Source organism: Lathyrus oleraceus, chromosome 6 (assembly GCF_024323335.1).
Source record: "Lathyrus oleraceus cultivar Zhongwan6 chromosome 6, CAAS_Psat_ZW6_1.0, whole genome shotgun sequence".
In the NCBI taxonomy this organism is placed as follows: Eukaryota; Viridiplantae; Streptophyta; class Magnoliopsida; order Fabales; family Fabaceae; genus Lathyrus; species Lathyrus oleraceus.
In genome coordinates, this window is record NC_066584.1 from 125,099,920 (window position 1) to 125,172,008 (window position 72,089).

General features: G+C 37.5%; 1 protein-coding gene across 1 annotated transcript; it reads left to right on the plus strand.

Moving 5' to 3' along the window:
• Positions 1-24,416: 24,416 nt before the first annotated feature.
• LOC127092302 (glucomannan 4-beta-mannosyltransferase 9) lies at positions 24,417-29,260 on the plus strand. The gene is made up of 9 exons (XM_051031141.1): positions 24,417-25,018; positions 25,118-25,216; positions 26,483-26,735; positions 26,842-26,952; positions 27,481-27,617; positions 27,740-27,853; positions 27,945-28,144; positions 28,379-28,573; positions 28,763-29,260. Exons 1-9 carry the CDS (start codon positions 24,719-24,721, stop codon positions 28,923-28,925), a joined length of 1,572 nt encoding a protein of 523 aa, XP_050887098.1. The 5' UTR covers positions 24,417-24,718; the 3' UTR covers positions 28,926-29,260.
• Positions 29,261-72,089: the final 42,829 nt, after the last annotated feature.

Below are 72,089 nucleotides of genomic sequence, written 5' to 3' on the forward strand. Positions count from 1 at the left end.
ATTGAGCATTTAGGATTCTGAAAAATACTTTAGAAAAGTTTATCTTCTTCACGTAAAATTTTGGATTTCATCTTCTCTACATTCGAGTTTTCATCGGTCTCGTGCAAACTTGTATATAGGCTGAATTATTCAGGGTATTCCTACGTGAAAACTCTAAAACAATTTAAGAATGTTTGAAATATTATAAGAAAGATGATTCGTTTACGATTTTATTCTCGATCTATTTGATTTTTAATTTAATTTTCTAACCTTTTATCCATTATTAAACGTTTTGTTAAGCTACCTGAGTATGTAGTTGTGCATTAATATTTGATATAAAGAGTGTGTCTTAATATCTGAAATTCCACTTATTCACCTTTAATAGATTAAATTCTAACCATTAAACCACTAGAAAAAAAATGCACTTTAAACATTATCAATTTTTTAATTTTTTTTACAACATCCACCACCTCATTTGCCAAAAGTATACCATCCAAATTTGTCTTTCCTTCACAAAAGTTGATTGAACCTCGGTCAATCACATTGTTTGATAATTGATTTTAACATATTCGTCGACATTTTAGCCAAAACTTTATAAAAAATCCAACTAAAATATAATTTTTAAATTTAAATATGATTTTTATACTTGAATTTTTCATTCAATTTATTTTTATGTAAATGTATTGAAACACTAATCACTTTATATTCAATATAACTTTTAAATTTAAATATGATTTTTATATTTGAATTTTTCATTCAATTTATCTTACGTAAATATATTGAAACACTGATCACTTTATATTCAATAATCACTTTTAAATAAAATTTATTTTACAAAACCAAATCATACAAAAATCGACTTTTATAATTACATAGCCAAACATGCACTAATATAGAAAAAAATATAAGACAAAGGCATGCCACTGCATTTGATGTAAATAATTCAATTATGGATAACATGGCTTCTAGGTACATATGGTATGACATGATATTTGTGCATTTTTAGTGTGTTTTTTTTAATAATAATGAAAATAAATAGAAATAAGATTCTTGTTTTGCTGAATAAATAAACGTTACAAGTCACTTCTTGAGAAGAAGACTACGACATGTGGACAACCTTATATAGGAATCAATTAGTTTAAGTGGAAGAAAGTATGTGGAAGTAAGAAGGAAGGTGCAATGTCTAGTCCAACCAAAACAAAATTGCATAAGCTTTGCAAAAATATACTAGGACACAAGCGAAAGTAACATATTAGTGGCATGTTTTAGATGAATTTATTTGAGTTATTTGAGGGATCATAACTTTTGTGATATTATTTAGAAATTTAATCAAAATAGTTTATAATATTTTTCATATATTTTTTTGAATTTATTTTTATATATTTTTCAAATGAAAATAACTTACAATATATATAAAAAAATTAAATTTATTTTATCATTGGTTACAAAAATAGTTTAAACAAATTTATTCACAAACACTTATTTTAATAAATACTTATGTTATAATCCGCAAATAAGTTTATCCAAACAGCCTAAATTGACTAATCAATTTGTAGATGAATTCTTTTTTAAAATATTTTTTATTTTATTTTAAATTAAGTGTTTTCTATTAAAACAAAATATATATTTTATTAATCATACTCTACCGCTAGCATTTCTACGATAGTCAATGTATCTAAGGGGGTGTTTGTTTCGTGGATACAAATATTATTCCCGGGAATATGACATTGGAATTCACATATTCCCTTGTTTGTTTCAAGTTTTGATAGTTTATGCCTGGGTACTTTTTATTCCCAGGAATATGTTTTGTTCGTAAATTTCTCCATTTTTATTCCCATGTCAAATGATGGGAATCTTATATTCCCATGGGAATATAAAATAACCAACCATAACTTCCCACTCTCATGTTATTTTAACATATTTATTTTTAATTTTTTAATTTTTAAAATTTAATTAAATAAAACTTAAAAATATTCCTAGGAACTTTATTGATTTTGCCAAACACATTTATGGGAATAAAGTTCCTGGCAATACTATTCCTAGGAATGATATTCCCGGGATTATAATTTTAATCCATCAAACAAACACACCCTAAGTTTATTCTTTCTCATGATAATATATATATATATATATATATATATATATATATATATATATATATATATATATATATATATATATATATATATATATATATATATATATATATATATATATATATATATATATATATATATATATATATATATAATATAATTGTTCATGTATATATATAATCAAGATATATAAATTATTTAATAAATTTAAAAATTAATTTTTTTTCACTATAGTTTTTCTTTATTTAAAAAGTTTTTCCTTTCAAAATATAAATGTAATATTTATTAATTTTTTTCATTAGTATCAAAACCCCACTAGCCAACTTCTGCTTCATTTTTTTGACAAAAATTAAACAATAATTATTGTATTTTGCACGGACGATTTTGTAATAATTATTTGAGATCATGATGTGATTTTTTTTCTTTAACACGCAAAATATAGAGCTTGGAAAATATACAAACACTTAGGATTGAATCATGATTACATTAATGATTCCATATTTAAAAGCTTTAATAGAATGTGTGTTAGAGAAGTGTGAATCTCTCTTAACCTGAATTTGAAAACGAAAGTTAAAACACAACCTTCAACCTAACAGTTGTTGAATGATTCTTGTTGTGCTGGTTTTGACACCATAATTAGAAAGTTAGACCAAAGTACGAGGGCATATGTGTTATGCATTATCGCAAAAACTACTACCGACTCTTTGATTGGCTGTTAAGACGAAGACATGAAACTAGAGTGATAATAGTTCTAAGGATAAATAAAGATTGATAATAGTAAATAATAGTCAAAGCAATTTAGATGTTTTAATCTTTTATATCTACAGTAATTTGAATAAAATAAATTGACCGATCCATATTTTTTATGCAAACGGATTGGATCGGATGTTGAGTTGATCCAAGTATTTATCTTAAATAGTACTCTTATATGGTTATTTTCCATTCGCATATGAGGTGAAATGAGTTTATTTGTAGTAGTTGATGCATAAACAATTTATTCTAGTTTCTTTTGTTAGTTTTTTCTTCTTCTTCATCGTTTGAGTATTCCATAGCATTGTCTTCCCATGCAACATAAGTTTTTTTTTGAGATTTTCTGAACTCTTATTTGCTTTTTGAAAAGGGAAAAATATGGTTTGATGTGTCATTTCTTTCCACAATTGGATCCCCACCCTAGCCACAATGCACCTTCATTCTCAACCATCAAATCTTATTAGATCTCATATAACACGTCCAATTTTTTCTGATCGAAGCCTTTGGGTAGATCCAGCGGTCATGCGCTTTGGAGCCTTTTTCCCTTTGGACTTTAGATTCTTGGGCCCCTCTAGCTTGGGCCCAAGTTTGAGTATTGCGTCACATCACCTTTTTTCAACTTAGCACCCTCTTTGTTTTTTTTGTTTAATTCTTATTTATGTTGAAATTGGATCTTAAAACCCATTCATTGCTTTGTATCTTAATACACCCTTGTATTGCATGCAACCCCCTTTTATTTTATTTTTATCAGTTAATTTGTTTAATTAATATTTTTTTATAAAAAAGTAAAAGTCCAAATAAAATCAATCATTTTTAAGATAAACTCAAATATTTGATCAACATTAAGTAATTTTCAAAACCACTTCAGCATCGAATCAAAAACCTTTTCAAATCGATTTCAAAAGAAAATACGAATCGAACACTTGATCAATATCAAGTCATTTTCAAACTTAATTAACTTCGAACATTTTTCATAACAAAATGACGTATATTTAATCCTAGTCTTGAATACTTGGGTCATAAAAGCCAAGTCTGTGAGGAGTTCGCAGCCAGTAAGAAGAGACTAAGGGAGGTAGAAGGCCAAAGAGTTTAGGTTGGTGGTGCTCTAAAATGAGCCAATTCCGAGTTAGATTTCCGCAACAACAAGTTGGATCAACCATACCGAATCATCAAGGATCTTGAGAAGACCGTGAAAGGTCTAATGCAATGAAGAAAAAGGCTATGGAGGATTGTGAAGCCCAAATCCTAGAGCTTATGACCACTCTCAAAGAGTGCAAGGATCTGCTAGCCCAAGAGCAGTTGGAAAGGGAGAAAGTCTATTGAAGCTCCTTACGTGAGCAGTTCAACCTCGAAAGAGCTTGCGAGAAAATCAAGAATCTGAAGATGGGAATCTACGACCAAGAGTGTGAGAAATTGCAAAACGATTGCAGATATTGGGAGGAGAGATATCGTGGGATAGAAGCTTCAATAGCTCAAAGGGATGAAATCACCCAAAACCTCTAAACCCTCTACAACGAGTGGATAGAAAAGTATGTAAAACATGGAGGTCCTGACTAATTATGCCCTCCAAGACTTTTCCGATAAGTCAAAAAGGTTGATTTGATCATGTGCCCTGAGAACAGCTTTGAGGAAGTTTACCATTTTGTCAATTCTACAATAAGATAATGGAGGAGCTCATTACCGACATCGAGGCTCTTCGCAAGTCTCAAGGGGTCACCTTTAGGGTTGACATTTAGTTTGCTTATTTCAACAAACTTGTATTTTACAATTTCCAATGTACTTGTACTTGTATTGTTCCCTTCAAAGGGCAAATGAAGCTTTGTTATGATTCACTCTATGTGTTTTTCTTTATTCTTGATTGCAACCGTAAATTGTTAAGTATTCCTTGCAATAAACAACATGAATAATTAAAAGATCTTTGCATTAATTAAAAACAAAAAAAAAGCACATTCATGCATCATTTGCATTTTCAAAAAAAACTCATCATTCACCCTTTCTTGATCAGAAACCGACGCAACAAACTGACTTTCTGACACCATTACAACACGCGCCGCAACCAGCAAGCTATAATGGACCGGTTGGAATAGAACCAAGTTGCACTCCATGAGGAAGTATCCTAAGTAAGAGCACAAATGGGAAAACTGATGGAGATGATCCAAGTCATCGCTCATGGTCAAGATATAATGGCCAAGATGTAAGAAGAAATGAATCAACGAGTTCACACTGCCACTCCTATTCATGCTGCCAATCCTCCCGTTGTGAAAAATCATGTGCCTCCTCATGGTAACATTCCAGTTCACATTCCAGTGGATGCACTAGGTGGTGTCCCTTCAATTGTCCTCAATCCTCCAGTTATTGAAGTGGACGATCAACAAGATGCCTTCTTCAGTCTAAGAGCTGCCTCCATGTATGACGCCTTTGGTCCCCCGGCAAACAAGGTGAAAAAGAAGGTCAAAGCCATTGAAGAGAAGTTAAAGGCAATGGAAGGGTCTGATGCTTTAGGTCTCGACGCTACAGATATGCGTCTAGTCCTCGGTGTGGTTATCCCCGCTAAAATCAAAGTCCCTTAATTTGAAAAGTACAAAGGAGCCAGTGATCCAAGGACCCATATTCGAGTATATTGTCACAAGATGGCCGCTTATTCTAACGATGATAGACTTCTCATGCATTTCTTACAAGATTCATTGAGTGCGGCATCGTTTGTACTGGTACATGCAGCTAGAAGGAACCCACATTCGAACGTGGAGGGAGATGGCTGAAGCATTCCTTAAACATTATTAATACAACACAGATATGGCGCCCCAATTGCACGAAGTTGCAAAACTTGACGCAAAAGTTCGAATATACGTTTAAAGAATATGCCCAAAGGTGGAGATAACTTGTGGCGAGGGTACAACCTGTTTTGCTAAAGCGTAAATTAGTGGATATGTTTATGGGTAATGTCGCCGCATATAAGCCAACAGTAAACATCGTAGAATTTGATAATGGAAGAAGATTAATGTCCCATGTGGACAAATTGAAGACTCGCCTCATTGATGTAAAGAATGTTTTAATGAAGAATTAATTGTTTCCTGTTTGTAGTGCTAACTGTGAGCACTGTTTGATTGACCCCTAACAATGTGAAGTCTTGAAGAATGTTATACAAGGATTAATGGACCAATGAATATCGGTTTTGGAGCATTTACCCACAAATGAAGATGTGTCCACCCTGGAAATCCTTTATGATGAAGTTCAACCTCTACTCAAACCGTATGATTTATCACAAATGACTATCTCCAACAATCCAATTACTCGTATGGTGATAACGGTACCAACGTCGTTCCCTTTCAATGATACGAAAGCAATTCCATGGATCTATGACTCAATTGTCTACATCTATGGACAAAGAGTATAAGAAGAACCAACAACGTCTATTGCACATCATTAAGAAAAGCGACTATAAGGTGGTTGACCAACTCAACCAAAACCCATCGAAAATCTCAATGTTGTCTTTGTTAATGTGCGTCGAGGCACATAGAGACGCCTTAGTCAAATTCTTGAAGGTCTCCCATGTAACACAAGAAATATTTGTTTGTCAGTTTGAGGGTGTAGTTAATAACATCTCTGCTAGTATCAGTTTGGGTTTCAATGATGAAGAGCTTCCCTTCAAAGGGAGAAACCACAATAAGGCCTTACGCATTTCAATTAAATGTGTAGGGACCATTTTTTCAAGGTTCTTAGTAAACACTGGCTCATCCCTCAATGTGCTACCGAAGAGTTCTATCTAAACTGACTACTGAAGGGCTCGTTATGAAACCAAGTAAGCTAGTTGTGAGAGCATTTGATGGTTCAAGGAGGACTGTGATTGGTGAAATAGACCTCACCATAAAGATCATACCCATACTTTCTTTATCACTTTCTTTGTAATATATATATATATATATATCCCGCTTACAATTGTTTGCTCGGACAACCATGAATACACCTAGCTGAAGGGGGAGGAGGACATCATGTCAACCATTTGGCATCTTTCCAATATGTTGAAGGACGAGATGAGGTACAAGAGATTTTGTTCCAATCATTTGAAGTTGCCAACATAGAAATGGTTGCTCCTGTGAAGGAAAGGAAGAAAGTTGAAGGGGGAGGAGGACATCATGTCAACCATTTGGCATCTTTCCAATATGTTGAAGGACGAGATGAGGTACAAGAGATTTTGTTCCAATCATTTGAAGTTGCCAACATAGAAATGGTTGCTCCTGTGAAGGAAAGGAAGAAAGTTGAACTTCCGATGATATCTTGGAGGGACGTCAGGATTGTTATTGAGAGTGGTCACCCCAAAGGTTATGGGATAATTTGGAGATACCCGTCAACAAGGACCATGCCGGATTGGGATACAACTCCCAAAACTTGAAGAAATAAGCGCCAATTTCAAAGGAGGGACAAATGCTCCCCTTATCAGATTTCTTTGGAAGTTCCAAACACCTCGTAGATGGCCAGATTTGCACTTTGGAAGAAGAATGAGTTGGTGTATCTGAGGAAGAAGGACCGGTTTACAAGAAGGTTGAAGGACAATAATTAACCAATTGGACCGCTTTTGAGTTGCCTGAAGTCACAATGTTCGAAAAGTATTTTTTCTTGTTTAACCTTTTCCCTTTTAAGAAATAAAGAACTCGTGTTATGCCCAAAGCATGGGGGAATCATTTGTAGGGCCCCCGTTAAATTTTCCATCAATTAATGAAAATGTCACCCTTTGCATCCAAATTGTGCTTACTATTTTTCATTTATTTTTACTTTTTCACTTAAATAAAAAAGATGGCAATGTTTTCTTACTTTTCTTTAAGTTTTTATTCATTTTTCTCCTTCGCAAAATAAAAAGCATGAATCATGAATCATGCATATCCCCCTCGACTTCCACCGATAACGACTCTGTTATGGTCCCATATGACTTCGACAATCCAATCAATCACGTCGACAAAGACGATGAGGAAGACTGTGAACTCCTAGAGGAGTTAGCTCGACTATTCAAGCAAGAGTCAAAGGTCATTCAACCACATGAAGAGTCGTTAGAAGTGGCCAATCTCGGAACTGAGGAAGAAGCCAAAAAGGTCGGAGTAGGCTCAACCCTATAAGAAGATGTGAAGACAAAGTTTGTTAAACTCCTATGAGATTACATGGATGTGTTTGCATGGTCCTACCAAGACATGCCTGATCTCGATACTGACATAATGGTCCACCATCTACCCCTCAAGGAAGAATGTCCTCCTGTGAAGCAAAAGCTAAGAAGGACTCGTCCTAACATGGCTATGAAGATTAAGGAGGAAGTGAAAAAGTAGTTTAACGCAGGTTTTCTTGCAGTTTCCAACTACCCTTAATGGATTGCCAACATCGTGCACATGCTCAAGAAGGACGACAAAGTGCGTATGTGTGTAGACTACAGAAATTTGAATAGATAAAGTCCCAAATATGACTTCCCGTTGCCTCACATTGATGTGCTAATGGACAACACATCTCAATTCTTCGTCTTCTCCTTTATGGATGGCTTATCCAGGTATAACCAAATCAGAATGGCTCCGGAAGACATGGAGAAAAATACTTTCATCACCCTAGGGGGAAATTTTTGCTACAAGGTCATGCCCTTTGGCTTAAAGAATGTCGGTGCAACATACCAACGTGCAATGGTAACACTTTTCATGACATGATTCATAAAGAGATTGAAGTATACGTTGATGACATGATCGCCAAGTCCCAAACTGAAGAGGAGCATTTGGTTAACCTAGAGAAGCTATTTGAATGCTTGAGGAAGTTTAAACTGAGACTCAACCCTAGTAATTGTACATTTGGGGTGAGATATGGAAAACTACTAGGCCTCATCGTGAGCCAACGAGGCATCAAAGTAGACCATGAAAAGGTAAAGGCCATATAAGTTATGCCTGCACCTAAAACTGAAAAGGAGGTCTGAGGATTTCTTGGAAGATTGGATTACACCACCCGATTCATATCTCATCTCACGGCCACCTGTGAACTGATTTTCAAATTACTTCGCAAAGATTAAGTCGTCGTATGGAATGACAACTGCCAAAGTGACTTTGAGAAAATTAAGGAGTACTTGAAAGAACCTTCGATTTTGATGCCTCATGTTCCTGGAAGACCTATAATCATGTACTTAACAATCCTTGAGGGATCTATGGGATGTGTCCTCATCCAGCACGAAGAAACTGGAAGAAAGGAACATGCAATATACTACTTAAGCAAGAAGTTCATCAATTGCGAGAGTAGGTATTCGATGCTTGTGAGGACATGTTGTGCACTTGCTTGGGCTGCCAAACGCCTAAGGAAATATATGCTCACCCATACAACGCTTTTGATCTCCAAGATGGATCCAATCAAGTACATCTTTGAGAAGCCTGTGCTAACCGATAGAATAGCTTGTTGGTAAATGGCTTTGACCGAGTACGACATCCAACATGTCACTCAAAAAGCTATCAAAGGGAGTGTACTGTTAGATTATCTTGCATATCAACCTTTGGAGGAATACCAGTCTATGCGCTTTTAATTCCCTGATGAGGACTTTATGTTGATTAAGGATTACAACATCCCAGGCCTCGAGGAAGGACCAAAACCAGGATCTCGAAGGACATTTGTGTTTGATTGAGCTTCTAACGCTCATGGCAATGGCATTGGGGCAGTCATCACCTCCCTAACTGGTTTTCACTTACCTTTCATTGCAAGTTTGTGCTTTGAATGTACCAACAATATGGCGGAGTACAAGGCTTGTATCTTCAGTATTGAAGTTGTGATTGATCTTAGGATCAAAATCCTTGAAGTCTATGGAGATTCAGCCTTGGTCACCAGCCAAGTCAAAGGAGATTGGGAAGCTCGAGATCACAAGTTAATCCCTTACAAGAAACATGTCTTAAAGTTGATCCTGTACTTTGGCGAGATTACATTCATCATATCCCTAGAGAGGAAAATCAGTTGACTGATGCCTTAGAAACTCTTTCATCCATTTTTAAGGTCAAATGTAAAAATGAAGCACCATCTTTTCACTTTGACTACTTGGACGAGCCTGCTTATTGTTTGACAGCCGAAGATGAAGCTGATGGCCATCATTGGTTCTATGACATCATGAAGTTCCTAGAAAGCCAAGAATATCCTGAGAACGCATCCATAACCAACAAGAAGTACCTTCTAAAACTATCAGCCAAGTTCTTTTTGAGTGGAGGGGTATTGTACAAAAGGAATTATAATTCAATTTTGCTTAGATGTGTGAAGAAACAAGAAGTAAACCAAATTATAATGGAAATAGATGAAGGTTCCTTTGGGAAGCATGTCAGTGGACACACGACGGTGAATAAAATATCAAGGGCCGACTACTATTGGATGACCATGGAGGTTGACTGCTACCGCCACGTCCAAACATACCATAAATTCCAAATCTATATCGACAAGATCCATGTACCTCCAGTATTACTCAATGTTCTAACATCACCTTGGCCTTTCGCCATGTGGGGCATTGACATGATTGGACGAATTGAGCCAACTGCCTCGAACGGACATCGCTTTATCTTGGTATCCATAGACTATTTCACCAAATGGATGGAAGCAGTCTCATACGTAAATGTCACGAGACAAGTGGTGGCTCGCTTCATAAGGAAAGAGATAATTTTCCGTTATGGGATCCCCAACAAGATTATTACTGATAATGGATATAACTTCAATAACAAGATGATGAAAGAGTTATGCCAGAGCTTCAAGATCGAGCATCATAACTCATCACCTTATAGACCAAAGATAAATGGTGTTGTTGAGGCAGCTAACAAAAATATCAAGAAAATCATGAAAAAGATGGTGGAAACCTATAAAGCTTGGCACGAAATTCTCCCATTTGCATTATATGGCTACCGTACCTCTACGTGGCAACCCATTTATCTCTTGTGTATGGCATAGATGCAGTCTTGCCTGTTGAAGTAGAGATTCCTTCCTTAAGGATTTTGACCGACGTCAAGCTTGACGAAGCCGAGTGGGTGCAAGCCCGGTTTGACCAATTGAACCTCATTGATGAGAAGCACTAGGCAGTTATTTGCCACAACCATCTATACTAAAATTGCTTTAAAAGGGCACATGACAAGAAGGTCTTTCCCCGCAGCCTTAAGGCCGGAGACCTAGTCTTGAAGAAGATTCTACCAATTCATACTGACCCTAGGGGAAAATGGACGTCGAACTATGAAGGCTCATACGTTGTAAGAAAGGTTTTCTCTAGAGGATCATTAATCCTTGCAACTATGGAAGGTGAAGATCTTTCGTCCCTTGTGAATGCGGATGCAGTAAAAGAATACTACGCATAACAAAAAAAAAGCCCAATAAGTTGAAAACCCGAAAGGGCAACTTATACGAAAATGAGTATTCCGGTAGACTAAAAACCCGAAAGGGCGGTCTAGGCAAAATTAGGGATTCATAAAAGCGAGAGGCTGCATTCCGTAAAGAATCTTCTGCACTCCTCAGCGAGTCAATCCAATCACTTTCTTCTGAAGCAAGATCTGAGGACCTTCAAGGACATAAAGACTATAGTAGAATCGAAACTTAGTGGAAATCTGTGCTATTTATATTACCATTGTAGTTTTTAAATTTATTTTTGCAATCACTTCTTTTAGGAATTGCTTCCTTGCACAAATCACCCATCTTAGGATCATTTTTATCATTTAAATTAATTTCATCATACGTGTTCAATATTTTTACTTTTCCTGCTTTATTTGTAAAGTGTAACTTTTCTTTAATTAACATTGCATTGGAAATTTTTTTTGGTAAGCAAAACTTTACTAAAAAACTTTTAAGGGAAAACATCAGACTTACTTCTCTTTCAAAAGTATTTAAAGGTAGCCATATTTCAACATGCTTGGTATACCTCAACACTGCAACGCCACACAGTCCCCCAGACTTAACTCACTCGTGAAATTCCTCAGCTTGGACATCAGAAGATCCAGACTCCAATGTCGAGAAGTCAATTGCACTCTCCCCAAGAAAGTTCCAAGCCCAATCATCATTGGCACTCCTAAAAAATCACCCCCCTACAAAGCCCAATCATACTTGGCATAATTCGCTAACCTTGCATTTGCATATTCCCTAACAGCCCAAACATACATCGGCATGTCGCATACATAACATTGCATCATAAGTATCCTCTTTAACTCATATTCTAATCTTATTCGAGAATGATTCATCAAATTTCCGAACTTCCCAACCATTGCTATGGATTGTCCATGTCAGATTTTGGAACTTCCCCAGCCGTTGCTAAGGATATTCCCTAGTAAAGTCAGGTATTCCTAGCCATCACTAAGAATCGTCGATGAACTTCTTCTTCCCCCTGCAAGAGTCAGGTATTCCTAACCGTCACTAAGAATCATCATTGAACTTGTTCCCCAACATGATTCAGGCATTCCTAGTCATTTCTAAGAATCATCATTGAACTTGTTTCTCAACATGGGTCCGGTATTCCTAGTCATCACTAAGAATCGAACTTGTTCCCCATCATAAGTTAGGCATTCTAGTAATTGCTAAGAATTATCGCTGGTCTGCTTTCTTTTCTCAATCGAGTTAGGTATTCTATCCATTTCTAAGAATCATCACTGAAGTTTTAATCATCCTCAGACAGAGTCAGGTATTCTAACCTTTGTAAGGAATCATCACCGAACTTTATGATCTCTCTAGCATATGTCAGGCATTCTAGCCGTTGCTAGGAATCGTCGTTGAACTTCTTGTTTCCTCAGCAGAGTCAGGTATCCAAGTCGTTGCTAAGAATCATCATTGTACCCTTTTAAATTATCTCCAAACAGATTCAGGTATTCCAACCGCTGCTAGGAATCGTCACTGAACCATTTGGTTTTATCCCCAGTCGAGTCAGGTATTCCATTCGTTGCTAGGAATCATCACTAAACGTCTTCTTTTCTCCAAAGTCAGATATTCTGAGTCATTTCTAGGAATCATCACTGAACCTCTTTCTTCCCCACAGAGTCAGGTATTCCATCAGTTGCTAGGAATCATCACTGAACTTTAGGGTATCCCACAGATGTCAGGTATTTCAACTGTTGCTAGAAATCATCGCTGAGTCTAATTTTCCCCATCAGAGTCGGGTGTTTCAGCCGTTGGTACGAATCGCCACTGAACCTTTTTCTCCCCAGTCGTTGCTAGGGGCAGTCACCTCTTTTTACAAAAATAATGTTCTTATTCCTAGCGGAGTTTCTACCCTACCCTTCTTCGTGGAGTTTTGTCACCGAACTTTCCTCTTTGAAGAGATACTTATGTTGCATACATCACATTACATATCATGCATAATTATCATTACTATATTCACTCCCCCAACAATTGGTCTCATATCAAGATCATTTTCCATCTCATAAATTGATTTCCCGTATATAATCTCCCCAACAAATCAAATTCATATCACTCTCGTCCCCAACAGAGCAAATTTCCAATTACTTTTTTTTAGTATTTAATCCTCTCCTACATGAACACATTGGAAGTCGTTGTTATTCATACATTCAGGTTCAAGAAGATTAGATAGAGGTAACTATCATACCCTCAATTTTACCCTACCTCCATAACCCTAATTCATGAGCATACATCCCACACATATCATCTCATATGCATTTACACCTAATGATCTACAAGGTCCTACAAACCTAATGCATGGGGTTCATCTATGAAGCCTCAAGACCCACTAATCATGTTGAGGTCTGCCCAAGCCACCTTAACCCTAGTATTCAATTGTCAAGAATCCCACAAGCTTGGAGGATCATTCAAGACATCTCACTCGGTCTCCAAGACCTAATTAGATGGTGAATCCCCATTGAAGACACATAAAAATTCTTCTGGTCACCCAACAACCTCAACCCTAGTACTTGACCCTCATTGGCTTGTACAAGTCATGATTCACCTTGAGCCTTGATCATGACATTGAGGACCCCTAAAATCCAAATTTTATTCATACCCCAACTCTTTGTGTCGTACCCAAAATTTGACCACCTTTTCATTTTTATTTTCAGCCGACACTAACACATCCAGAGCATACCAATCATCTGGTCAAATGACCTAAAAAGTCAAAGGGAGACCATTTTGATTTTTTAATCCCTCTTAGGAGTTGATTTTAGTTTAGGGAAATTATTTAAATTTTTGAAAAAAAAAACATAATTTGTATGAGCATGCTAAAAAGGGTATTACTATTAATTTTTAGGAAAGTTAGTAGGGTTAGTAATCAGGATAATATGTCTTATTTATTTAAAAAATTAATTAACTAGGGATAGTATTTACTTAATAAAAGTATAAATTGTTGAAATTATAGAGGTTTTAATGTTATTAGTATAATTAACTCTCATTAACATATTAGTATTATAGTTCCATTCTATTCCAATTAAATACATTGGTCTAATTGGTAGAGAAACATATTTGTAAGAAGTTACAACACGAAGGTTGTAACACCCCTTTTTCTACCCCAAATTATTTAGCATATAATCAGAGTAAATAAGCACGCATATAAAGAAAAGGGCGTCACATCGACGTTTTCGAAACTTAAAACTTTCAAAAACCAACAATACACCTGGTCATTCAAAATAACACATTTCACTCATCATGAATATTCAAGCAATATGCGTTCGCAGCGGAAAATAAAGAATACTCATGTAATTCATAATATGATCCATGTCCCATACCATGATCATCTCTCAATAATCACTTCAAATAAAATAAACAATTAATGACATAAAACATATCAAAATAAGATATGAGTTCAATACCACTAATCTACCCAGTGCTACATGACCAGAGCATTGACTCATCACCTAATTTCAAACTAAATACGGAAACTCTCCAGCTATTCTTGAGCGAGCTACCGTCCACCTACTCCAGTAATACTACTCGGTAGTATCTGCATGATACCCATGTAAAGGTAACATTCAAACAGAAAGGGTGAGAATTCAAATCATTATGAAATAGCATACTAAGGCACAATGAATTAAAACACAATTTAAGAATTCATCACACTTGGTATAATCACGTCAATAATATTAACCAACAATCATCTCACATATTTCAAACGTACATCGCATTCACATCAATACATGCATTCAATGATCGCATAACTATAGACGACTCAATGCAAGACAATGTGACTCTATGCATGTGGTACCTCAATGTGAACTCAAAGTTTCACCGCTTTCCGATTCAATATCTAGAATCCAAGCCACGCTTCCGATCCGGACAAGACCAAAGCCCTACGTCTGTTTCCAATGAAGGATCACCGCTTAATACTACGCCTAATCCCAATTAAGGATTAACGTCTGCTACGTCTGTTTCCAATGAAGGATCACCGCTTAAATACTACGCCTAATCCCAATTAAGGATTAACGTCTGCTACGTCTGTTTCCAATGAAGGATCACCGCTTAAATACTACGCCTAATCCCAATTAAGGATTAACGTCTGCTACGTCTGTTTCCAATTAAGGATCACCGCTTGACCACTTCCACAATGAAGTCAACCATGCTATGAATGAATGCACACATACCAACACATATGCAATTAAGACCTATCTATATACCGTCTTAACATCCCACATATCACCATGACTCACAATTGGTACATATACACATTCATCACAACACATCAATTACGATTACATATACACATCCATAACCATAAATCATTCACAATTCAATAATGGTATACATACACATTCATACAATATATTATTCACCAATATAGGCCAATCATCAAATATGTACACATAGATTTCATTCCAAAACGCACACAACATTTAAATATCAATTTTTTCACTTTTCAAACAGTGTTAACCGGTTAACGCCCTGGGTTAATCGGTTAACGCAAAACAGAATGCGCTTCTTGGCAATTTTTAACAGTGTTAACCGGTTAACGCCCTGGGTTAACCGGTTAACGCAAGACAGAATGTAATTTTTTCAATATTATAACAGTGTTAACCGGTTAACGCCCTGGGTTAACCGATTAACGCAAAATAGACTGCTGTTCATGCGCTAACACGAAACAGAATGCAGATTTCTCCGTATTTTTCATCGTTTGAGAACTTCCGGACCTCCGATTTCGATTCCGTAAAAAGCTACACGTTCAGAAAATTATGACTCATCCAAATATATATTCATTCACAGTTTTAGCATAATTTAATCATCACAATTCAAGAGTATTTATCAAGACCTAATAATTCCAAACCATGCCAATTAAGGATTTCAACCTAAAACATGTTCCTACCCATTGACCCAATCATACTAACCCATAATAATAAGGATTTCCCCCCTTACCTTGTCAATTTGATGGAAACCTTGACTCCTCTCGCTTTTCCTCTCCTCTTTCTCTATTGCCTTCAGTGCTCAAGTGAATTCTAATTCTCACTTCCTTCACTCTTACTATTTATAATAGTATTCTAGTTGGGCTTAAATCATCTAATTTAATCAGTAAGCCCAATAATACCTAATATTTAAATACCTCTATTTAAATTTAAATAATTAACCACTCACTATGCAACCAAGTTAATTAATTAATTCAATTATGTCTCATATCAACTAAATAATTAATTTCCACACTAATTAAGTTAATTAATCCATTATTGTACTACCTCACAACCGCTTAATTACTTAACACTCCAATTAATTAAATATAATATAATAATAATAATATAAGAACTAATTACTAAAATTGGGCTGTTACAAAGGTCATGTGTTTGAATCTTACATTTCTTACTTTTCGTGCATTTTTCTATTTTTGTGTTTTAAATATAAAAATCACAAAAAATAAAAATTGTTTTTTTTTTCACTTTTTTGCATTTTATTCACAAAAATAGACAAAAATTATTAAAAATAAAAGAATATCAAAAGTGTCGAGATTCAATATATTTTATTTTTGTCAATTTTTTCAGATCTAATTTTTTATTGATTGTGCTTTGTCACAATTAATTCCTTTCTATTTATAGTGACCTAATTTGTCTTATAAATATGACTCATTTTCTCATTATTTGGGGGACAACAATTAGACACTAATTAGAGGGAATTTCATGGAGTTTCACAGAGTCTCAAATTTTTTGCTCAAGGGTCTCAAACTTTATTTTTACGTTTTAATTCTTTTTACGTCTTTTTAATTTAATCTTTTGGTCATATGATGATTTCTGATGGTCTCTCTTTTTATTGTAATTATTTGATCAATTGTGTTAACACCAATTAAACACTCTCAGAGAGAATTACACGGAGTCTCACTTTTTTCTTTTAAAATTGTTTTCTATACGTTTCTTTTACTTTAATTTTATTTTTAAACTATATGATGATTATCTGATGATTTTTTTTTATTATCTTCATAATTATAAGAACATATATTTTTTTTTACTAATAATTTACAATTTTGTAAACAATATACACTAATTCCTCATCCACCAAGTAACACACACAAAACCTCTTTTTAAAGAGTAACTTTTGAGTCAAAACACTTTTTGTATAAATTTATACTCAGAAATCAACCACTAAGCAAACACCTAACATTCATCCAATTTTTTTGATCGATTTCATTTTATGAAGCTTTCTTTGATTTTCAGTTTTTTGATAAAGGGGTGATCTTCACTACTATTTATCTTACTATTTATTAGTTTTCATTATTAATATTTAATTTAGTTTTAAATAAAATATTAAGAGAAAGTCAACGAAAAATTCACAAAAGGTCCCCTCTCTTCTACATTTTTTTCTCCACTGATATAATTTAGTAATATATATTTTTTAATTTTAAATGGCTGTCACGTATTGACACATGAATGGATCGATTTGTTGTTACTATTGACCTGCCTTGTTTCTATGTTGGCCAACCAGGGACGACCTCTTTCATTAACAGGTAAGCAATTTTTATTTCTTTATTGTTTTATTCTATTTATTAATTGTTTATTAATTGTTTAGTGAAACTAGGGTTTCATTTGGGCCTAAGTTTTTGGTTTTAGCGCTCCCCCTGCTCTACACATACCCTCTATTTAATTCATACAAGTCTTTGTAATTTTAGTTTAAATTTTTATTTTGTAGTCTAATTCTAATTAGTAGATGAATCATTTTATTGCCTAGCATAATTTTGACCTTTTAAATTTGAGTGTTGTTTTAATTTAATTTATTGGGTAGATTAGTACATTAAACTTTTAGGTTACATATTTTAGTCAATAATAAAAATACAAAGAATATATTACTCTCTCATTTAATGAAAAATACAACAAATCATTCCCTCTCCCTAACTAAAAAATTTCAAAATTCAAAAACATTTTCATTCACTAAAAAATACAAAAAATATAAAAAGATATAGTTCATTTTATTGAACTAGTTCTAGTTAATTAAGGGTTTCTCGTTTATTTAATTTAAATTAGTTAGTTTCGGTTACTAATATCAAAAAATCATAAAAAAAATATCAAAATATCAAAACTAGTTCTAATCAATTAAATTGTTTTAGTCAAATATTACTTTAAGTGGTCCCTTATTGATTAACACAAAAAAAAAACATAGAAAATACTTTTAACTTGTTAATTGACCTAGTCAGATTTTTCTATTTCTTAGATTAATTTAGGTTAGCTAGTTCTCGTATTTGTTTAAAAGTATTAAAAAATATTCAAAAAAGATAATTAAATAATTACCTAAATAATTATAATGAACAAAATATAATTAATATTAAGGGGTAACTTCAGAATGATTAAACATTGTGGAATTAAAGATTAATTCTTAAAAATGGGTTAATATAAATAAGAATAATGGGATTAATTAAGGGATATAATTAGGGATAATTTATGGGATAACTTGGGATAGCATGTGATAAAATTTTCTAACCATTTTTAGGGATACATTTGGGATATGGGATATATTATATTGCATCTTATTCAATTTATTTTCTCAACTAAATTAAATTATATTTGCAATCAAATGGGATAATAATCAAAGGATAAGAACATGGGATAAAACATGAGATAAAATTCTAGGATTTTTCAAGGGGTAAAATTATGGATAAAATTAGGGATAAGAGTTATGTCTAAATATTCGAGTATAATCACTACTTTATTTTCTTAAATAAATTAAATATTGTATTTTTGCAACACAATTAATGGATAAAATCAATTCAACGCACTTCAAATTATAAGTCATCTGCCCTAGTGCATTGAGGCATTTTTTAAAAATCAATTACTTCTCCGCTCCTGATGCGTGAGAACTTTCAAGAGATAAAAGCAACCAATCAATCCACCAATATTTTTTAATACGAACTACGGGGCTCTGATCCTTCAATAAATTTGAGGGTACGTAGGCATAGAGTTGTAAGACTCTAGCGAGTATAATAATAAAAAATATTTCTTAGGGATTCTCTTATTAAAATAATAAAACATTTTTGTAAATAAATAAATAATTAAACAATTAATAAATATCAAATCAAACATTCCTTAGAAATACACTAACACTAGAATTAAAGGACGATTCCATTAAGTACAATGGAGGTAAGGGGTGGCTAACACCTTCCCCTTACTTAACCGACTCCCGAACCTAGTATCCCACCCTTAGTTTATAGGTTTTATCATTATTTCCATGTTCCTTATGAACGAATAAAGGATGGTGGCGACTCTGTCATTTTTCCAACCGCGACAGCTGGCGACTCTGCTGGAGAGATCTTTATACTTTACATAAAGAGAGTCCATCCTAACCTTGGGTCTTGGGGTTGTGCTTGTTTCTATGTGTATTTGTTTTCCTTTATTTCTATTTTTTTATTTACCTTATTCATTATTATATTATTATACCTGTCATATTATATTGCTTGGGATTTTCAAAGGTGTGAAGTCAAAACCCAGACTTGAGAAAAAATATAAGCTTAAGTAAGGGGTCGTTCTGTCTCGGTCACCGGGGTTCTCATTCCGTAGGGTCTTTGATGACGATTCTGCATAGAATAGATCAATTCAAAAGGCTTGTCATGAGAAGGCCAACATTTCTTCATGATAGAACTTTGAGTTCGGTCCATGACTCCGGGGACCTCTTCTAGAATCCTCTTAACTTGGGGTGGCCGTATGTTATAACCTGCCAAGGTCGTAACTAAGGTCCCGCCTAGTCGAGACTTATCCCGAAGGATTACAGTATGAAGGCTTGCTCCTTCTCATGGTAAAACAAGGGTATAATCCATGACTCTAGGACTATTATCTTACCCAAAACTTTATATCCTACAAATGAGGGGATTGGATAGTCTAAACCTAGATCTAGCCTATCATAAGAAGCCTACCTTAGCCAGGCCATGCTTGCATTACCTTACATATCCTTAAACTCGTTTGGATTTCCCATTCCAATCATTATCCCTAGCTATAAGGAACCTTCTTAAACAAGGTATCCTTAGATTCGACATTATCCTTAAACCCATATGTAGGTTATATATCTATCATAATCCATAAACTTGTGTGGGTTCTCCTATCTGTCACTATCCTAATGTGACACTTGCATTGCATCTACAAAAAACTTTTAGCATACCTTCAAAATTAAAAATTAAAAAAAGAAAAATATAGTTTTGCATACACATGAATTTGCATATATACACATACATTTGCATATCATTTTCACCCTTATCCAACTATCATCCAGCTAATAGACTTTCTAATGCTCACGAATAAACTCAAAGAACATCTCGAGAAGCTATAAAGGGACTCAAGAAGGGCGAGTACCCCTGAAGAGAGAAGGTGACCCTTTGTCATGCCAACCACGATCTACCAAATTCTTTAAATACAACGACCCTGGATGATGACCTTTGTAACAAGGTCTGCAACGGTATCTACTTCAGCAACAACCTCATGTGCTTCACCAATCACAACAAATGAAGCTTGGAAGGAAACTGGATCCTACACCAATGTCTCATGACTTACTCATAAGTGCCATATCAAAGTTACAATCCCTTGGTCTTTCTCCTCGTCCATATCCTTCCAATTATGAAGAGAATGTCCGATGTGAATACAAAGTCCAAGACCGGATCGACGACAAGCCATTGACTCTTGAAAAAGGAGTCCCATTGGTGAACAGTCACCCCTTATCTTTATAAGTGGAAGAACATCAAAAAGCATCCCATAAAGATAAGGGATCAACAATAAAGTTCATCCATGGGATCAATAGGGTTTATCAGTTCCAGTTGTAATTTCTTTTTGCTAAGTGTTTTTTGTATTAAAAGTTGTACTCTTTGGGAAATAATTTTAATAAAATGAGCATGCATGTTTTTGAAATCAATCCATTCATTTACACTCTCTTTCTTATGCCATAATGAAAAAATCTGTTTAGGATGAACATACATTGATGTTACGGAGGAGAATCCTCATGCTGAGGAAGCTCGAAAAGATCTTCAATAAGAGAAGGATTCTCGTGCTAAATAGTAGAGGCTTCATGATGGCCAAGTGGCTATTATGAAGTAGAGGGTCCGAGAGTCTCTTTTGCAGAATTTGAAGAACGTGCACGAGGCCCTTGACTAGGATAAATAATTTTTTTCAAACGTTTTTATCCCTAGCTTGTAACTGGATTCTTTCAAGGTTGTTTAGGATGGGGCTTCTGTAGATAATCGAGGTGCAGTGTCTCAGAGCGAGGAAGCTTGATTTTCTTTTTTTTCCTTTCCTGTAATGTTAGTTGGGTTTTCATGCCTTTGCAACAATGATAATATTTATCTATATTTACTTGTATGTTCGGTGCTTTTATTTAAATTTAGCATTTAATATATTTCTTCTTTATGGTTTTTCGACCCAACATGTGGATTGTTGGTATTGCTACGCCAGAACTTACTCATTGTGTGCACTACTGGCGTCCGGCGTGTCCTTCAAACTCTTTAGTCCCAACTGAAGTTTTGTCGATACTAACTCCAACTGGGAAGAGTTATTGTCGTTCTTCTACGTACTAGAAATTGTTCCCGACCAAAAGTAAGGTTCATGTCCTTACACCATCATCCTTTTGAGGGTTATAAGATCCCTTGCGTTTACAATATCTCATAGTTATAAGATTAATATATATATATATATATATATATATATATATATATATATATATATATATATATATATATATATATATATATATATATATATATATATTATAATCCAACAGTATATTTTACAATTTTTTTACTCAAATCCTACTTCTCTTAATAATAATAATAATAATAATAATAATAATAATAATAATAAATAATAATAATAATAATAATAATAATAATAATAATAATAAATTAAAGTGATAAATAAAAGAGTTTAATTGAAATGCACTGAACAGTGTAAAGATATTTTACACCGTCAATTAATTACAACCAATGATATGTTAGAGAAGTTTGACTTTTATTATAAATACATGTAAAGTAACACAAACTGATGATTACGATGTATTGACGGTGTAAATTTTTTTACACTGACAATGTATAGCAATTAATTTTTAAATAAAAAAAATATTTTATATAATTATACTACTACTAAGAATTTAATTGATATACACTGTCAGTGTAAAAGAATTTTTATTGATAATACGACTAACTTTTTGAGATTTATTTTACACGCACAATTTTTTAAAAACTGTTTGTATCTTTTTATTTTAGCTTTTGTTTTATATTTGAAATAAATAAAAATTAATAAATTTTTATATTTCCATTCTGAAAAGGAAAGATTTTTAAGTTTTTAACTACCACGAGCATTATAAATAAAAATTATTTTTTCATTATTTTATAATCCTACATTGTCTTTTACAAAAAAAATTGCATCAAATTTTTAATAATAATAAATAAATAATACTAATAATTTATAATAATAGTAATAATAATGATAATAAATAATAATATTTTACGTAACACCATTTGCTCCATTAATTATTCAGAAAATTATTATTAATTATTATTACTATTTAGTAATTATACTTTATTCTATTCTTTTCACATATAAAATGAGTTAATTTATTAAAATTAGATTAATGTATGTATTATTTGTCTACACCAAAACATAATAGGACATAAATTTTATTTGCTAAGTTTCAATTTTTTAATCAAAATTTTATTGTTAATTTATCTATTTTCTATTAAATATATAACTTAATAATATGTAGTTAAAATATAAAGTATAAAATAATATAAACTTTATTAATAATCTATTTCAGTTATATATATATATATATATATATATATATATATATATATATATATATATATATATATATATATATATATATAATGAAGATTATATAAAATATAGGTACACTGACAATAAATTGTGCAACTATCACTTTTTGGATGAAAAAATTAATCTCTTTAAAAACTTCATTCATTAACTTTAGAAACAAAAAATTACTATGCAAAAGTCTTTGGACTTTATGTAAAATATCAATTATCTCTGATGTTAGAAAATCAAAATTGTCAAAAATAAATTATATGAAAATATATTGATTGTTAGAACACGTTTTCTCATATTTGATTACTTTACTCAAAATTGTTTTAAGAGTTGTTTGTCTCACAATAAAACTTCAACTCCTTTGTCTTACAAGTGAGAAAATCTCAATCAAGTTCACACATGCAAGTTTTCGTCCCATCCAACCGTACACCAAAACATTTGTTAAACCAAGTGCCCATCTCCCCTCTTTTGTATTAGTCAAAAAATTCACAAATACCTCTTCCTTCACATATACTTTGGCCCGTAAAAATATATCAAGTAGGACATCTCTAACAATGATGTCGGCATTTGAAGCATAAAAGTTCCTTACAATTAATTGTGTGTTCCCCAAAGGTGTTTAAACATGTCTTGCGACAAATAGGACAAACTTTGTCAATAGACAAGAAGAGAATCATAAGACGATGTCTAAGGATAATACGATATTCTACCAATGATATATATGGGCCCAATTCATTTAATAAGAATAACAAATAAAAAATCATAAACATGTGTTGTTTGCCAACAACCAAAACAACTTTATATCTTGTGATCATATCAAATTTTACGTTCATATCCAAACTTTTTTATTTAAAAAAACACTTGCTAAAATATATTATAGTTATCGATCCCGATGTCCTTGGTAATAAAATTGTATTGATAAATAAAATAAGGGTCTTGCTAACTTATGTCTTTGGGGCACAAATTAAGGTTACTACTATTATAAATTTTGTGTGGAATAAAATAAAATTTTAAGTTTCAAAAAATCAAATACACTCATTTCAAGAGAATATTTCTATAAATATATCATTAACTTAGGGCATATGTTAACATTAGCCATAAAATAAACCTGTGTCGAGTTTGAGACATTTCAATCGGATATAGCTGCCTAACCTATAAAAAAATCCAAATTTTTTAAATTGATAAATATTACAGTAGCTATTTGGGTTGATGCGCATAGAAGAAAAAGAGAGACTTTAATATTACGTGTCAAAATAACTGTTCTGTATTTTTTATTTATTCCATCATATTACACCATCAAAACATTTTTTATTCTACTTCAAGAGTCTCCCCCACTCTTGAGATGAAATTGTAACAGGTTTTGAGATAGCGATAGTGCAACAAAACCCACAATAAAAACCAAACAACACTTCACAACAGAGGCAACATAGAGAAACAAAAACATAGCACACTCTCTCACTGTCACAGTGCCATACCTCTTGCAAAAAAAACTCTCTCTCTCTCTCTCTCTCTCTCTCTCTCTCTCTCTCTCTCTCTCTCTCTCTCTCTCTCTCTCTCTCTCTCTCTCTCTCTCTCTCTCTCTCTCTCTCTCTCTCTCTCTCTCTCTCTCTCTCTCTCTCTCTCTCTCTCTCTCTCTCTCTCTCTCTCCATTCCATTTTTGCACGACCCATCAAACAAAAACCAAACTATTCTCTTTTCTATAACCAAAGTTAGTTAGTTTATTCAAGTGGGTCATTTCAAAAAATGGAAGCTTTACAGGAAGCTAGATATGGACTTGCTTTACAGCTTGAGTTTATTTGGAGGCAAATCAGAGAGCCATTGATCGTGCCAATACTGAGAGTTTCAGTGTTTCTGTGTCTCGGCATGTCATTGATGATGTTGGTTGAGAGAGTTTACATGGGAATTGTGATTTGTTTGGTGAAGCTGTTTGGTAGAAAACCAGAAAAGCGTTATAAATGGGAGTCTTTTAAAGATGATGTTGAGTTGGGAAACTCTATTTATCCAATGGTTCTTGTTCAAGTTCCAATGTATAATGAAAGAGAGGTGAAATTTTTTCATTGCTCATTTTTTCTATTTTTTTTTTTATGTTATGTATTAAGTTTTAAAAGCTTAAGTTGTATATGGTTGTATATATAAATGCAGGTTTATCAGTTATCAATTGGTGCTGCATGTGGACTCTCTTGGCCTTCTGATAGAATCATCATACAAATTCTTGATGATTCAACTGACCCAACAATCAAGGTATATCTATATATATCTATATATATATATATATATATATATATATATATATATATATATATATATATATATATATATATATATATATATATATATATATATATATATATATATATATATATATATATATATATATATATATATATATATATATATATATATATATATATATATATATATATATATATATATATATATATATATATATATATATATATATATATATATATATATATATATATATATATATATATATATATATATATATATATATATATATATATATATATATATATATATATATATATATATATATATATGAATGAAATACATCAACTTTATTTGATTTAATATATGAGCCAAATATATCAACTTTTGTAGACTAAAATTTCTTTTATAAAAAGAATTAAAAGAAGTATATGTTAAGGTTTCATTTTCAAGTTTGATGAGGGAAAGTTAATTTTGTCTTTAAAATTAAGATTAAGTTTAATTAAAATTTATAATTTTTTTTTGTTAAATGTGATTTTTATATTTAAGTTTATCGTTTAATTAATTTTTACTCAAGTATTATAAATGTGTTAAAAAAATCAACCTATTTTTAAGCAATTAGAACATAAATATTTTATTTTCAATTTTATTTTAATTTAATTTAATTTTACAAAATGAATTTTGAATGTCAACCAAACACTTGATGAGATTTTAGTTCCTTAAGTTAATTTTAGATTTTACTTTGATTTTTAAGTTTTTTAATTCTACTTTCGTCTTTAGTTTTTTTTTCATCTATATACCCTTAAATTACAAAAGTTAAAATCTTTTATTGTTTTCTGTCCAAATTGAATCAGTCAAATATTTAATATAAAAAGTCAACACATCAATATCCTAGAATTTAGTTGAATACAATATTTTTATTTAATAAAACAATAATATTTACGTGTTTTCCATCAATTCATTCATATATTTTAAAATTATTTTAATAAGATAGTATGATTTTTTTACATGGTCATGTCAATTAAATTATATTTTTCTTTAAAAAAAAATTATAATTTATAAATATTTACAATTTCTTATATTTAAATATAAATATAAATAAATGCTATCTTTAGGATTTAATCCTAACTTAATTTACTTTTATTTATTATATATTTTAATTTAATTAACTATTCTATCTGTTTTTGATTATAAATTGTTTTGATCTTTTTTTTGTGTGTGTAAATGATAGGATTAATGATGTGATTAAGTGAGTATTAATGGTGATTGTGATTACAGGAGTTAGTACAGTTGGAATGCCGTAGATGGGGAAGCAAAGGAGTGAACATAAAGTATGAAGTTAGAGACAACAGAAATGGTTACAAAGCTGGTGCTCTCAAAGAAGGAATGAAACATAGCTATGTCAAACAATGTGATTATGTTGCAATCTTTGATGCTGATTTTCAACCACAACCTGATTTTCTTTGGCGAACTATTCCTTTCCTTGTTAATAATTCTGATATTGCTCTTGTTCAAGCTCGCTGGAAATTTGGTATTTCATTGTTCTTTCATCAATCACATTAACTACAATTAACCAAGGTTGTTGAATTAATTCATTAATTAACAATGTGTATTTTTGTTTTTGTTTTTGTTTTTAGTGAATGCTGATGAATGTTTGATGACAAGGATGCAAGAGATGTCACTTGATTATCATTTTACTGTGGAACAAGAAGTGGGATCTTGCACTTATGCATTCTTTGGCTTCAATGGTAACTACTCTACTCCATAAATTTATAATAAATGTTAATTGTTACGGCGGAAAAGGGGTGAACTTACATGGTTAACAATTCAACGCCAGTGAAAAGTAGTATGAGAGTGAGAATGAATTGAATATCTGAAATGAAGTGATTTGGTCTTTATATAGTATGGGTGGATAAACTGCTCACTTGTGATTTGACGCCTTGTGCGGATGGTCGTTCGATTAGATATCAACGAGGAGAGATGCGATGAAGGGCGTGATCGCGTATCTTTAGCAGCGATGAGGTTTCGCCTGTTCGGTATGACTTGCCTTTTAGCGTTTGTTATTGAGTCGTTGCGGATAGTTAGAACAATTATAATAAGTTCAAATTTCTTAGGGGAGATAATTCTAAATTACAGTTATATAATCGCGGTTGTGGATTACGCTGCAATTCTTGATATTACAGTCGAATGTAATAAAATGCGGTTAATATAATTGTGGTTGCTATGCTATTGCAGAAACTTCTAAAACATTTTATAAAACGATGTTCATGACACAGGGACTGCGGGTGTATGGAGAATTTCGGCTTTGAATGAAGCTGGCGGGTGGAAAGATAGGACCACAGTGGAAGATATGGACCTAGCTGTACGCGCAAGTCTCAAAGGATGGAAATTCTTATACCTCGCTAATTTACAGGTTATTTTCTTATTTCAATCTCAAAACTCATATCTATATGTAATGTTACCAAAACTTAAAGTGAGAATGTTACATTACATTCATACATTTGTTTCGTAATATATGTTTTTCTTGATATATAGGTTAAAAACGAATTGCCGAGTACTTTAAAGGCCTATAGATACCAGCAGCATCGATGGTCCTGTGGACCAGCCAATCTTTTCAGGAAAATGGTTATGGAGATTGTCACAAACAAGGTAAGGTTCATTCATATACCTTATTGATCATGCAGTTGAATTTAATATGACCAAAATTGATTCATGTGTTTGTTTAATTTGTCCATTGCAGAAAGTGTCTTTGTGGAAGAAGATATATGTTGTTTACAGTTTTTTCTTCGTTCGGAAGATTGTGGCGCACATAAACACATTTGTGTTCTATTGTATTGTGTTACCTGCAACTGTTATGGTGCCCGAAGTTGTTGTCCCTAAATGGGGAGCTGTTTATATCCCTTCCGTCATCACTCTTCTAAATGCTGTTGGAACTCCAAGGTTATTTTTACTCTACTTTCCCTTTCATTGAAATAACATTGTTTAATTCAACGAACTCGTCGTGCCTCCGAGATGTGGTCAGATGAGGCCTAAAGTCCTTGCTTCAATCGCTTAGGCTTTGAGTCGACTCTGAAGCTCTTATAATCTAATTTCACAAATCAGAGTTCAATTACAGTAACTTGTCTTGCAATTAGAACTTTGTTGACGTTACTAAGCGTGTTTGTCGTTTATCAGGTCACTCCATTTACTTGTCTTTTGGATTCTCTTTGAGAATACTATGTCTCTACATCGAACAAAAGCAACAATTATCGGTCTGCTAGAGGCTAGTAGAGTCAATGAATGGATTGTTACTGAAAAACTTGGAGATGCTCAGAAGGGTAAAGCTGGTGGTAAAGGACTCAAAAAATTCCGATTTAGGATTGGAGACAGGTATAAAACGCGTAAAATATCATTTCATTTGATCTCAAATGTAAACAAAAAAATCTATGTATTTCGTTGATAGACTTTTATTTTGCTTATATTTGATATCGAGGGTATAACATTCAATAATTTTCATTTTTTATTGATATTTAAGTACTTACCTATCCATATATTGTTGTGTCTGTGTTCAATCTTTAGGATTCACATGTTAGAACTTCTTGTTGGATTCTACCTCATATTCTGCGGCTGCTATGATCTCATGTATGGGAAAAATCACTTCTTCATATTCCTATACATCCAAGCAATTGCTTTCTTCATTATGGCATTTGGATATGTTGGCACTTTTGTTCCCAACTCATAGAAGAACTCGGCATTTGCAATACTTCGTTCTCCGATTTAGACTTCAGTTTATATCTACATGATGTATAGTGTAATATAATATTCATTATGCACAGCTTGTTACATTAGAAAAGTTAAAGTTTGTTGATGTAAAAAAATACATGAAGGGTTATTCTTTAAGGTTCTGCAGTGATACATAAAGGAGTATAGAGAGATGAACTCAAGAGACCAACAAGTATAAGTCTGCATTTGATTGGAAGATTATCTTTAAGCTTTCTTAGTTTCGTTGATTTTTTTTAGTTTTCATTCTTTTGCTTCTTTACATTGTATTTGTTTGAAGAAATAAACAACTTCAATAAACGGAAAAGATTATATAAATATCCATCTCTATGTATTTAGTTCTTTCGTAGAATATTGGATTGACTTTAATGACCAGTAACTGATCTCTTTGTGATAAGATAAACGTCTTGATTTGCATCACAATAACTACTTAACTTCAACTTGTTTTACACTGAAAAAAAATAGCCCTTTCCCGAGTGTTCATTTCATATATCGAAGATCTTGAATTGTTTCGTCTATTTGTGCGTTGCAATGAGTAGATGTTTCTTTATAATCCATCCCATCAACTTGTTGGCTTCAAGAGGAGGATATGAGAGGAAGGCCTGGACCTAAACATGACTTAAGATGGAGAAGAACATGAGTCTAGAGCATGTAGCACCACCATCACCAAGGAAGATAAGGGAAGCGAAAATGTTAGAATCAACATTAAGCTTAGGGTTTGTGTGATTGGATTGCTACATTTCTCTTGTATACGCTTTTTGCGAAGTAAGGTTAATTTCATTATCTCAATTCGATTTTGAATTGAGGGAAAACGTACCCATAGCAAGGTTGATTGGGAAACTGCCTAAACAAATCACCGTGTATTCTCTCTCTCTCTCTCTCTCTTTCCTTCAGTCCCAAAGTTAACACAATTATCCAAAATACAAAGTGATTACATCAAAATGTTACAATTGAATAACTAAATTATACTGCTATTGGAAACAAAGTCCTCAAAGAAGTAAATTGCCCAACACCGCCCTGTAGGTCGAACCACCCTTTGGAATTGAAACGCCCCAAAATCCAATTTCCTAAAGCTGGCGCAGACAATCTTCCTTTCAATTAAGGTCACTTCATTTGTAACCTGCAAAAAATCAACTCAAGATTAAAAGTCTTTTCAATAAACACTTAAAAAACTGAAGGATAATGAATAATTGATCAAGTTTAAAGCTTTGCCCAAAATACCATAACAAACGCCCAGTTCAAACAACATTGAATCCACAAAATAACAATCCCATGAAATCTGGGATAAGAAAAAGAAACCTAACAAGTTATCTCAAGACTTAAAAATTCATCATGAAGAAGATAAGAATATATATACCCAGGGAACAGAACATGAGAACAGAGGACGGTGAATCATAAAGAAAGAAAATCAAAAAATATTTTTTTCATTCAAACAAAACCAAATAGCATTCCAAAAGAAGAAGACAGAGAAGAGGAAGACGAAGAGAAATCGAAAGTAAGAGAAAACGTATCTCAAACGTGGTGGGGAAGCGTCGCCGACGATTGACTCCGATCAAATAAAACCTTCTTTCTTGCTTAAACTCTTTGCGTCATCGTACTCACCTTTCCAAACTGAGCAAAAAGCCCCTGTTTTTTTCCTTAAATCGCGATTGTAGAAGGTCTAATTTCAAAATTAGGGTTAGGGTTTCAACTGTTTGTTTGTTGCTGTTTAGGTTTTGATTTGTTGTTAGAACGAATTAAGGTTTCCGCTGGTTGTGTGGAAGGACGTTTAGGTTAGGGTTTAAGTTTGTGTTCTTTTTTTTGGAGCGGAGATCCGGCCGTTTGAGAGAGATTTAGGAAGATCTAAGGCCAAATTCCTGTTCTCTGGCCAAGATAAGGTGGGGTTTGTGTTTGGAAATTTAGGTTTTGGGGTGGGGGTCGCCAGAGAAGAAGGCGGCGCCGCCACAGTTGGCCGGCCACCACCTTCTTCTCCGGTGAGTTTCGGTCGTGGCTTTGGGACGGAGGTTGCAGAGCAAGAGAGAGTGAGGATTGAGGATAGAGACACGAGAGTGTCAAATGAACTCTTTCTCTCTCTCTCTCTCTCTCTCAAGAAACGATTTTGTATGGTGGTGGGAGTTAACGCATTGAAGTCAAATGGCCTCCCCAGGACACGCCACGTGTGGTTGACTGCTGAGTCAACCAGGGGATCCCGTGTGGATCCCCCCACCGTATGATGGTGTATCTTTTCCTGTCCATTGCTTGATCTAAAGACCAAGTCAAACTGCTTGATCTGAAGGTCCCAGGCATCCCCACGAAGACAACACAGTTGACCAGGCCTTAAGGGCCTTCTTTGTTTCGTTTTGGGTCAGTCCAACATGGGCCCATGCTTGTTTTCCTATTAAAACCCCCATTTGCTCATTTTTTTAACAGATTATGTTTGCGCTTGGTTTCTATCCCAAGGCCCAAACTGTTTTTATTTTAATTTTTATTTAGTCCTTTCTACTTACTTGATTTAAATAAAGTTTTATAAATTAATTAAATTACTATTATCATTTCTAAAAAAATAATTAAAATTATTTGATTATTTATTATTATTATCATTATTATTAGTTATTCCAATTATATGATTATTCATTTTTTTGGATTTTATGAGGTTTATTTATGTTAATATTCATTTAGACGTTCGTGTAAGTGTTCGATTTTATATGCGTGTAGGGGTACATTTAAGACAAACCATTCCCATTCCATCAATTCAAACCATTTTTTTAACAAATTAAACTTCTCGATTCAAAGTCGAGCCCATTTTGAATGCCTTTGTAAGTCGATCGCTTCTAAAGCATCGCCATCAACCTCACATGGCTTACTCTTGGGCCTTCTTACAATGAGACCTATTCGATTTTAATTAATCGATTAGATGAATTATTCACTAAATAAATGCGATTCATTCACAAAATATAAATTTAAAACCTCGATCCAACATCGAGTATTCTTTATTAAAATTAAATTAAAATACTTAATCACAATTAAATACTATTTCATTTAGAAATGAAAAAAGAGATGGTTTTGAGTTTTCAATTCCTCTCCTTGATTATTTGAATACAAATTCTTTTACTCGATTAGTCGAATAATCGTCATTTCTAATCCACTTAAGCACAAATAAATCAGATCCTTTTATAATAAGAGATGAAAAGGGAGATGACTTTGAGTCTTTAATTTTTCTCCTCGACTATTTGAATATAAGTTCTCTTACTTGGTTAGTCAAATAATTGTCGTTCCTCTACAAACTTCCAAACCCTGATAAAATCAAAATTATTTTCACAGTAAGCTAAATGAAAAGGGAGTTGACTTTGAGTTTTCAACTTCTCTCCTAAATTGGTTGAATACGAGTTCTCTTACTCGGTCACTCGAACAATTGTCATTTTTCCACAAACATACAACTTAATCAAATCATTTTCTTAACAAACTATACGAAAAAGGAGATGGTTTTGAGCTTTTAACTCCTCTTCTCAAATGCTTGGATATGAGTTGTTTTACTCAGTCATTCAATTACTTGTCGTTCATTCTAATACGTCAACCATATACAACCTTATTTTCATAAATATTCAAATGAAACAGAAAGCGGTCTAGAGTCTTCTATTCCTTTTCCCGATTATTAGGATACGAGTTATCTTACTCGATTATCTGAGTATTCGTCATCCATTCAAAATACCTTAATTATTATCAAATCCTTTCTATAATTAAGGATGAAAAAGAAAGTGGTCTAGAGTCTTCTATTCCCTTTCCCGACTGTTAGGATACGAGTTGTCTTACTCAACTATCCGAGTAATCGTCATCCAACCAAAAACATCTCAACCAATTAAACATCAAACATATTGAGTCAACTTGTCACCCCCGAGTGACCAAAACTCTATTCAGAAAGAACACTATTTAATCCTTTCTAATGCGCACAACAAAGTAGTGCTTAAGCATCCGCCGAGAGTAGACAAGCCAACGTTTAACCTTTAGAACGCGATCTAAACAGTTGTTCGGTAAAAGATACCAACCAATCGTAGTTCCCCGAACTACGAATGCTCTCACTTCCTTATTGCACTGTAAGGATACGTAGGCACGAGATTGCGAGATCTTGGCGAGCACACTAATAAAAAAACCTCCCCTTTCCCTTTCTGAGGTCCTCATCCATTTCTATTTTTAAAATTTTATAACCTAAAGATAACAAACAAACATAAATTAACACTCGAAACGCAAATTAGAACTAAAAGGTTCCCGTTGAGTACAACGGATGTAAGGGGTGCTAATACCTTCCCCTTACGTAATCTACTCCCGAACCCAAATATGGTTGCGATGACCATTATTCAATTTCCTAAAGGTTTTATAGATATTTTCCTATTCCTTCATTGGGATAAATAAAGTTCGGTGGCGACTCTGTTCGAACATAATTTTTTTTGCGACCATCGCGAGGAATCGTATTTTTCGAGATGCGATAGATGACGACTCTGCTTGGGATTAGCTCAAAGCAAATGAGAGTGAAGCCTAATTTAGTTCAGTTGATGTATTGTGTGTTAATTTTGTTTATTTGTTTGTTATTTATTCTGTTATTATTATGATGTTATAATTATTGTCTGGTGTTTTATTGGCTATGTATTATTGGGGTTCTTTGGTTGGTGATACTTTGTGAGATAGGCTCTCCACCCGAGTCTGAGAAAAACCATAAGATTAAGTTGGTGGTTACATAGTGGACGCCCACAAGGAGTCTTCCTTGTTGGGAAGATACGAAGACCCCGCCTAGAGGAGATTCTCTTGAGATATTATTGCCCGACGAGTTTTCGTCACGACGATAGTATTCTCAAGTTGGACCAATGACTCTAGGGACCGTTTAACCCATTATATCCGGTGGTTATGTAGTATTCACCTGAAAAGTCCCAGACTTATTGGGTTAATACGAAAGCCCCAATCAGATGAGATCCCTTGGGCATACTACTACCTTACAGTAGTATTCCCAACCTCGATCTATGACTTTGAGAATCTTATTAGAACCTTGGACTCGAGAGTTGTGTAGTATGGACCCACTAGGAGTCTTACTCTTCGGGATCATACGAAGGCCTCACCCAGACGAGACTCTTTTTGGGGATGTTATTGGCGAATGAACTTTCGTCATGACAATAACCTTCCTAAATAGTGATTGATGACTTTGGGAACCTCTTAACTTTAGCATCCTCCCAAAAGGTTTTTTTTAGTAACCAAGGATACCCACTCTCACGGCCTGTATATTGACCTACCTGTGGCATGCATAACATCATTCATAATATGACATTCATATTATTTTATTTTCCAAGGAATCTGAGTGTCATAAGTTGTAGGAATTCAAGAAACATGGAATCAAGCAAAAGAAACATTTACTCTTTTAAGTTCAAAGATCCCGATCTAAGGAGCTTACGTGACTTGGTCTCTCAAATGCACCCGGTATACAGAATCAACTTTGGGAAGAATTATGGCAATCTGCTCAGCATCCTCAACCAACGAGTGGACTATACAACTTTAGTCACTTTGGCCCAGTTCTATGACCTACCTTTAAGATGCTTCACATTCCAAGACTTCTAGCTAGCACCAATGTTGGAAGAATTCGAGCGTCTTGTTAGGATTCCTATGAAGAACAAACCACTATTTGAAGGGATAGATGAATCTTTTCCCCTTGAGATCATTGCTAGCACGCTTCACATGGACGAAAAGGAAGTAGAGCCTAACCTAGAGACCAAAGGGAATACCAAAGGATTTTTGCTAATTTTTCTCTTGGAAAGAGCTCATACCCTACTAAAAGCAGAAAGTTGGGACGCTTGTTACTCTGCTATTGCGTTGGCCATCTATGGCATCGTCCTGTTCCCAAGTATGGATGGTTTCATAGACATGGCTTCTATTTGCGTTTTCCTTACTGGAAACCCAGTGCCTACCTTGTTAGCTGATGTTTACTATTACATGAGCCATAGGTACACTAAGAAGAAAGGAATGATTGCTTGTTGTGCTCCTTTATTATATCAGTGGTTTCTATAACATCTTCCAAAGGCAAGTGCTTGGGTTGAACAGACAGATGTTAGTTGGCCTCATAGATTGGGATTGCTCCGATCCGAAGATCTTTCTTGGTATTCCAAAGAATACATCAACATGGGCTTCATATTCAGCTGTGGAGATTTCCCTAATCTACCACTTATTGGAACTCAAGGATGCGTAAATTCTAACCTGGTTCTATCACTAAGACATCTTGGCTACCCAATGGAAGGCCCTCCATAGGCAAGGTCTTTGGAAGCTTTCTTGTTGTTTGACTTTGGCGTTGAGAATCCTAGCTTGTTCCAATGAATCAGAGAGGCTTGGAAGAATGTCAATCGAAAAGGGAAAGCTGATTTGGGGAGAGCAAATGGGATTACAAAAGAACCATATTTTCATTGAGTAAAAGAAAGGGTGGAGATGATCAAAATGCCATTTGTCATTCGGACACTTGTACCTCTTCCTGAACCTAAGCTCACCCATGTCCCTATTGAAGAAGTAGAGGAACTCAAGACCACCATGGCAAAGCTAGAAAAAGAGAATGAAGAGTTGAAGATAAAACTCCAACAAGTCATCAATGAGAAAAACACCATGAAGTGGGAGCTTGAGAGAAAGGATGCACAACTTCAAGCACATGTGGAAAAGTTCAACAAAGAGGAGCATAAGAGGAAAAAGATCAAAGTGGGACTAGAACAAGCTGACCATTGCCTAGATACTCTTAAAGGTCAATTACGACGAGCCCAAAAAGAATGTCAAGACAATGAGCGTTGATGGCATCTAGCCACGAAGGAAAACAAGACGATAAGAGATACACTTGGGACTCAGATAAAAGAACTCACCATTTCTGTTTTTCATGCAAAGGCTAAAGTAGATCAGGAACGCCGAGTCAAGAATATAGCCACCGAAGCTTCTAGAGTTTCACCCATGATATGGGAGGAGAAGTGTCGAGAAGTAAGAGATGCAAAAGAGTCTGCCAGTTATTGGAAGAACCAGCTAGAGTCATTACACCAAGACAACTCCATATGGTTGAAGGAATGAGAGTATGTGATTGAAGATTATGAATCCTTTAAGAAGACCATAAACTTCTTGCAAGGAGATAGGGATAAGTTCCGTGCAAAGCTCGATGGGCTAGTGGGGTTCTGTAATTGGGCGGCTAAAGAAATACCATGGAAGTTAAGAGACGCAGTTGAAGAGTTAAAGGAAGATAGCACTCCTCCAGCCATAATCAGTTTCATTCTGCTCTATAAAGGGTTTCTGGAGAGATTCAAGGAAGAACTAGAAGAGCTCCAAGCCAGAAAGCCTGCAGTTTAATTTTCCTATGCCTTATATTTTGTTCCTTTGACAATGTATTTTGAACTAGGGCCTTTTTGGACCCCTATGTTATGTACTTAAATGAATGACGTTTAAAAGTTACTCCATTATTGCTATTCTAAGTATTTCTTGTTTCTTCGAATTACTAACAACTAATGAAACTCGAACGATTCCCTGAAAATAAAATATGTATGACATTCGCATCTTCATTATGCATCACGCTTCATAAAAATTCAAAAAAACTTACCCAACCTTTTTACCCTTTATCCAGCCACACTGGCTAATCAACATCGATACGAGACGCGAAGCAACTACAAGATAACGTTAGAGCAAGTTGAGGCTAACCAAATTACCATGAGGACAAACATCAATACGATCGAAGAGAAAATGGATCAGTTGTTGGAGACAATGCTCGCAATTGCCCAAAGAGAGAGGATTGAGGATGAAGAAGCTAGGGCAAAAAGGAATGATAGCACACCAGGTTTAAACCCCCAAAACGAGAGTTTCGTCCCCACTAAGAAGAGACTGGTTCAGATACCGGTATGAGGAAAAGGAGATGGGGATCGTGCAGAGCCTTCTGATGCGTCTACTCATCATGGATCTGACATTGGAGATGACTCGTACGACGCTTTCTATGTTCCTGATCAACCGAAGCCTAAGATACTTCCAGATCCTGCTGCAGATAGGCTTCGTACCCTGGAAAAGAAGATCAAAGCTATAGAGGGGAATAATATCTTCGGTGCCTCTACCATGAACATGCGTTTGGTATCAAATTTAGTCATCCCGGCTAAATTTAAAACTCCTAATTTCGAGAAATACAAAGGACAGACTTGCCCAAGAAGTCACCTGGTAATGTACTTAAGGAAAATGGCTGCTCATACCGAAAACGACAAACTACTTGTACACTGTTTCTAAGACAGTTTAAGTGGAGCATCTCTGAGATGGTACATGAGCTTAGAGCAGGGGCGGATTCAAAGCTGGGAGGATTTGGCTGACGCATTTCTCCGTCAGTACAAATATAACTTAGATATGGCACCCGACCGAATGCAGTTACAAGGGATAGCCATGAAAGAAAATGAGCCATTTAAAGAATACGCCCAATAGTGGAGAGAGTTGGCTGCTCAGGTAGAGCCACCATTGTCTGAAAAGGAAATGACCGGAATATTTGTGGACACCTTGAAGGACCCATTCTTTGATAGATTGGTGAGTAGTGCAGCATCCGACTTTATGCATTTAGTCACAATCGGAGATCGCATAGAGAAAGGGTTGAGGGATGGAAAGATTCCAGGAGATGTGGCAGTCCCTAGTGCATCGAAAAAGTATTCTGGAGGCTTCCAGAATAAAAGAGAAGGTGAAACGAATGCTATATCCAGAGGCTATAAGGGGAAGCAACAGGCTTCATATGGCCAAGTCGTCGTCGTGGTACCCATACCTTATCAACAACCAATGCAACAACAACAGGTGTATCAACCACAACATCAACAACATCGTCAACAGCAAAACACCACGCCACCAAGACAATTCAAGCCAAGGCCTCCAAGAAGGCAACTCGATCCTCTATCAGTACCTTATAGCCAAATATTCCCATATCTGCAAAAGGAGGGTCTTCTGACATTGAGGGAGCTAAAATCGGCTATTTTTCCATATCCACCCGGATACGATGCTAACGCCCATTGTGAGTTTCACATGGGAGCACCTGGTCATACCTTGGAGAATTGCTTCGCATTTCAAAATCGGGTATAAGACTTGATCGAAGCAAAGGTTGTCTCCTCCACTCTGAGACGCCCGAACGTGAACACCAATCCCATGCCAACACATAAAGATGCTTCCATCAGTGCCATTGAGGAGGGTGATCAAGGTAAATTGATCCGTAAGGTTGAAGAGATTCAAACCCATATTGCCAGGATAGGAGCACAATTGCTGAAGAGTGGTCTAATCCCGGAGGAGCTAGTTGTTGAAGAGAATAATAAAAAGTTGAGCAATTTTATACAACAAATGCTGGATCAAGGCGAGTTACAGATAAATTGTCATGTCAAGAGCAAACGCTAGGAAGAGATAGCCGTGGTGGACATCCCTTATGACGAGGTTAATGTGGAAATACCTATAAGCCCATTGGTGATAGAGTTTCCAGCACCGTTCGCATATGAAGATGAGAAGGCGGTCCCGTGGATATATCAACCCAGAGCTTTTAAGTAAGGGCATAAAGACCAACCTTTGGTTATCAACGGACTAAACATCACCTCGATTGTGGGGCCGACAGGAATGACACGTAGTGGCCGAGTGTTCGCGCCAAGAACTGCTGATACTTTTGCAAAGGCTAAAGGGAAGGAAGTTACTGTCCAGATCCCCGTACCTAATCAAGAAATGCAAGACATGCACCTGTCTCCTAAAGCTGCAGTCACTCGTGAAGAGGATGAGGAATTTATGAGGATAATCAAGAAGAGTGAATATAAGGTGGTGGAACAACTGAATCAAACACGTTCAAAGATATCCATGTTATCTTTATTGCTCAACTTAGAAGCACACATGAACTCGTTGTTGAAAGTATTGAGCGCCGCACATATCACGAAGGACATAACAATAGAGCAGTTTGACGATGTGATAGCTTGTGTGACCACTGGGAATTTCTTGGGTTTTAACGATGATGAACTTCCGATCGAGGGAAAGAACCATAACAAGGCCCTACATATCTCCTTGAAATGCATAGACACCATACTATCAAGGGTATTAGTGGACACAGGTTCCTCGTTGAACGTCATGCCGAAGACAACTTTGATAAAGCTGCCAATGGAAGGGATAAGTATGAAGCCCAGCACCCTAATCGTAAAGGCATTTGATGGCTCAAGGCGAGCAGTGATAGGAGAGGTTGACTTACCAACCAAGATAGGTCCAACTATTTTCAATATCACGTTCCAGATTATGGACATACATCCCGGTTATAGTTGCCTACTTGGGAGAACCTGGATTCACTCCACAGGCGCTGTCACGTCTACTATACATCAAAAGCTAAAATTCATTACAAATGACAAGATGATTGTGATTGGAGGGGAGGAGGATATCTTGGTTAGCCACTTGACATCTTTCCGGTATATCGAGGTGGATGGCGAGATAACTGAGACACCATTCCAATCCTTCAAATTGGTAAATATGATGGCCATCCAACAGACATTGGAGACCCCGAAATTAGAACCATCCATGGCTTCGTGGCAAGGAGATAAGGCTATTATGGAAGGTGAAAATGCTCAAGACTGGGGCAAAATGGTGGAAGTGAAAGAGAAATGAGACAAGTTTGGCCTGGGGTATGACCCAACATCAAATAAAGCCGGTAACCAACATAACAAAGAACAGATTCCTTATGTAAAGGAAACGTTCACCAGCATTGGCCATATTTTCGGAAAACAGGTGGAGATGATCAGTGATGAAGATCGCGAAGAGGGGGTGTCTAGCTGGATGCGACAAGTCGCACCTAATGAAGATCTGACAAACTGGAAGGCTGTGGAAGTCCCCCAAAATTTTCAAAAGTAATTTTATTATTTTAGACAAAACCCTGTGCTCTGCCCAAGGCACATTGGCGTGTTGTAGGGCCTCATTTATCTTTTTCAAGAGTTTTTATATCATTAATGAAATGGCAATTTGCATCCAAATTTTTGTTCCTTTCCTTTCGTTTTTTTATTACAAAAATGGCATCAATTTTTATGCACGCACTTTGTAAATAAACGGAATAAATCATAACATGCAGAAACACCACTGAAACCATTGATAACGACACTGCTAAGGTCCAATATAAATTTAATTGTCCAATCTACCAAGCTGAAGATGAAGTGGGGGAAGATTGTGAATTCCCTGGAGAGTTGGCCAGATTACTTAGACAAGAAGAGAAGGTCATTCAACCACAGCAGGAGGACGTTGAAGTTATCAATCTGGGAACGGAAGAAGACAAGAGAGAAGTAAGGGTAGGCGCTGCGCTTCAAGACGCAGTAAAGACAAGATTGATAGAGCTCCTCCACGAATATGACGACATGTTTGCATGGTCATACCAAGACATGCCCGGATTAGATACTGATATCGTGACCCACAAGCTTCCCCTCAAAGAAGAATGCTCCGCTGCCAAACAAAAGCTAAGAAGAACTCGACCTGATATGGCTCTCAAGATCAGAGAAGAGGTGAGAAAGTAAATTGACGCTGGTTTCCTGGAAGTTGCTAAGCACCCACAATGGGTTTCCAACATAGTACCGGTATCGAAGAAAGATGGGAAGGTCCGCATGTGCGTAGACTACAGAGACTTAAACAGAGCCAGTCCCAAAGACGATTTCCCATTACCTCACATTGATGTATTGGTGGATAACACAGCTCAGTTCTCCGTATTTTCCTTTATGGATGGTTTCTCTGGATATAACCAAATTAAAATGGATCCCGAGGACATGGAGAAGACCACGTTCATTACCCATTGGGGTACCTTTTGTTACAAAGTAATGCGTTTGGATTAAAGAATGTTGGGGCAACATATCAACATGCCATGGTGACTCTCTTTCACGACATGATTCATGAAGAGATCGAGGTGTATGTTGACGACATGATTGCCAAATCCCAGACATAAGAAGAACATATCACTAACCTAGGGAAACTATTTGCTCGTTTGAGGACGTTTAGGTTGAGACTTAATCCTAACAAATGCATATTTGGGGTTCGATCTGGGAAGGTTTTAGGCTTTATCGTAAGCCAAAAAGGAATTGAAGTAGATCCCGACAAGGTTTGAGCCATTTAGAACATACCCGCACCAAGGACTGAGAAGGAGGTTCGTGGTTTCCTAGGGAGACTAAATTACATCGCCAGGTTTATCTCTCACCTTACTGCCACATGTAAACCAATATTCAAGCTTCTAAGGAAGAATCAAGGTGTGGAGTGGAATGATGACTGCCAAATATCCTTCGATAAAATCAAAGAATACTTGCAGGAGCCACCAATTCTGATGCCCCCTGCAGAAGGGAGACCTCTCATCATGTATTTAACCGCGCTCGACGAGTCCATGGATTGTGTATTGGGACAGCAAGATGAAACTGGTAGAAAAGAGCATGCCATCTATTATCTGAGCAAGAAATTTAATGATTGCGAGACCAGATATTCATTACTCGAGAAGACTTGTTGTGCACTCGCATGGGTCGCTAAGCGTCTCAGGCTGTACATGCTAACTCACATGACTTGTTTGGCATCTAAAATGGATCTCATGAAGTACATATTCGAGAAGCCAGCTCTCACTGGTAGAATTGCCCAATGGCAGATGTTTTATCAGAATACGATATTCAATATGTTACGCAAAAGGCAATCAAAGGAAGTGTATTAGCAGACCATCTCGCTCACCAACCACTGGAGGATTACCAATCGTTGAAGTTTGACTTCCCAGATGAGAACATCATGGCTGTTAAGGATGCTGAAGACTCCGAATTAGAGGAGAGTCTTGAACCAAAAGCAAGCTGGACTCTCATGTTCGATGGCGCCTCAAATGCAACAGGCCATGGAATTGGGGCAGTATTGATGTCTCCCAAGAATTTCCATCTACCGTTCACTGCAAAGCTCTGTTTTACCTGCACAAATAACATGGCCGAGTATGAAGCTTGCATATTAGGGTTGGAAGAAGCTATTGAGTTGAAGATCAAGATACTAGAAGTATTCGGGGACTCCGCTCTAGTCATACATCAGATTAGAGGAGATTGGGAAACAAGACATGCTAACCTAATTCCATATCGGGATGACGTGCTAAGGCTACTCCCAAAATTCGACAAAGTCACTTTCTCTCATATTCCTCGAGAAGAGAATCAGATGGCAGATGCCTTAGCAACTTTAGCTTCCATGTACAAATTAATATGGCCAAACCATCATCCTCACATTGAAATTAGGCGTTTTGACGAATCTGCACATTGCCCGACGACAGCAGAAGAGCCATATGGAAAACCCTGGTTATTTGATATCAAACAGTATCTGGAGAAGCGGGAATATCCGGCAGGGGCTTCCAGCCTTGACAAAAGGACCCTCCGGAGGTTAGCATCAAAGTTCCTCTTGAATGGGGAGGTATTGTACAAGAAAAATTATGACATGGTTTTATTGAGGTGTGTGGATAAACACGAAGCTGATCAGCTTATGAAGGACATACATGAAGGGTCCTTCGGTACACACGCAAATGGGCACGCCATGGCAAAGAAAATCCTAAGGGCAGGTTACTACTGGTTAGTGATGGAAGCCGACTATTATCATTACACCAGAGCATGCTACAAATGCCAAGTCTATGCTGACAAGATACATGTACCGCCAACCCGCCTGAACGTTATGGCATCACATTGGCCTTTCTCTATGTGGGGCATCGACATGATTGGAATGATAGAACCCAAAGCATCAAATGAACATAGATTTATCTTGGTGGCAATAGATTACTTTACCAAATGGGTGGAAGCCGCATCTTATGCGAATGTCACGAAGCACGTAGTCGCCCGTTTCTTAAAAAACAACATCATATATCGATATGGGATTCCCAACAAAATCTTCACTGATAATGGGTCCAATCTCAACAACAAGACCATGGATGAGTTATGCGCAACGTTCAAGATCGAGCATCACAACTCATCACCCTATCGACCTAAAATGAATGGGGATGCTGAATGTAGCAACCTGAAAAATACAGTGCGCGAAAAAACAACCGGCGAGAGAAAATGACAGAAGAGTCGCCACCGTGTGTTATTTATCCCAAAGGAGGGAAAGGAAACGCTCAAAGTAAACTTGAAAAAGGAAAGGACAAGACGGGGTCTCGCAACCAAATCTTGGGTTCGGGAGTCGGTTATGCGAAGGGAAGGTATTAGCACCCCTACGCATCCGTAGTACTCTACGGGATCCACTTTTGTAGTTCTTGTCTAAAGGGTGTGAGTTTATCTTGTGCTGTTTACCAAAAAAAAATGGTTAAATGAAAATGACTCGCGCGGATGTCGCATCCACTGCATACGTATCTCATCTGAATATGAGAATCAGAGTCTTCGTAGCTCGGCTGACCTATGGGTTGGGTAATTGTGCTCGCTAAGACATCGCGTCTTATGCCTACGTATCTCATCTGGCCTGAGAATCAGAGCAAGCCGTAGTTCGGCTAACTACGGGGTTATGGAGTGGGTTTTGGACGAACGACGTTACTACGCAATCTACCAGATGCTCGACCTTTGGAGACTTACTCACCTGTAGTAGAAGGAGTAAACGTGTGTTTAGGAGAAGAAAAATCAATGAAGGGTTAGGGTTTGGGATGCTCATTCAAAAAGACAGTCCTTGACGAAGGAACCGCGCTACCTGTGGGGATACGAACACATACAAAACAAACATGTATAAAGTAAACGTGCCAACAAGGGGCTCAGAAGTAAATAAACAAAAGAAAACAAATGCCTCCTATCGAGGTCTTCCAGCTAAGAAAGCGATAAAATGCGGAAAAGAGGTAAAAGTACCACACGGATGAAGATCCGAGGTAACAACAATTAAAGGAACGGTAAACCCAGGGATCTCCCAAGCTAATGCCATCAAAGAAAGGTGAGTCAGTACAGGTAATCGGAATGAACCTCCAGGGGGTATCCCACAAATAAAGTGGGAAAACCACGCAAACCATCTCTGCAAGAGTCTGTGAGCCCTCACAAAAACTCAACAAAAGGGTTAGTGAAACACGATAAGCATTTTTTTCATGGATAACAGTATGGTTTCAGAAACCTCAAACCCTGTGGCATACATTTCAGAAATCATGTGATTAAACATTCAAGGCATAGGTTTCACCCATTCATACATATGCGAAACCTAACGATATCCACACTTCCAAATTCAAACATAATACATCACACATTTAGAACATTCAAATTGAAGGCGTAAAATAATGGGAATAGGGCAAACCTGATTGGAGAGATCGGTTGAAATCAGATGGCACGGCTGGGTTTGCAAGGCAATGTTAGGGTTTGCGTGAGATGAAAGTGTGTGAGTCAGATTGAATTTTTCAGAGCTGCCTGGGGGTTGCTCTGAGTTCTCTGTCAGGTTTCTCTTCAGGTTTTGTCCAGGTTTTGTTTCAAGGAAACCTCAGAGTATTTGCTTCTCTTCCTTTTTCTGTCTGATCTCCCTCTTTTATAACCTGATTTTCATGGCTTTGTGGGCTCAAATGAGAGAGGTCCAAGTCCAAGTTTTTTCTATTATATTTTATTTATTTATTTATTATTATTTTTATTTATTTATTTATTTATTTATTTATTTTTTATTTTTATTTTTTTTTAAATAAAGTTTCTTGGATCTAATTCTGATTGACATGATGAAATGCAATATGAAATGCTAAATAAATGCATGAATGAGGAGAGCAAATTTTGGGGTGTTACAGCTGCCCCTATTCAATCATCAGCTAACCCGAGTAGGATGAAAGCGGACAGCTTATCAGACAAACGGGGTGAGTTGTGATTGAATACCAAAGACAGACCGAAAATTTGCGCTCCGAGAACACCACAAAAACGCGGAAATACACCGCGCTGTTTATCTTTCTTCCGATCCTATGGATGGATCTGAATCAGTCTTCTGGCTTAATCTAGAGTTTCGATCCTCTGGCTGAACCTATACTCAATTTAGTCCTCTGGTTGGATATTAATTTTGATCCTCGGGCTGGATACGATTTTGATCTTCTGGCTAGATCTTCTTCGATCTTCTGGCTAGATCTCCTTCGTTTCGATTCTCTGGCTGAATCTATTTCCTTTGATTCTCTGGCTGAATCTACTTCGATCTTCTGGCTAGATCTGAATTGTTTCGATTCTCTGGCTGAATCTATTTCCGGTCTTCGAGCTAGACCTTACTTCGATCTTCTGGCTAGATCTTCTTCGATCTTCTGGCTAGATCTCCTTTGTTTCGATTCTCTGGCTAAATCTATTTCCGGTCTTCGGGCTAGACCTGACTTCGATCTTCTGGCTAGATCTTCTTCGATCTTCTGGCTAGATCTTCTTCGATCTTCTGGCTAGATCTGGATTGTTTTGATGATAAATTCCCATCATTAGGATCCCGTATCTGAGGCATGCGCTGGTTGACCCTCTTTTGAAATTTACACCCAACCTTCATATTAGATATGCAGCTTCGAGAATATTCCACTTTTGGGCTTCGTACATATTCTTCGGGCTAGAACATGTTGTAACGACTCCTCAATTAGACTTGGGCTTGCTGGGGAAATAAAGCTTGTAGGCGACTTCACTGGGGAATCTTCAAATTGAGCCTTAAGCTGGCTTACTGGAACACGATTCTCAGGCTGAATCTTCGAAATGACCCTCAGGCTGGATCACTAGAACACGATTCTCAGGCTGAATCTTCGAAATGACCCTCAGGCTGGATCACTGGAACACGATTCTCAGGCTGAATCTTCAAAATGAACCTCAGGACGGATCACTGGAAAACGATTCTCAGGCTGAATCTTCGAAATGACCCTAAGGCTGGATTACTGGAAAACGATTCTCAGGCTGAATCTTCAAAACGACCCTCAGGCTGGATCACTCACGCTTGATCCTCTGGCTGGATCTCATGACCTTGGTTGTAAAGTAATTCTTCAGTCTGCTTGGAAGAACCTGTTTATTAGCTTATGTGTATGCTTGATATGATATGCATGCAAATGCAAATGTTATGCATGGTGTAAAAAGAAATCTGCTTGGGGAAGCAAACTCCGGTAGGGAACAGATCGCTGTATCAATCCTTGAATGCTCTATGGGGAATGATCCGTCTGCCGGGACCAATGAGCCACCAAAAATAAATTGGCTGCTTGAAAAGTTGACCTTGCGGGGGGAGTATCAACTATGGAAACTTTGTTCAGCGAGGCTCTGTGAGGAGAGTCTGTGGGGAAAACACTTCCTGGGGCGCTGTCGTAGGAAACGACCTTTGCTGGGGATATGAACTTGCTAATCGCCCTCAAGCTGGGGATTAACAAATCTGTTAAAAATTATCTGCTGGGGAATGAGATGAACACTGGGAACACCACCCTCTCATCTGTTGGTTATGCAACCACTCCGCTGTTGCTAGGAAGATACAGTCTGACACTGTCAACTCTGCTGGGGATATATAGTCTGGATACTGTCAACTCTGCTGGGGAACATGCTCTGCTGAGGAGAGACTTTGTCAACCGCTTGGGGATGAGGATTCATGACTTGGCATCCGGTTCCTGTGACCTGTAACCAAAAATACACGTATGCCTCGGGGGAATTACTCGGTTTGAATTCACCGTCCGGGATTAAGCACATTCAAAGCAATTTTAAATGTTTCCTGTGTAAATCATCTGCAAAAGCCACCATTATGTTCATATGCAATATGTTTTATCAAAAATTCGGACATTTTTGCAAACAAACTGATAAATGAAAAATAAAGAGGCTCTTTAACTGAATTATTCGACTCTTACTGGGGAGAAAATTTGTGCCAGGAATAGGCGAGGGTATCAGGAAGCTGATCCCTGAAAAGAAGTGATCGCTATAAAAAGAGAACTATCCTAATGGCAATGGGGATACGGGGTCCCACCGAGTTTCGACTCTGCTATGGCTCGTATGTCCTCAAGACGCTCTGCTCATCTTGCTTTCTGAAGTGGATGATTAGTCGATCTTTAACCTTCGAAGATTGCCGGATTGAATGAAACGGTGATATAACACTGATGAACTCAGATCACAGTCATTCGCTTATTCCCTAACTTTTGCCTGGATCGCCCCCTTTTCGGGTTTTCAATCCACCGGGATACCCATTTTTGCCTGAGCCGCCCTTTCGGGTTTTCGACTCACCGGGTGTACTCTTTTTTTTTATATCCCTAATTTTTGCCCGAACCTCTTTATTCTTTTTTTTTTTGGTTCGTCGGGATGCCCTTTTTTGCCTGGACTATTCTTTTTATCATCCAGCGGGTCTATTTTATGCGAAGTATTTTTTAACTGCGTCTGAGTTGATAGGGGACGGGAATTCTTCGCCACCCATGGTTGTTAGCATCAAAGCTCCGCCATAGAAAATCCTTTTAACCACGTACGGACCCTCATAGTTCGGTGTCCATTTGCCCCTGTGATATGTGTTGGGAGGAAGAAATCTTTTGAGTACCAATTCACCGACTTGATACCCCCGAGGGCGCACTTTCTGACCAAATGCTTTCTTCATTCGTCTCTGACCGAGATACGTCAATTCTGGGTACGTAGTTCCAACATAGCACCTTAATCATCGAAGACAAGGTAAACAAAGCATCAGCAAATTGGTTTTCTTCAAAAGAAAGTCAACAATCTTCTCGTGTAGTCTCTGTAAGGAGCCAGATGAGGCTGAGGTGTATACCATTTCCCGTTGGTTTGATTGATGACCAAAGCTGAATCCCCGTATACATCCAGGGTTTTAATCTGTATATTGACGGCTTCCTCAAGCCTTAGGATACAAGCTTCGTATTCGGCTTCATTGTTGGTGCAGGGAAAAGTTATTCTGGCACCAAATGGCATATGAACCCCCTTTCGGTGTGATCAACACTATACCAACTCCGCGACCATTGACGTGGACCGCCCCATCAAACATCATAACCCATTTGGATTCAGGGTCAGGCCCCTCCTCCGGGAGTGGTTCCTCTCAATCTTTCGATTTGAGAAACATGATGTCCTCATCAGGAAAGTCAAACCTCATAGGTTGGTAATCATCAATCGGTTGCTCTGCAAGACACTTCCCTTGATGGCTTTTTATGAAGTGTATTGGATGTCATACTCTGTCAGTATCATTTGTCACCTAGTAACCTTTCCGGTAAGTGCTGGCTTTTCAAAAATATACTTGACTGGATCCATTTTTGATATCAATAGAGTCGTGTGAATCAACATATACTGTCTTAGTCGGCGAGCAGCCCATGCCAAAGCGCGACAAGTTTTCTCGAACAATGAGTATCTTTGTTAACAGTCGGTAAACTTTTGCTAAGGTAGTATATTGCATGCTCTTTTCGACCTGACTCGTCATGCTGACCGAGCACACAACCCATTGACCTTTCTAACACAGTCAAGTACATGATCAACGGTTTTTCCTCTCGGCCTGTAGACTTGCCCCGATCTTGATCTCTTTCTTGTCGTCTGCGGTACCGATGTTGATGGTCTCAATCACCTCCTGATAAGGTGTAATAGCTCGGTCCTCCTGTTTCAACAATCTGGCTAACCCTTCAGGCAATTCACAATCTTCCTCAACCCCTTCTTCGGCTTAATAGATAGGATTGTCGAAGTCATACTTGGCCATAGCAGTGTCGTTAGTAGTGAGATCCGGGTGGTCCGCTCTGCATGATGGAGGATCATGCTTTACCTTAGAATGAGAGATTTTTTTTTTGGAAAGAAAGAAAAAACGAAAAAAGAAACATTGCCATTTTTTTTTGTAAAAGTAAAAAAAAAACTGAAAGAAAGAGAACACAAAATTGTTTGCAAAAGCCGTCCTTTATTGATGATAAAAATAATTGCGAAATGTAACTAAATGGATGGCCCTACAAATGAGCCGTTACACCTTGGGCAAAGTGTAAGACTTTATTATGCATGTAATAAAAGAAAACAATAAAAATCACTCTTTCAGTAGAGTAACCCGGACGGTTTTTTCAGACGACCAATTGTCGAGCTTTTCTCCTGGGACACACGGGCGAATCCAGCTATCTAAGTCACAGTCGCTGTCAGCCTTGTCTTCATCTACAACATTGACGATGTGGGGAGAAACCAAACCCCCGCTGGAGAGAGTACCAGCTTCATTCTTCTGAGATCCCGGAGCATACCCCAATCCAAACTTGTCTTCTTTGATGACTGGCTCCACAAATTTGCCCCAGCCTTGGGCATTACCAGCTTTAACCACTTCGACAGCTTGCTTGTCTGAAGAGATAGAAGTCTCGACCTTCTCAAACTCAGGTGAAAAGACAGCTTCGGGCGCGACCTCATTGATGTTTATGGCTTCGGAGCCCTGACACAGCATCTCGTGCATCTCTCCGTCCATCCCTACATACTTAAATGTAGACAGGTGGCTAACAAAAATATCCTCTTCACCACAGACAGTGACGACCTGGCCTTCTAGTTCATATTTGAGCTTCTGGTGGAGGGTAGAAGTAACAGCACCGGCAACATGAATCCAAGGCCGACCTAGCAGACAGCTGTAGGTAGGCTGGATATCCATCACATAAAAGGTTCTCTTGAACACCTGCGGTCCAATCTTAACTGGCAACTCAACTTCGCCAAAGACAGCTCTCTTAGAGCCATCAAAAGCCCTCACAACTAAGTTACTTGGCCTCAGGATGGTGTCATCGCAATCCAACTTCATTAAGGCTTTCTTTGGAAGAACATTCAGAGAAGAGCCTGTATCAACCAAAACATGGGAAAGCATCACCCCTTTGCACTCCATTGTGATATGCAAGGCTTTGTTGTGATTCCTGCCCTCAGATGTCAGGTCATTATCGGTGAAACCTAGCCCCCGGCTAGCGTTTACATTGGAAACTACCGACTCCAGCTGGTTAACAGTTATCTCCGGTGGAACATAGGCCATATTCAGTACTTTCAACAAGGCTGCTCTGTGCGCCTCAGAGCACAGCAATAGTGAGAGAATGGAGATCTTTGAGGGTGTCTGATTTAGCTGGTCGACTACCTTGTAGTCACTTTTCTTGATAATCCTCACAAACTCATCCACTTCCTTCTCGAATGCGGTCTTAGGAGGATCTTCCTCAGTAGTAACCTCTTCGGCGGCCATCTGTTTCCCTTTAGCCTTGGCAGCTGCCTCGACTTCAGTATTCGCGCGTAATATTGACGGTGCAAATAGGCGTCCACTGCGAGTGAAGCCACCAACCCCTCCAACATTGTCTACAACGGAGCTACCAATGTCAATGTCTTCTTCGTTAACTTTTTGCCCGTGGCAGTAGATATCAGCCCCATAGTGCCACGGGATAGCACTGTCTTTCTCATACGGAACGGGTCCTGGTATTGTGATGGTGATCGGACCAACCAAAGTCGGTTGAGGGCTGTCAGAGTAAATTACAACTGGTGATGAACTTTCGATGTTCACCGCTGTTGGTTCTGTACTTTCTGGGAAATATATTGTTGTCGGAGCGAGTCTCTCGGGAACATATATTTCTTCAGGAGTGAAATAAAACGTCACCGTCGATACATCATTCTTCACTGGACGGGCCTGATCGAACTGAAGACAACCTTCATCTATCAGTTGCTGAATACCCCTTCTCAAACTGTCACATCCGTTTTTGGCAGCTTGACAATTTCTGCATTCTTCCCCACAGCCCGGGAAAATCTGTCCTTTCAGAAGTCGGTCTTTAACCACCGATAGCGAAGTCTTCACCTTAGTCACATCAGAAACCAAATTCAAAGTTTCCCCATTATCAACAACATTAATCCTCTGCCCGCCGTGAGCCGGCATCGGGTTCTGGATAACATTAGGCACCGGAGCAAAATTGATAGCATGGGCATCTCTCAAATCTTGTACCTTTAACTGGAGAGCCTTGCAATTATCTGTAGTATGGCCAGGTGCGTTGGAGTGAAAAGCACATCTGGCGTTGACATCATAACCTCTAGGCAAATTATTGGGATCGATTGGTGGGGCCAGAGTTCTCAACGTAACCAGATTCATGTCAATCAGCTTGGGAAGTAATACTGAATAAGGCATTGGGATTGGCTCGATGACCCGGTCTGTCTGCCTTGGACGTTGTTGATAGTGTCTCTGCTGACCCGGATTACCTCCTTGTTGTTGATTGTTGTACCTGGGTTGTTGTTGCGGATGATATTGCGGTTGAGGAACAGGTGTTGGAATAGTGACTGCGGCCACTTGATCTTGATAATAATTAGGGCGTCCTCTACCCTGCCTCTGCTGGCATACACAACGCTTGCCTCGCCTTCTTTTCTTCGCTGACCGTTACCAGCAAACGGTCTCTTGGGACCTGATGAGTTGGAAGCACTATTGTCTTGAATTCGGCCCATCTTCAACAGACTCTCGATTCTTTCTCCAGCAATTACTATCTCTGCAAAGCTGATTGACGGGCAAGCAGCCAATCTCTCAATATAATTGCCTTGAAGAGTGTTCATGAACATGTCCGCCATCTCCCTTTCAGACATAGGGGGTTGGACGGACGCAGCAATCTGTCTCCAGCGCTGAGCATACTCTCTAAAGGTTTCCTTGGCAGTCTGAGACATACCTTGCAACAAGGTCCGATTTGGAGCCATGTCCAAGTTGTATTGATATTGCTTGACAAAAGCCTCTGCCAAGTCTTTCCAGCTCTTGATGGTAGTACGAGACAAATGAGAATACCATTCACGAGAAGCTCCAGTTAGACTGTCTTCAAAATAGTACATCCACAGCTTTTCATCTTCCGTGTGAGCTCCCAACCTTCCCAGATAAGATTGGAGATGAGTGCGTGGGCAAGAAGCCCCGTTGTATTTCTCAAAAGTAGGGGGTTTGAACTTGTGAGGAATCCTTACTCCCTGAACCAGACCAAGATTTGTGACATCAAAGCCTAAGGAATTTTGAGACTCCAAAGATTTGAGCTTCTCAGCAAGCTCATCCATACGGCGAGTGGTCTCGAGGGCCTCGTCGTGCAAAGAAAATTGATCATACTGATAATCTTCAGTAACGGGGCACCCGTTAATCCGAATTCCTTGATTCACATTGTACCTTCCGCCAATACCATTTCCAACATTCCCTGTGTTGCCAACATTACCCGGGTTTCCATCAGCATTTGCGTTACCCGCGTTACCAGTGTTCACAGGGTTATCAGTGTTCCCAGGGTTACCAGGGTTTCCCTCAGCATTTGGTATATCCACCTCCGGATCGGGTCTCGGTTGCTCAACCAATTCCCTCAGCTTTTCCTGGCCTTTTGCCATACCAGTCATCAATGTCATGAACTGATCCATCCTTTCACGCATATCAGCCAACTCTTTCTGTACTTGGTCCATCGCTAGCTGTGGACGATTTTCCTTTGTCGGGTACCTGTGGACTCGCTTGGGATCAATAACTGCCTGATACAGGGAACAAACATTAGACACTGCGGTGACACCTGCAAAACAGACAAGGGTTAATATGCATGGTATGCGATGCACTGCTTGTTCAATTTTAAGGCACCCCCGTTTTGAAAGGGAATACCCTGCAAATGAATAAGCATGAGATGTTGGATGCAAATATGCATATGATGTTATGCAATGCAAAGGCATGTCAATCAGAATTGATGGATCCGCTTGAACATCTGTCAGGTTGCACTGCCTGGAGAGAAATTCACTGAGGAATATAATACAAGACCAAAACTCTGCTCCAGAAAACCGGGTTGGTTGGAGGTTAAGGTTTCCTGAATTTAGCCCGCCCCTCACTGGTAGGTTCTAAGAACAAAAGTTCGTCAGCTTCAGCCCTTCAGTCGCGAATAATACGTTTACCACTGAAGGTTTGGTATTATTACGGGACAAAAGACCTCCATTGACTCCCCTCAACAGGACATCCTAATAGCAAGTTCCCAGTCTCGGGATCCTCAGATTGAGCAACGAGAATGCGCCCACCAGAGCTAACATAATCACGTCTCGGAGGAGAGGCCTCGACTGAGTTCTCGGGAAATGGTCACCAGAGTCGACGATTTCTAGAGGAACATCCTGCCGTTATGGAACACCCGTAAGACATAATATATCCAAAAGAAACCTCGTCTGGGTGTGGTTCTTCACGAACGACTTAACGTAGCAACACGCCACGCAAGCCTCATGATTATCCACTCTAAAACCTGTGTGTACACTCAAGCCTGGGTAATGGGCTTATCTCTCATAGAACACCCCATCCCAACAAACAAACAAACAGATCCAACAGATACAACAGATGCATGCAAGCAGGTAAGCAAATAAATGTACAAAATCATGAACACCCAATAAACAAGAAATCACACAAGCTAGGAGGGACTCGCTTAGGGAAGATGGACCAGCAAGAGGTCAACTTCTTTCAATCCCCAGCAGAGTCGCCAGCTGTAGCAACCTGAAAAATACAGTGCGCGAAAAAACAACCGGCGAGAGAAAATGACAGAAGAATCGCCACCGTGCGTTATTCATCCCAAAGGAGGGAAAGGAAACGCTCGAAGTAAACCTGAAAAAGGAAAGGACAAGACGGGGTCTCGCAACCAAATCTTGGGTTCGGGAGTCGGTTATGCGAAGGGAAGGTATTAGCACCCCTACGCATCCGTAGTACTCTACGGGATCCACTTTTGTAGTTCTTGTCTAAAGGGTGTGAGTTTATCTTGTGCTGTTTACCAAAAAAAAAGGGTTAAATGAAAATGACTCGTGCGGATGTCGCATCCACTGCATACGTGTCTCATCTGAATATGAGAATCAGAGTCTTCGTAGCTCGGCTGACCTATGGGTTGGGTAATTGTGCTCTCTAAGACATCGCGTCTTATGCCTACGTATCTCATCTGGCCTGAGAATCAGAGCAAGTCGTAGTTCGGCTAACTACGGGGTTATGGAGTGGGTTTTGGACGAACGACGTTACTACGCAATCTACCGGATGCTCGACCTTTGGAGACTTACTCACCTGTAGTAGAAGGAGTAAACGTGTGTTTAGGAGAAGAAAAATCAATGAAGGGTTAGGGTTTGGGATGCTCATGCAAAAAGGCAGTCCTTGACGAAGGAACCGCGCTACCTGTGGGGATACGAACACATACAAAACAAACATGTATAAAGTAAACGTGCCAACAAGGGGCTCAGAAGTAAATAAACAAAAGAAAACAAATGCCTCCTATCGAGGTCTTCCAGCTAAGAAAGCGATAAAATGCGGAAAAGAGGTAAAAGTACCACACGGATGAAGATTCGAGGTAACAACAATTAAAGGAACGGTAAACCCAGGGATCTCCCAAGCTAATGCCATCAAAGAAAGGTGAGTCAGTACAGGTAATCGGAATGAACCTCCAGGGGGTATCCCACAAATAAAGTGGGAAAACCACGCAAACCATCTCTGCAAGAGTCTGTGAGCCCTCACAAAAACTCAACAAAAGGGTTAGTGAAACACGATAAGCATTTTTTTCATGGATAACAGTATGGTTTCAGAAACCTCAAACCCTGTGGCATACATTTCAGAAATCATGTGATTAAACATTCAAGGCATAGGTTTCACCCATTCATGCATATGCGAAACCTAACGATATCCACACTTCCAAATTCAAACATAATACATCACACATTTAGAACATTCAAATTGAAGGCGTAAAATAATGGGAATAGGGCAAATCTGATTGGAGAGATCGGTTGAAATCAGATGGCACGGCTGGGTTTGTAAGGCAATGTTAGGGTTTGCGTGAGATGAAAGTGTGTGAGTCAGATTGAATTTTTCAGAGCTGCCTGGGGGTTGCTCTGAGTTCTCTGTCAGGTTTCTCTTCAGGTTTTGTCCAGGGTTTTGTTTCAAGGAAACCTCAGAGTATTTTGCTTCTCTTCCTTTTTCTGTCTGATCTCCCTTTTTTATAACCTGATTTTCATGGCTTTGTGGGCTCAAATGAGAGAGGTCCAAGTCCAAGTTTTTTCTATTATATTTTTTTTATTTATTTATTTTTTATTTATTTATTTATTTATTTATTTTTTATTTTTATTTTTATTTTAAATAAAGTTTCTTGGATCTAATTTTGATTGACATGATGAAATGCAATATGAAATGCTAAATGAATGCATGAATGAGGAGAGCAAATTTTGGGGTGTTACACTGAAGCTGCGAATAAAAATATCAATAAAATCATCCAAAAGATGGTTGTCACGTACAAGGATTGGCATGAGATGTTACCTTTTGCGTTACATGGCCATCACACGTCGATACGAACTTCAACAGGGGCAACCCCTTATTCCTTGGTATACGACATGGAAGCAGTTCTCCCTATAGAAGTGGAGATCCCCTCAATGAGAGTCTTGATGGAGGCTAAGCTAGACAAGGCAGAATGAGTTTAATTAAGGTACGACGAGCTCAACCTTATTGAGGAGAAACGCTTGAAAGCGTTAGGTCACGGTCAACTTTATCAACGGCGTCTTAAGAAGGCATTCGACAAGAAAGTTCGTCCCAGGGTGTTTCAAGAAGGGGACTTGGTGCTGAAGAAAATCTTGCCCATTCACAAGGACTCCAGAGGGAAATGGACACCAAATTATGAGGGTCCATTTGTGGTGGTTAGAGCCTTTTCCAGAGGCGCTCTAATCCTAGCAACTATGGACGGTGATGAGTTGCCACTTCCCACCAATACTGATGCTGTTAAAAAGTACTTCGCCTAAAAAAATGGAATAAAAAAAGCTGCTAAATCGAAAACCTGAAAGGGCGATTTAGGCAAAAATGGCTATCTCGGTGGATCGAAAACCCGAAAGGGCGATCCAGGCAAAAATTAGGGATAAAAATAAAAGAATTGACCCGCTGAGTTGAAAACCTGAAAGGGCGGCTCAGGCAAAAATGGGTATCCCGGTGGATCGAAAACCAGAAAGGATGGTCCAGGCAAAAGTTAGGGACTAATTCCAAGGCAAAAAGTTGTACTTACAGACATCTGACGTATCCCTCGAAGACAAAGAATCAATCTACCTCGCTTTTCAAAAGCAAGGTGCTTGGACTATCAAAGACATAACGATCATAACAGTGTGGAAACTCAATAAGAACTCAATTTTCATTGCCATTTTATTTCTATGCACAACAATTACCTCATTAAGGAATTGCATCTTTATGTACAATCGCCCATTTAAGGGTCAAATCAATAAAAGAGAAATTTTTTCAACAAAAGTTATGCCTAAATTATTTTTGTATTTTATCTGTTTGTTTGCAAAGCACCTTTATTTTTAATAAACATCACTCTTAAAATCTTGGAGAAAATAAAACACATGTTTGAACAAAGTGATAAAATTGCTTTTGAAACAGTAAACGGACAAATCCCTTAGTCTCCAAGTTCGTTCTTGTTTTTCATAGAGGTGTAGGACTATTTGCAGACACCTATGTTATTTTCAACCGGTAATTCACACCTCTCATAAATGTACTCATGGTATAGCCAAACCGGGGCGAGGCTCCATTGCATTTCTAGCAGAAACATTAATAAATCATGGATAGAGTATCGCGTGTTGAGAAGTCTGAACCCTTCAGTGACTTGGAGCAACCCAAATATATTCCCAAAATCACCTAGTGGGGCATAAAAAGCTTGATCTTCATGGATCACCACAATAACAAAAATCCACGCTATTGGCATCATTCCTCAAAGTAAAAATGCCTTAACCGGGGCATATCCTAATTACCCATTTGCATACCCGCATACATCACATGCACCATGTGCATCAATTGCATACATAATCTTCCTACCAAATAGGAAAATTCACCAAAAAATAATTATACCAATCATTGGCATACATATGCATAGCCTTATACGATTCACATTCCTACACACACATCCTAAATATCCCCAACAATTGCATACTTGCATACGTCTCATGCATCATCCCATGCATGGTATTCCTACCTAAAATGGAACATCATACAAAAATCAAATATAAAATATCAGGATCCAAGGTCATTCATGTATATCTTGGACATTCATCATTTCCAAATAAAGTTATTACCCTGCATGTGCTCGTGGAACCATTTATCCAGTAAGCTATTCTTTTCAACTGTATGATTAATAATGACATTCCCAGCATTTTCTCTGCACTCATTACTCCCCAAACAGAGGTTACCCTAAAAAGTCTCTTATGAGCTTTCCCCTACAAAGCATTTCCAGTATGTCTCCCTCAAAAGGAGTCTTTTCTTAAAAATTCCCCCAACAGACGAATATTTGAGATACTGCTTCATTTATCTGAAGAATCTCATTTCTCTGTTTGAGATACTGCTTCATCAATTTGAAGAATCACATTTGTTTTCAGAGATACTGCTCTAAGTATCCTCGAAGAGTCTTAGATTCAATTAAGGTATCTTTCCCTTGCTGGAATATCTTAATTCTATCATATAAGATGCTGCTTCGACCCGATACAGAGAATCTCACTTTTACTGTTTGAGATGTTGCTTCATCAATATGAAGAGTCTCATTTCAGATTTTTTTAGAGATACTGCTCTAATATCCTCGGAAAGTCTTAGATTCAATTAAGGTATCTTTCCCTTGCTGGAACATCTTAATTCTATCATATAAGATGTTGTTTCGATTCGATACAGAGAATCTCATTTTTACTGTTTGAGATACTGCTTCATCTATATGAAGAGTCTCATTTCAGATTTTTTTTAGAGATACTACTCTAATATCCTCGAAGAGTCTTAAATTCAATTAAGGTATCTTTCCCTTGCTGGAATATCTTAATTCTATCAGATAAGATGCTATTTTGACTCGATACAGAGAATCTCATTTTTACTGTTTGAGATACTGCTTCATCTATATGAAGAGTCTCATTTCATATTTTTTAGAGATACTGCTCTAATATCCTCAGAGAGTCTTATATTCAATTAAGGTATCTTTCCCTTGCTGGAATATCTTAATTCTATCAGATAAGATGCTGGTTCGACTCGATACAGAGAATCTCATTTTTACTGTTTGAGATACTGCTTCATCTATATGAAGAGTCTCATTTCAGATTTTTTTAGAGATACTACTCTAATATCCTCGGAGAGTCTTAGATTCAATTAAGGTATCTTTCCCTTGCTTGAACATTTTAATTCTATCATATAAGATGCTGCTTCGACTCGATAGAGAGAATTTCATTTTTACTGTTGAGATGCTGCTTCATCAATATGAAGAGTCTCATGCCAGATTTTCTTTAAACTACTCTAGCATCCTGGAAAAGTCTTGTGATTTAGCTAGGGATGTCATTCCAATACTAATATATCTCGACTGTGACATCCAAGATACTGTTCTGACGACTCCCAGAAAGTCTTAACTGTTCCGTTTTACTTTAAGATAATGTCTCTTACTATTTATCACTGCATTTTCTTCCTGTATTCTCTCCCTTGCATTTCCTAGGACAAAATTTGGGTCTTTTTGTATTTAATTATCTCCCACCGCGAATGCACGAAGACTACTGTCATTCTTACTTTCCGGTTTGAGGTAAATAAATAGGGGCAACTGTTATACCCCAATTTTGTCCAGGTAAGAAAAATCTTTCATCAGCATTCACCACCAGATGTTATAAGGCATAAACTCTGTCTTAGGGTTTCTCATCCCAAAGATACTCCAAACTCCTCATCATTTCTAAAGACACATTCAATACTCACATGATTATTCTAAATAAAACCCTCAGTGACATCAAATTTTCAGTAGCATTTCATCTGTTAAGATCCTTGTACATGACTCAAGAAAACATTTGTTGTATTTGTCTCTTATTTCTATTACTAAAGCGTGGGATGGTATGCGCATTTTTGGACTTATTGGATAACAAGGCCCATTTTGGTTTATCCATAAGATCTTTTGGTTTAAAAAAAAAGAGTCCCATTCACACCAACATGTCCATAATTAATATTGCAAAGTGTGGTTCAAATCTTTTTACATTACTAATCCAAAGTCCATTTTCTTATTAGTAAGTATTAAGAGCCATGCTTATTTTTTTATGATCACTTGTTATTAGCTCATTTTCACATCCCAAATGTTTATGCCAAAGTCTCAATCCTTCATAAATATCTAAATTCAAGTTGCATTTTTTAAACATGTATTTGTTTTAAGCTAAGGTTAATTGTTGGAAGAGACTATGGTGATGGACAATGTTTTAAGGCTCGTTTTGGTTGAAATTGGGTTTTTATTGCTTATGGTGCGCATTTCATGTTTCTCCTTTAATGATCATTTAAGCCAATAATAAACATAATTATAAGGCAACCATTCGTGAATGTCCATTGGTATTTCATTATAGCCTAAATAAAATTTCAGCAAAGCATTACTCTAAAGTTTGAACGTTATGATTAATTACACCAGTAAGGTCTTAAATTAAAACCGTACATATGCTACAAGCAGTCCCAAAGTTAACACAATTATCCAAAATACAAAGTGATTACAACAAAATGTTATAATTGAATAACTAGATTATACTGCTATTGGAAACAAAGTCCTCAAAGAAGTAAACTGCCCAACACCGTCCTGTAGGTCGAACCACCCTTTGGAATTGAAATGCCCCAAAATCCAATTTCCTAAAGTTAGCGCAGCCAATCTTCCATTCAATTAAGGTCACTTCATTTGTAACCTACAAAAAATCAACTCAAGATTAAAAGTATTTTCAATAAACACTTAAAAAACTGAAGGATAATGAATAATTGATCAAGTTTAAAGCTTTGCCCAAAATACCACAACAAACGCCCAGTTCAAACAACATTGAATCCACAAAATACTAATCCCATGAAATCTGGGATAAGAAAAAGAAACCTAACAAGTTATCTCAAGACTTAAAAATTCATCATGAAGAAGATAAGAATATATATACCTAGGGAACAGAACATGAGAACAGAGGACGGTGAATCATAAAGAAAGAAAATCAAAAAATATTTTTTTCATTCAAACACAACCAAATAGCATTCCAAAAGAAGAAGACAGAGAAGAGGAAGACGAAGAGAAATCGAAAGTAAGAGAAAACGTATCTCAAACGTGGTGGGGAAGCGTCGCCGACGATTGACTCCGATCAAATAAAACCTTCTTTCTTGCTTAAACTCTTTGCGTCATCGTACTCACCTTTCCAAACTGAGCAAAAAGCCCCTGTTTTTTTCCTTAAATCGCGATTGTAGAAGGTCTAATTTCAAAATTAGGGTTAGGGTTTCAACTATTTGTTTGTTGCTATTTAGGTTTTGATTTGTTGTTAGAAAGAATTAAGGTTTCCACTGGTTGTGTGGAAGGACGTTTAGGTTAGGGTTTAAGTTTGTGTTCTTTTTTTTAGAGCGTCGATCATGCCATTTGAGAGAGATTTAGAAAGATCTAAGGTTGGATTCGTGTTCTCCAGCCAAGATAAGGTGGGGTTTGTGTTTGGAAATTTAGGTTTTGGGGTGGGGGTCGCCGGAGAAGAAGGCGGTGCCGCCACGGTTGGCCGGCCACCACCGTCTTCTCCAGTGAGTTTCAGTTGTGGCTTTGGGACAGAGGTTGTAGAGCAAAAGAGAGTGAGGATTGAAGAGAGAGACACGAGAGTGTCAAATGAACTCTCTCTCTCTCTCTCTCTCAAGAAACGATTTTGTATGGTGGTGGGAGTTAACTCATGGAAGCCAAATGGCCTCCCCAGGACACGCCACACGTGGTTGACTGCTGAGTCAACCAGGGGATCCCGTGTGGATTTTTAGGGCAAACTGTCATACAACATACAATCATAGGTTTCGATGATGACAAATGACCACCATGGATGAATCGGCAATGTCGATTCCACCTCTACAAAACAAATGCAACGTATCACCTATCATATCCTTTTCATTGCTCATATGTACTGTTATATTTCGTACATCATATGTGGACAAAGTGTGGTCATGACAAAAGGCATGAAAACCACAAAAATGTTATTTTTTGCAGATCTGCAGGGGATGAGTTGACCGTAGGGTCGGCGCATGACATAGTACATTCCCCACGGGTCAGCGCATGAACACAACGCTTTTCCCACGGGTCAGCGCACAAGATGCTTGCGTCGACCGCAGGGGTCAGCGCATGAACCACGGGTCAGCGCACGCCGACCTATGGTCGACGCATACTAAAGCATTTTTCAGTCTGACCAAAACTGCAGGGCATGTGTCGACGCATAGTCCTGCTATGGTCGACTGTTCGTGCGTAAATTCAGTTTTCTGATGTTTCCTACTCTGTTTGAAAAGCTGTTAAGTGGGTTGGTTGGTTGGTTACTATAAATAGAATTTCAAGTTACTGGTATCAACTAACATTTTGATATTTTGATTCAAGTGTTCAAAGAACAAGAAAAAGTGAAATAGGTGTCCAAGATTCTTCATCTTCATCTTCAAAATCTCACAATACATCAACTACACATAACCATTTTTGAAGTGTTGTGTGATTGGTTAAAGGTGATAAGGTTCGAAGCCGTGATTGGGGAATCCGGTTCGGGTTGAAGCTTGTGACAGGTTTTTTCTTGAATAAAACCTTTAGGGTTTTGTCCTTCAAGATAAGTTTGATTTTGGGGGTTTTTGGACGAATTGCTTCATCAATTTTCAGCTGAGCGGAGGTGATTGAGAAGAGGAAGTCTTCATCAGTCTAGTAGCGGATTCAGTGATATTGAAGGGAAAAATTCGGGTTCGATTTGTTGTAGTTGAGATCAGTCGGGCCGAGGGTTTGAAGAACTGAGGGTTATTCAACAAAGGGGCTGGAATCGGAGGTCTATCAACAACAATCGAAGGACTTGATTCATCTTGAATCAAGGAACAATGAGTGGAAGCAACATTCAACGTCTTGAGAGTTCTGTTGTATATTTGCTTTGCAATCCTTGTATAAACGGTTAAATTCAACAGGTGATATCTATTAAATCATCTCAATTCTAGTTTTAGAATCGAGGGCAGACGTACCCCGAAGCGAGGACGACGGGGGAACTGCCTCATCAAATCCTTGTCTTCTCTAATTTTCTGCATATTTGTTTTCAGCTTAAAAATTAAGTGATTTTTGTATAAGCACTTTTATCAAACTTTGATATTAATTGAGTAAGAGGTTAGAACTCTGTTTTTGAATCCAAAGTACAATAGGATATTGTACTAGATTAATTGGAATCACTTACTCAACACAAATATCACTTGGAGTGTTTTCACACACCAAGTGTTTGATAATTTGCCTAAACCAAAATTATCTTAAGTGTGTATCTAGTTTGATTTGCTATTTGAATCATTGGAACTAGGAATCCTAGTTAGTGAAACAAATCTTTGATAGAGTGACTAGTGTAGTGATTCTTATTCCACATTATCACTAATCCATAGGCTTGACGCATATCCGGTTTTCCAATAACGGTTCGTTTTAGACTATATTTTCCTCGGCCGCTTCCGCACTTAAAACAAATTTTCAAAACCAATTTTTTAATTGGTAGCGCCGACTTATTTTTTAATTGGGATCTATTCAACCCCCCCTTCTAGATCCGTGCCATAGTCTAACAAGTGGTATCAGGTGCTCCGGTTCACTCCGTGCTTCAAAATATAACTTTGATAGAAAATGGCTAACGAACCTAAAGGGGCTTATAATAGAGCTCCCGTTTTCAATGGTGAAAATTATAGTTATTGGAAAGACTGTATGCGGGTGCACATAAATTCCATAGATAGAAAAATATGGAACGTCATTCTCAATGGTCCAATTGAAATAACCATGATCAATGAGAATGATGAATTAGTGCCAAAGCCCGAAGCACAATGGACTGATGATGATGAAAGAAAATACAATTACGATTGGAAAGCCAAAAATATCCTAATCTCCTCACTAGGTGTAGATGAATATTATCGTGTATCCCATTGTCCTACTGCTAAGGCCATGTGGGATTCACTACAAATCGCCCATGAGGGGACGAACGATGTTAAGTTGGCAAGAATCAACACACTAACACAAGAGTTTGATCTCTTTTTCATGGAGCAAGGGAAAACCATTGCTGACATGCAAAAGAGATTTACTCATCTCATCAATCGATTACACTCATTAGGTAGGCCTATTTCCAATGATGTTGCTACTAATAAGATCTTGAGATGTCTTAACAAGGAATGGCAGTCGAAAGTGACCGCCATCAAAGAAGCAAATGATCTTACCATATTAGACTTGACAACATTATTTGGCAAACTACAAGAGCACGAACAAGTACTCTTGAGCCTAGAACAACACGAAAAGAAAGAAAAGAAGGACAAAGCAAAGGTGAGTGAAAAGAAATCGATAGCTCTAAAGACTTCCTCCTCAAAGTCTCAAGCAAAAGAGCAAAGTGATTATTCCTCGAGCGACGAAGAAGAAGAGGACAAGAGCGAAGATATGGGGTTGTTCGTTAAACGTTATAGTCGTTACGTGAGAAAGAACGACATCCAACATTCCGAGAAGAACTTGGTAAACTTCCGGAAACAATCTAGGTACTCTAAAAATGATGACGCAAAAGGTAAAATGACTAGAGGGTCGTGCTATACGTGTGGAAAGCCCGGTCATTACAAACCGGACTTTCCGATGAACAAGAAGACAAAGGAAAAGGAATCATACAAATCACACAAGAAATCATCAAAGCCAAGGAGAGCATACATAGCTTGGGAAAGCGATAGCGACTCCTCCGATGATGAAAGTTCTAGTGATGAAGATGAAAATGCAAACATATGTCTCTCTGCTCATCAAAAGAACAAAAAGAAACAGGTACGACATGCTAAATATGAAAAATCCTCTAGTATGTCTCATCATGAATTACAAGCTGCATTTGATACTTTACACTGTGAAGCTAAAGAGGCCTTTAAAAGGCTTGCCTCAAACAACAATTTTTTTACTCATTTAGAACAAAAAATTCGAGAATCCGAAAGGAAACTTGAGGCACTTAAGGCTTCTATAGTAGAAAGCAAAAAAGCAGGTTGTGAGGACCTTAGGAGTAGAATGATGAACTTTGGGTGTGATACTTGTTACATTTGGCAAGGTGAAGTAAGAAACCTAAAGGCCAAACTTGACAAGGCTCTTGAGCCCAAGATTACCTTTGCTATCGATAAATCAAACTTTCGAAAAAGTATGGTTAATCCATATCAAAAATATAAATATGTTATAAAGGATGAAGATAGAAAAGGCAATCAAAATGTAAATTTCTCTTGTCTTTATAGTTGCAAGAAAGGCCACTCCATTGCTAAATGCAGATTTAGGAGATTTTTAGTTCCTAAAGGCATTTATCAATGGCTGCCCAAATTCAACCATTTCGTTCCTCACCATTCAGGACCCAATAAGCCATTGGGTACCTTCTCGTGTTAATTGCATTTCCATAGGTACAATGCCTCGAGACTACCAAGAGAAGATGGGTTCTTGACAGTGGATGCTCAAGGCACATGTCAGGAGACATATCACTCTTCATTGACTTCGTGGCTAAGAAGAAAGGATATGTAACCTATGGTGACAACAACCGTGGAGCAATACTTGGTAAAGGTAGTGTAGGTAACCCTTCTTCCACTACTATTTCTGATGTATTGCTTGTCGAAGGTCTTAAACACAATCTACTTAGCATCAGTCAATTATGTGACAAAGGATACAATGTGTCGTTTTCAAAAGATTGTTGCAAAATTGTACATAATGATGATAAGAAGAGTATGTTTAATGGCCTGCGAGTGAATAATGTCTATATGTTAGACTTGAACGAAGTATCGTTAACAAGTGACAAATGCCTTGTAACAATGAGTGAAGATTCATGGTTATGGCATAGGCATTTAGCACATGTTAACTTTGACTTACTAAACAAAATAGTCTCAAAAGATCTAGTCTTAGGTCTCCCCAAAATAAAGTTCACCAAGGATCACCTTTGTGATGCTTGTCAAAAAGGGAAGCAAACGAGGATCTCATTTAAATCCAAAAATATCGTTTCAACAACGAGACCTCTCGAACTTCTTCATATGGACTTATTTGGGTCGTCTAGGATTAAAAGTCTAGGTGGAAATTATTACGGTTTCGTAATAGTGGATGACTTTTCTAGATTTTGTTGGACTATCTTTTTAGTAAGCAAGAGCGATACGTTCGCCGCCTTTGAAAGGTTTGCTAAGCTTTCCCAAAATAAAATAAATACAAACATTGTTTCAATTAGAAGCGACCATGGGGGTGAGTTCGAAAACCATTTATTTGAAGAATATTGCGGTAACCATGGTATCGATCATAACTTCTCCGCTCCACGTACTCCTCAATAAAATGGGGTTGTGGAGCGTAAAAATCGAATTTTGGAAGAATTGGGAAGAACAATGATTAACGAAAGTGGTTTACCGAAATATTTTTGGGCCGACGCCATTAGTACGGCTTGTTATGTTTTGAATAGGGTGCTTATTCGCCCCATTCTAAATAAAACACCGTATGAGCTTTTTAAAGGACGAAAGCCAAATGTTTCTCACTTACATGTTTTCGGTTGCAAATGTTTTGTATTAAATAATGGAAAGGAAAACTTGGGCAAATTCGATTCCAAGGCCGACGAAGGTATCTTCCTCGGATACTCTCAATCGAGTAAAGCATATAGAATATATAATAAACGATTACTTGCTGTGGAAGAGTCTGTACATGTCACTTTTGATGAATCCTATCCGAGAAACCTCGGAAAGGGTAGTGTTGTTCATGGTGCAGGTACATCTACAGAAGACATACTCAAAGGTGGCGAGCCGGGGATTGATCAACTCGACAAAGTCAAAGTTGAGGAGGATAAAGATGTACACCATGAGGAAACCGAGGTAGATCATCCGCCTTCAAACGATGATCTCCCTCAAGCTTGGAAGTCTCCCAAAGACCATCCAATCGACAACATTCTCAGAGATATCTCAAAGGGTGTTACAACTCGATCGAAGCTAAGTAATTTCTGTTATCACTTCGCTTTCGTTTCGCAAATGGAACCTAAAAACCCTAAAGAAGCCCTACTCGATGAACACTAGTTTTTGTCAATGCAGGAGGAACTAAATCAGTTCACTAGAAATGAGGTTTGGGACCTTGTCCCTCCTCCGCGAGGTCATCGAGTAATCGGCACCCGATGGGTGTTTAGGAACAAGCTGGACGAAAACGGGGTAATAACCCGTAACAAGGTGCGTTTAGTCGCGCAAGGGTATAACCAAGAGGAAGGCATCGACTATGAGGAAACTTATGCGCCGGTTGCCCGACTCGAGGCTATACGCCTTCTCCTTGCCTTCGCTTGTGCGAAAGACTTTAAACTTTTCCAAATGGATGTTAAGAGTGCGTTCCTTAACGGTCACATAAATGAAGAGGTCTACGTCGCACAACCTCCTAGTTTTGAATCTCATGAGTATCCTGATCATGTTTATAAACTAAAAAGGGCTTTATATGGTCTCAAACAAGCTCCTAGAGCTTGGTATGAGCGACTAAGTAAATTTTTACTCAATCAAGGTTACTCAAGAGGAAAGGTTGACACAACTCTCTTCATTAAACGTCAAGGAAAGCACTTGATATTAGTACAAATTTATGTAGACGATATTATATTTGGGTCTACTAACATGAATCTCGTGAGAGAATTTTCTGATCTTATGCAGGGTGAATTCGAGATGAGTATGATGGAGGAGCTCACATACTTTCTCGGTTTGCAGATTAAACAACTCAATGAAGGAACATTCGTGAGTCAAACAAAGTATTGTTTGGACCTTATCAAGAGATTTGACATGGCAAAAGCTAAGGCCATTGACACCCCCATGCCAACATGTACAAACTTGAATAAAGATGAAAACGGTAAGGACGTAGAGGTAAAAAGGTATAGAGGTATGATTGGATCTCTTCTCTATCTTACTGCTTCTCGTCCCGACATTATGTTTAGCATGTGTATGTGCGCAAGATACCAATCATGTCCCAAGGAATCCCATCTAAAAGCTGTCAAACGGATACTTCGATACCTATCCGGTACTCCGAAGTATGGACTATGGTATTCCAAAGGAAATGATTGCTCATTGGTAGGCTTCTCCGATTCTGATTTTGCCGGTTGCAAATCAGATAGGAAAAGCACTAGTGGCACTTGTCACTTATTTTTAAATTCTTTGGTCAGTTGGCATAGCAAGAAACAAGTTTCTGTTGCTTTGTCAATCGCCAAAGCGGAATACGTTGCCGCCAGTAGTTGTTGTGCACAAATCCTATGGGTTAAGCAACAACTATTGGATTTTAATCTCAAACTCGAACGTATTCCCATTTTCTGTAACAATACAAGTTCCATTAATCTTACCAAAAATCCTGTGCTGCATTCTAGCACCAAACATATCGAAATTCGACACCATTTTCTTCGGGACCATGTAGAGAAAGGCGATGTTGTATTTCAACATGTTGACAGTAAAAGCCAACTAGCAAACATTTTCACAAAGCCGCTAGCTACTGAGCCTTTCTTTCATATTCGCCGAGAACTTGGTATTCTCGATATTTCGGAACGGGCATTATAAATTGTTGGTTTTATCTTATTTCATTTAAGACTATAATCTTGTACTTCTAACAAGTTGATGTTGTTGCAAGCACAAGTTTATTGTTCATCAAGTTACTCCGGCATCGAGGTGATATTGTTCCTTTACCTTTCTCTCTCTCTCTCTCTCTCTCTCTCTCTCTCTCTCTCTCTCTCCAAATTTTCATGGTTAAATAGTTGTACTACATAATAATATTGTATACATATATGACGTATCTCTTTGGATGTTTAATGTTGTGTGGCATTCTAATTATGCATCAAACATGTGAGCGTATGTGGTGAAAAAGTGAAAAACTGGAAATTTTGCCTATATGAGTCGACCGTAACAGGGCAATGGTCGACGCACACTTAAAAATCTTTCTGTTTTTCAAAATCCAAACAGTATGCGTCGACGCATGCACAGTGTATGGTCGACGCATCGCACGAAAACTCAGTTTTTCTCGGCAGAAAAACCTTCAAACTTCCCATGCATTTACCATTTCAAATTTGAATTCATTGTGCATTCAACTCATTACATTGTAAGTTGTATCTACCTAGTGCCTATTGTCTCTTGGCCTCTCCTCTTCCCAAAACCCTAAATCCTCATCTACAAAAAGGGCAAACTTCTTTCTTGACAATCATTCTCAACACACTTACACCAACCTTCACTCTCTCTTTTGCAAAAAGCCTCAGAACCATTACCCATGGCTTCCTCATCCCGAAGACCTACTGGTAAGAGATCAAGGGAAACGTCCTCTGCCTCCTTACCCATCACCGCTGTGTCATTAGTTCCACCAGCACTTGTCGAAACCTTCAACAAGGACATTGGTAAAAGAGGAGTTGTGCGACAACATGCATTCTACAAACTCACAGCAGAGCGGATGTATCTCGTAGAAATCATGTCTCTGCTACAGTATCACGGCATTGTCAACTTCCTAGAATGCAATGCCAAATATAGTGAGGACCTGGTCCGTGTGTTCTACACCTGTCTTCATGATAAGTTTCGTGGTCAAAGGTTTCACTCCAGAATCGGCACAACAAAGGTATCTTTTAAGTCTGCCGTTTGGAATAAATTTTTTGACACGACTGTGGCTGCTGATGAAAATCCTCTCGCTGAGGTAACTGATTCTAACACAATCGAAGGGTATGAATTTAAGAGCGCTCTGAATGCTATGCTGAAACGACCCTACCCGGACCACATTGTAAACAGTGACGCGTTTCCACGAACTGTCACTGCCGGGAAACTGAAAACAGGTGAGCGCATTCTCCAGTGGATTGTGTCACGCATACTGCGACCTAAGAAGGGTGGTCTCTCCCGAGTTGAACAAGCTGAAGTTCATCTCATATACATCTTAAAGAATCAGCGGAAAATAAACTGGCCCTACTACATTGCTAGTAGGATGTTCAGCTTACGAGACTCCGGACGAGGAACGACTCTGGCCTATGGATCTTTCATTCAAGAGGTCCTTACGGCAGCTGACGTTGATTATCCGTCCTTTCCGTATACCTCCATTTCCTCAGACAAAGAATTTAGCCCAAAAACTTTGTCTATGATGGGATATTTTTGGTGTGATGAGCGGAGAATATACAAATTTGTTCGCCGAGGGTTTGTTCCTACGAATGTGGAAGAAGATGATGAAAGTGATGAAAGTGAAGAAGAAGATCAAAAGGAAAATGAATAAGAAGGAGCTGGACAAGCATTTGACCAGCCTGATAGTCCTCTACAAGCGGACACACACGACTACAATCACTCCGCTTGGGTTCATAATTCACATTTAACTGAAGAAGATGCCCCCAACCAGGGTGGCTGGGGTGAATGGCAACATATGGGCTGGTCAACGCAACGACAATTCTATCAGCCATATCAATATGGTGCTGAAGCATCTCCACCGTCTCCTCCGCAACAAGGAAACTCGTCCGAGCTTTTAGATATGATGAGAAATATGCAACTGGCTCAACAATCATTTATACAAACTCAGGATGAGCGCTATGCTCACATATGCAGCCAGCTTCAAGCACAGAATGAGAGGATCGATAACCTCTCTGCCAGCATGAATGATCGGTATGCAGCATTCACCGAGACATTTGAGCGACAGGAGCGATCAGTAGATGTGGGCCTCAATTATCTAAGCAGTGTTGTTGACCAAATGACCTCCTTGGCAGACCCTAACAGAAATCCGGATATCCGTCCCCGTCGAGGTCGAGGCCATTAGGACATAGAACTACATATGCATCTACATTTTTGTTGTTTGACTGTATTCATTTTTCTGTTATGCTTGTTTGTGCAAATCAAATTTAATGATTATCTCCGTTTAACTAATGATTATCGTTCAGTAATGATATTTGGTGTGATATTGTTATCTGATATTGTTATCTCCTGTTGTATTTTTATGTTACGTTGACTACTCGTTCCTTTTCTCTTTTTGATGTTGCCAAAGGGGGAGAAGACCATGTACCAAACCAAAGCCAAGATGATATTCACACCAGTTTGTTAGACAGTCTTAGATTACAAAAGAAAGGGGGAGTGTGTAAAATATGTGTAAATATTGCATGTTGTTTTCTCTTTGGTTTCACACAGGTTGTCATCATCAAAAAGGGGGAGTATGTAAGGGCAAACTGTCATACAACATACAATCATAGGTTTCGATGATGACAAATGACCACCATGGATGAATCGGCAATGTCGATTCCACCTATACAAAACAAATGCAACGTATCACCTATCATATCCTTTTCATTGCTCATCTGTACTGTTATATTTCGTACAACATATGTGGACAAAGTGTGGTCATGACAAAAGGCATGAAAACCATAAAAATGTTATTTTTTGCAGATCTGCAGGGGATGAGTCGACCGTAGGGTCGGCGCATGACATAGTACATTCCTCACGGGTCAGCGCATGAACACAACGCTTTTCCCACGGGTCAGCGCACAAGATGCTTGCGTCAACCGCAGGGGTCAGCGCATGAACCACGGGTCAGCGCACGCCGACCTATGGTCGACGCATACTGAAGCATTTTTCAGTCTGACCAAAACTGCAGGCCATGTGTCGATGCATAGTCCTGCTATGGTCGACCGTTCGTGTGCAAATTCAGTTTTCTGATGTTTCCCACTCTGTTTGAAAAGCTGTTAAGTGGGCTGGTTGGTTGGTTACTATAAATAGAATTTCAAGTTACTGGTATCAACTAACATTTTGATATTTTGATTCAAGTGTTCAAAGAACAAGAAAAAGTGAAATAGGTGTCCAAGATTCTTCATCTTCATCTTCAACATCTCACAATACATCAACTACACATAACCATTTTTGAAGTGTTGTGTGATTGGTTAAAGGTGATAAGGTTCGAAGCCGTGATTGGGGAATCCGGTTCGGGTTGAAGCTTGTGACAGGTTTTTTCTTGAATAAAACCTTTAGGGTTTTGTCCTCCAAGATAGGTTTGATTTTGGGGGTTTTTGGACGAATTGCTTCATCAATTTTCAGCTGAGCGAAGGTGATTGAGAAGAGGAAGTCTTCATCAGTCTAGTAGCGGATTCAGTGATATTGAAGGGAAGAATTCGGGTTCGATTTGTTGTAGTTGAGATCAGTCGGGCCGAGGGTTTGAAGAACTGAGGGTTATTCAACAAAGGGGCTGGAATCGGAGGTCTATCAATAACAATCGAAGGACTTGATTCATCTTGAATCAAGGAACAATGGGTGGAAGCAACATTCAACGTCTTGAGAGTTCTGTTGTATATTTGCTTTGCAATCCTTGTATAAACGGTTAAATTCAACAGGTGATATCTATTAAATCATCTCAATTCTAGTTTTAGAATTGAGGGCAGACGTACCCCGAAGCGAGGACGACGGGGGAACTGCCTCATCAAATCCTTGTCTTCTCTAACTTTCTGCATATTTGTTTTCAGCTTAAAAATTAAGTGATTTTTGTATAAGCACTTTTATCAAACTTTGATATTAATTGAGTAAGAGGTTAGAACTCTGTTTTTGAATCCAAAGTATAATAGGATATTGTACTAGATTAATTGGAATCACTTACTCAACACAAATATCACTTGGAGTGTTTTCACACACCAAGTGTTTGATAATTTGCCTAAACCAAAATTATCTTAAGTGTGTATCTAGTTTGATTTGCTATTTGAATCATTGGAACTAGGAATCCTAGTTAGTGAAACAAATATTTGATAGAGTGACTAGTGTAGTGATTCTTATTCCACATTATCACTAATCCATAGGCTTGACGCATATCCGGTTTTCCAATAACGATTCGTTTTAGACTATATTTTCCTCGGCCGCTTCCGCACTTAAAACAAATTTTCAAAACCAATTTTTTAATTGGTAGCGCCGACTCAAATTTTAATTGGGATCTATTCAACCCCCCTTCTAGATCCGTGCCATAGTCTAACATGGATCCCCCACAGTATGGTGGTGTATCTTTTCCTGTCCGTCGCTTGATCTAAAGACCAAGTCAAACTGCTTGGTCTGACGGTCCCAGGCACCCCCACGAAGTCAACACAGTTGACCAGACCTTGTTTGTTTCGTTTTGGGCCAGTCCAACCTGGGGCCATGCTTGTTTTCCTATTAAAACCCACATTTGCTCATTTTTTTTGGCAGATTATGTTTGGGCTTGGTTTCTATTCCAAGGCCCAAACTGTTTTTATTTTAATTTTTATTTAGTCCTTTCTACTTACTTGATTTAAATAAAGTTTTATAAAATAATTAAATTACTATTATCATTTCTAAAAAAATAATTAAAATTATTTGATTATTTATTATTATTATCACTATTATTAGTTATTCCAATTATATGATTATTCTTTTTTTTTTTGATTTTATGAGG

Excerpts from the sequence above, each read along its gene's own strand:
- LOC127092302 (XM_051031141.1), top strand. The coding sequence starts at position 24,719 with ATGGAAGCTTTACAGGAAGCTAGATATGGACTTGCTTTACAGCTTGAG. Across the intron at positions 26,736-26,841 it reads TCAAGCTCGCTGGAAATTTG|TGAATGCTGATGAATGTTTG; the intron begins GTATTTCATTGT and ends TTTTGTTTTTAG. Across the intron at positions 26,953-27,480 it reads TGCATTCTTTGGCTTCAATG|GGACTGCGGGTGTATGGAGA; the intron begins GTAACTACTCTA and ends TTCATGACACAG.